This window comes from Dama dama, chromosome 7 (genome assembly GCF_033118175.1).
Source record: "Dama dama isolate Ldn47 chromosome 7, ASM3311817v1, whole genome shotgun sequence".
NCBI classification, from domain to species: Eukaryota; Metazoa; Chordata; class Mammalia; order Artiodactyla; family Cervidae; genus Dama; species Dama dama.
The window spans coordinates 30897303-30957929 of NC_083687.1; the positions used below are offsets into that span (position 1 = coordinate 30897303).

The 60627-nt window shown below is 48.1% G+C and overlaps 3 protein-coding genes and 1 pseudogene across 6 annotated transcripts; 2 read left to right on the plus strand and 2 right to left on the minus strand.

Moving 5' to 3' along the window:
• The first annotated feature begins 3176 nt into the window (after positions 1–3176).
• On the plus strand, positions 3177–32451 carry GABBR1 (gamma-aminobutyric acid type B receptor subunit 1). 3 transcript variants are annotated; one of them, XM_061147294.1, is made up of 23 exons: positions 3177–3275; positions 3860–3944; positions 4625–4828; positions 5564–5749; positions 7112–7132; positions 8660–8820; positions 12193–12327; positions 12706–12876; positions 13934–14035; positions 14461–14526; positions 14968–15159; positions 21353–21595; positions 22214–22277; positions 23724–23801; positions 25168–25318; positions 25783–25915; positions 27220–27336; positions 27440–27547; positions 27959–28052; positions 28755–28882; positions 29893–30021; positions 30207–30350; positions 31049–32451. In XM_061147294.1, exons 2-23 carry the CDS (start codon positions 3860–3862, stop codon positions 31220–31222), a joined length of 2886 nt encoding a protein of 961 aa, XP_061003277.1. In that variant the 5' UTR covers positions 3177–3275; the 3' UTR covers positions 31223–32451. The 3 variants fall into 3 exon arrangements, with proteins under 3 accessions (XP_061003277.1, XP_061003276.1, XP_061003278.1); XM_061147293.1 differs by lacking the exon at positions 3177–3275 and adding an exon at positions 3293–3443; XM_061147295.1 differs by lacking the exons at positions 3177–3275; positions 5564–5749 and adding an exon at positions 3293–3443.
• Positions 32452–40359: 7908 nt separating this feature from the next.
• Positions 40360–42549, plus strand: LOC133059265 (putative olfactory receptor 2I1; annotated as a pseudogene).
• A 906-nt stretch (positions 42550–43455) lies between these two features.
• Positions 43456–50414, minus strand: LOC133059100 (protein C19orf12 homolog). 2 transcript variants are annotated; one of them, XM_061146136.1, is made up of 2 exons: positions 50334–50414; positions 43456–44692 (listed from the first exon to the last, which is right to left on the minus strand). In XM_061146136.1, the coding sequence occupies exon 2, from the start codon at positions 44433–44435 to the stop codon at positions 44070–44072; it is 366 nt and encodes a 121-aa protein (XP_061002119.1). In that variant the 5' UTR covers positions 44436–44692; positions 50334–50414; the 3' UTR covers positions 43456–44069. The 2 variants fall into 2 exon arrangements, with proteins under 2 accessions (XP_061002119.1, XP_061002118.1); XM_061146135.1 differs by lacking the exon at positions 50334–50414 and adding an exon at positions 48618–48759.
• Positions 50415–52923: 2509 nt separating this feature from the next.
• LOC133059748 (ubiquitin D-like) lies at positions 52924–55279 on the minus strand. Its single transcript, XM_061147296.1, has 2 exons — positions 55125–55279; positions 52924–53866 (listed from the first exon to the last, which is right to left on the minus strand). Exons 1-2 carry the CDS (start codon positions 55143–55145, stop codon positions 53396–53398), a joined length of 492 nt encoding a protein of 163 aa, XP_061003279.1. The 5' UTR covers positions 55146–55279; the 3' UTR covers positions 52924–53395.
• Between the last annotated feature and the right edge of the window lie 5348 nt (positions 55280–60627).

A 60627-nucleotide genomic window follows, 5' to 3' on the forward strand; every position in this document is an offset into this window, starting at 1 on the left:
AATTGGTCATGGAAATTCTCAGTTAATCTGAGTGGGAACTCCACTGTCTCTATAAAAAAATAGTCCAAAACTGAGAAAAGAGGTGGTGTTACCAAAGGCATAAAGAATACAGGAGCGATGGAAGGATAGAATCAGGTCCAAGGACTTTTCTGGAGGAGAGGAGTTCTGAGCTGGATGTGGAAGAAGGAAGGATTGACTGTGGGGAGAAGGGGTTAGGATACTCAGCTGTGACTGGGGAAGGACCTCAGTAAATCCCTGAGGAATAGGGGCCAGGAAGCTGGGAAGCCATATTAGAGAGTACAAAGGTGTGAAAGGAAGAGTTGCAGCTACTGGTGGAAAAAGGTGAGTGGTTTGTATAATAAATATAATTGGAGCCTCTCTCCACATCCTCAGATGCTTCTGCCCATTGAATAACAGATATTGGCTAGACTGCTTCAATGTGCTTTTGAAGGTTAAAAAAAAAAAATTAAAAACAAGTATGATAAAGGTAATATTTGTAAAACATTTGAAAAAAAATTGAACCAATATGACCAAAAAAATGTATCTAATAATTTATGGTCCCAGAGGTAATCATAGCTAATATGTTGATGTATTTTCTTCCAGCTTTTAAACACATGTATACCACAATTGTACACATTTTGTATTCTGCTTCCCCCCCAAATTTGCTTATTTTCCCATGTAAATGTCATTAAACACTCTTTTAAACACATTTTTATAACTATTCCTTTGAATGAACAACATTTATTTATTGAATCAATAATTTATTGAATCAACATTCTGTGATTTGGACATTAAGTTAAAGTTATTTCCTTTCTGGGCTAGCATCAGCAGTGTGGTGATAAATATCACTAAGATAATTTTCAAGTCCATAGAATCTTAGACTCCTCTTTTCTGGGGGGTGGGGGATTCCGTCCTTCCACCCTCCTCAGTTCAGTGTAGCAAAGGACTCAGGACTTCAGGGAAACAGAGACAAGTTTCCAGAATGAGATATTAGGGAATTCCCTGGTGCTCTCATTGTCTAGTTCCTGGGTTTGATCCCTGGTCAGGGAATTATGATCCCACAAGCTGTGCATTTGTCAAAAAAGAAAAGAAAGACTAGATGAGGACCTTGTGGGATCCTGGGAGAGTTCCTACTGAGACACTCCCCTACAGGAAGGCCCTGCTGGGAGCAGGGGAGGTGTCCTATGGGCTCTCAACCTTGCCAGGACCAAGAAAGAGCATGGAGACCAAACAGCTGACCTAGTCCATAGACAGGGCAGAGTTAGGAAACTTCTTTCAAAGCAGTCTAGGAAAATTCTCATATGATTTTTTTTTTTTTTTTTTTTTTTGCTGCTGCCAATAACTCGACACCCACATTTTTGATTCTGCCTTGCTGAAAAAACAGCACATCTTTAGAGGAGGGGTCGCTATCATTTTGAGAGGTTAGAAATCCTGCCCCTCTCTTTTCTTCTCTTCTGCCCTTTTCGTAGCTCAGGGGATCTCAACCACTCCCTAAAGGACAGTTTGAAAAGTTGTGGGCTTTCTTTTTGTAAGCGATGGAGGGGGCTACCGAGGGCCCTAATGGGTACAGCAGGGGAATAAGACATCCTTCAAAGCATAGCCTGCACAGTGAAAAGCTGTCCTTCCTCCAGATTCTCAAGTATCCCCTAGGACCTTCATTTAGGTGATAACGTGTGTTTAATTATCTGAGCCTAGAATTTAATACAGTTAAAAAAGTGGCTTTAATATACAATGAACTTTCTAGGAATGCAATTACAGTTCTGTGTGAATTCAGGGAAGATTGACTTTGCTACCAAGAGTTGTTCAACATTTTGTTAAGTTACTTCATTGATGGCAACACGCTGGAGGTAGTTGAGTCACCGACTCAGCACCTGTATCAACCGGCGTTTGTAGCAGTTCCAGCCCTGTGATTCTATGGATAAGTGCTAGCATCTGCCTACTTCGTCATGACTTCAACACTCACACGTTAAAATACTGTTTATGTTCTTTTACTACAAATTACTTTTTTTCCCCTTTCTTATGCTACAGTCAGGGAAGCATTTTTTTTTTTTTTTTTTTAAGTTCTGTGTGTAGGTAGGTTATTTCCTTTATGAGTTTCAATTCAGCACAGTAAAGGACTCATGACAAGATGTTTGAAGGGTTGAAGGTTGAGAATTTCAGTTTAATCAGTCTGATAGTATTTAGCTTTTCCCCACCCCTTCCCAGGGCAAGCCAGAAAGAGATCCCTCCCCTCCCCCCCCCCCCCCCCCCCCCCGCCCCACAAAAGAGCCTTCTGTCTCCTCGGGCAGCCCAAACTTATCCCCATGAATCATACACACACATGTGCGTGCACACATGCACATTTCTTCCTCCACTAGACAATAGCTTGGAGCCTCTGGAACTGTCAAAAGGCGTGCACTTGCCCCGCTGTCTCTAGAGCGCCCAGTTCTTCCTTAGTCAAGAAATATTGATTGCTAGGCCCTGCTGGAGCGGAGATAATGCTGGCTTCTGCCCACTTGGAGGTTCTTTATTCTCTGGTCTTTTTTCTGTCTTTTTTCCCCCCTCCTACTTTAATTTCTCTCCTTGACGCTACCCTCCCGTCTTTTGCTTCCAGTCCTCCCTCCGCGTTCCCTCCCCAGGCAGGCGAGTAGCCTCGCTGCTGGACCCACGGAGCCGCTCTGGGTTCCACCTCCGTCTTCTCCATCCAACAACTCCTGTCGCGCTGAGGTGGCTCCCGGCCTTCACCCCCTCCCCTCCCCGCCCCTCCGCTGTCTGACCCTGGCTTCTCCTTTCTCTCCCACCCGTCTCGTCCTCCTCCTGGTCCTCGGCTTCTGCCTCTCCCGTCTCACCCTGACCAGGGCTGCTTCTCTTTGTGCAGCCGTCTTTCTCCACCTGCATCCCAGGCTCTCTGTCTCAGCGCCAGCTCCTCGGCCCCCTCGCCCCCTCCCCAGCTCCCAGTGGTCTGGTCCGCGGGTCCCCGCGCGCGTGTGTGCGGGTGCACAGGCGCCCCTCTCCCTTACCTCCGAGCCCCGCTCCCCCGCCGCCCGCCCCCCGGCGCGGTGGGCGGTCCAGGGCGGGGCCGGGATCCGGGGCGGCTCCCGGGGTTTGGGTTGTGGGAGGTGCCCTCTCCCCGGTCTCCCCCTCTTCCCCCCGCCCTGTCTCCTCCCGCACCCTCCTTCTTCCCTCCGCCCGGGAGCTTTCCCGGTCCCCGGCGCCGCCTCCTTCCCTCCCGGCTCCCCGCTCCCGCGGCCGCCGCCGCCCCAGGGAAGGAGAGACGGGGGTGGGGTTTGGGGGAGGTGAGACCTGAGGGAGAGACCCTGGCCGGGCTGGAGAGCGGATTCGCGGGGAGGAGGGTCGGGAGGAGGGAAAGGTGGAGCAAGGGAGGAGGGGGGGAGCCGGGAGGAGCGGCCGGGCCTGGGGCCTTGAGGCCCGGGAGAGCCGGGGAGCCGGGCCGGCGCGCCGAGGTAAGAGCCAGGGCCCGGGGGAGGCCGGGCTTGGAGAGGGGCGCGCGGGGAAGGAACGAGCCGGGGACCGGGGGGCCGGAGGAGAGGAGGAGCGGCGGGGAAGGGAACCGGGAGCCGCGAGGCGGCCGATCCGGGGAGCGCGGGGCAGCCGGGCTCGGGCGAGCCACCGGGGCCCGGGGAGAGGAGGTGGTGAGAGGTGGAGTCCCGGGAGGGTGGGGGGGCCGAGGGAGGCAGGAGGAGGGTGGGGACAGGCTCTCTCTCCTCCTCTCCCCCCACCCCGCGCCGGGCTCCGCCCCCGCCTCCTCCGCGGGGCGCTCTCCCGGTCCCGGGGCTGAGCCGGGTCGGAGCCCGCGAGGCGACCGGAGGGAGGCCAGGCCGCCTCCCGGGTCCGATCCTCACGGCCGCCTCTCACTCAGATGCTGCTGTTGCTGCTGCTGGCGCCGCTCTTTCTCCGCCCCCCGGGCGCGGGCGGGGCGCAGACCCCCAACGCCACCTCTGAAGGTGCACCCTTCTCCGGCGACCTCGGGCACCCCGCCACCCCACTTCCCCTTTCCTTGCATCCCCTCTACTCTCCCCTACACGGCATCGGGGCCTGGCAACCCCGTCTGCTCAGCCCCACTTTACTACTCCTGACCTCCTTTCCCTCACCCTTCATTATTAGCCAGCACCCCTTTTCTCTGCCCCTTATTACTACACTAGGCCACCTTTTGTGACCCGCATTGTTTCCTAAACCCCCACCCCTCTTTCCTGGGCCCACATTGCTACCTCAGTTCCGCTTTTTCCTTGGTCCCACATTGCTGCCCAGGTGGCCTTGGAAGACACCCTTCTCCTTCTCCTCTCATCTTCATTCAACCAGATTCTCCTTTAGCCTTTACTTACCAAACTCATTTGCATACCATACCCTTTCATGATTTCTTACTTTTCTCCATTACCCCAACCAGCATCCTTCCCTTTCCACTTGTGGGCTCCCCGAATAGCCTTAACCCTGGCCCATTCCGCCGTGCCCTTTAGCCCAAGGCTCCCTACTCCTCCCCTCTCCCACCCTCCAGCACCTCATCCCAGCCCCTGTCCTCCACCTGCCCCCTAGACCCCGCCCTACGTTCCCCTGCCTCCGGCTGCTGACTCTGCCTTTTCCCCCCACCATCCTTCTCTTTCCCCCTCCCTATGGACTCACCCCTCAGGTTGCCAGATCATACACCCGCCCTGGGAAGGGGGCATCAGGTATAGGGGCCTGACTCGGGACCAGGTGAAGGCTATCAACTTCCTGCCCGTGGACTATGAGATTGAGTATGTGTGCCGGGGGGAGCGCGAGGTGGTGGGGCCCAAGGTGCGCAAGTGCCTGGCCAACGGCTCCTGGACAGATATGGACACGCCCAGCCGCTGTGGTGAGTAACCTCTCAAAGCCCCTCCCCCTTTCCAGCCAATTCTTCCTGCCTCAAACTTGGCATCACTGCTGGCAAGTCAGCACTTTAAATCCAGTGTAACTAAATTCACAAGTACATTTATGGAATGACTCCTATGTAAGAGGTACTTTGCTGTGTGCAATTGCAGGCAGTAAAGTTAGCAGCCTGCAGGTTTCATTTCATCCTTCATTAGGCTACTGACCATTTGAGGAAATAACTTGGGTATTCATCTTGTGAGTTAGTCTATTGAGGATTACCAGTGGCAGTTTATGCAAAAACATTCTAAAGTGATTTCATCCCATTTTGGAATACCTGTCTCCAGTGGAGAGACCAGTACACACACTCCCCCCCGCCCCAATTAAAACCCAGTTTAACAGGAGTATAAGCCAACTATAATAAGGCAAATCTGATTGTGCATCTAAAGTTACATACATCTACACATCTCAAAGCCAGACAATCGCCCACTTTGAAGAGATCCCATTTTATGTGCTTATAGCTCCATCTTGGGTTCCTATGATGGAAATGCTGTTTCTTTTCTGAATGTAGATGCTTACAGGGTTAAGGGAGGACTGGAAACTAGAGAAGCTATCTTTTTAATACCTGATTTCCTGCAGAGTAAGATGCTGTGGACTCAAACTCAAAGCTGAGCCCCCTCCCTCTCTAAGGGGAAGGAGCCTTCTCCAACTTGCCTCTCTCTTTATTTTCCTGTCTCCACAGTCCGAATCTGCTCCAAGTCTTATTTGACCCTGGAAAATGGGAAGGTTTTCCTGACGGGTGGGGACCTCCCAGCTCTGGATGGAGCCCGGGTGGATTTCCGATGTGACCCCGACTTTCATCTGGTGGGCAGCTCCCGGAGCATCTGTAGTCAGGGCCAGTGGAGCACCCCCAAGCCCCACTGCCAGGGTGAGGGGAACAGCTGCCTGCATGCAGCAGATGAGGACGCTTGTCAGAGGATGGGAGCGGGGTGGGAATGGATGGTGGGGAAAACAGGGTGCTTTGGGGAGGCAGAAGTGAACGCTCCACTCTTTCCTCCATCCACTTGCCTCAGACTTCCTCCTGAAGTTCCCCATTTCCACTTTCTGCTGAGGGCTTCCTTCCTTTACCTTTCTCTTGTTAATATCTTCCCCATGCTTTCAACCCTTGGGTCTCACATTTTCTCCTTTCCTTTATGAATCTCACCCTCCATCACCCTTCTTAAGATTCAAATACTACAGTTTCCCCCAGCCTCAGTCCCTTTCTCTAAACTTAACATTTCCTATGCATGATCCTCTTCTAGACTTGATCTCTCTCCATTCATTATATGCCTGAATTATTGTAAAGACTCAGCAATAAACCATATGTCGTATTTAGAAAAATTAATAAGATTGAAAAGAATATCCAGGGTGGAAAATTATCAGGGTAAAAATGAAAAGACTTCAAAGTGGGGGCAGAATTGTCAGAACATTAAGGACAATCCAGGGATGGGGAAGGAAGAGGACAGTCTTTTTCTATACTTCCCAGACAACCCCCATCATTCCCCAAGGGAATCTGTCTTGTGTCCATCACCTGTTTCTCCATCTGGCTCTGCAAACTTCCCACTTTCCTGGGCTCCCAGATTCTCCCTCTGCAATCTTCTCTCCTGGGATGCAGGCATACCTCAGGCTTCCTCTACCTTTGTAGACCCTCTGCCTATTGAGATGCTTGGCCCTGGCTTTCCTCACTTAAATTATTCTGTTTGTGGTTTACCACTCCATTCTGGGAAGTGGGAGTCCCATCCAGGGATGAATTAACTATGATGCTAACGAAATTTAAGCTCCAGGGTTCCTTACTTGTGCAGGCCTCTTCTTGTGCCCGAAAAGAAAAACGTAGAGGGTTTAATAATGTGTTCACGTGGTCACAGGGTTTTGTAAAAATTGCCAAAGATATTTTAACAGCAGTAGCTTCAAGTCAATCGCATTTGTAATTTTTTTTTCTCTTAAAGAGAGACCCCCACATTTTATAATATTTAGGCTCCACAAAACCAGGATCTGCCCTTGTCTTAGCTGTTGGCACTCCTGTCTCAAAAATTCTGTTGTCCTTTGAAAAATGAAAGAAGAAAACCACAAATCCTGACCCACAGCCCCACTTGCTCTTATTCCCAGGCACCCTCCCCTCAGAAACGCAGGCTTCTGCTCCCCTCCCGGTCTTCTTCGGCATGGACAGGTGTGGGAGGGGGCTGGGGATCAGGCCTGGGAAGCTGGGCGCCACTGGTAACTCTTCTCTGATCCCCGTCTTTCCTGCTGCCAGTGAATCGAACGCCACACTCAGGTGAGATCAGAAACCCTCATCGCGTGCACTGCAATCCTCTTACCCCTCACTCTTCACCCTCCACCTTCAGGGATTCTGCCCCTTAGGTTGTGGGTTCTCATCCTCCCCATTCCTCCCCCACCTTCCCCCACTCACCCCAGTCCCCAGTAGGCGGCCGGCCCCTTCTTTCCCTACCTGTTTCCAGCCTCCAGTCCCGGTTTTCTGCGAGGCTGCGGTCCCTCCCATCTCCCTGCCTGGCTGCACCCCCCTCGGCTCCGCCTCCTCCAGACTCCGCTTCTGCCAAATGGCAGAGCCCCAGCAGGGGGCGGCAGAGTGCTGGGAGACCCGGAGCGTCCAGCTCGCCTACCCCGGTGGGGTTCCTTCCGACCTTCTCTGGAACCCTTCCCTGCCTGCCCCCTTCCTAGGATGTCACCTGCTGACTCCATCAGCCCCGTCCACCCATCTCACCCACCGCCGGGCCTCACTCTCCCTTACCTTCAGCGCCTCCCCACATCCTTCCCTTCCCTACGCCCGTTCCCTTTTCTTTCATCTCAGTTCCTTCTCCCACCACCCTTTCTCTGTCCAGACTCTGTCCAACCAGCTCCGAGTTCCCTTCCTCTGTCCCCATCATCCGCACCCCCCCACCTCCACGCCCTTTACCCCAGCCTTCCCTCTTCCCCGCCCAGCTCTCCCTTTCTCTCCACAACCGTTCCCATCGCCCTCTTCCCCCACCCCTCAGCCCTTCACCCCGTCTATTCACACCCCCATGAAGACGCTCAGGCGCCAGCCCCTTTTCTCTCGAGTCCCTCTCTGGTCCTCGCCTCTCCATCCCTCGCCCCTCAGAGCTTCAGCCTCCCGCGGTTCCCTCCGCCCACCCCGCCCTCCTGGCACACCCCTTCCCCTCTTTCCTCCTCCCCGAACGTTCCCTTAGGTTGGGACCCTCGCCTTCCCCGTCCGTCCCTTTCACCCTGGGGGTCGCGGCCGCCCTCCCCTCCTCTCCCCTCAGACGGTGGTTCCCTCAGCCGCTCTCGCCTCCGTCCCCGCCCCCTCCCTCCCCAGCCCGGCCCCCCCACCCCCTCCCCGCCGCCGCGCGCCGCCCGTGACGTCAGAGCCCCCTCCCAGCCCTGCCTCTCCCTCCTCCTCCTCCCCTCGGTCGGTCAGTCAGTCCGCGAGGAGAGTCCGCGGTGGCGGCGGCGGTGGCGGGAGCCAGAGCCGTGAGGGCCGTAGGAAGCCAACCTTCCCTGCTTTCCCGAGACCCTATCTCCCTCCTCCGCACAAAACCAGGGATGGAGGCGCCTCCCCGACAGCCCCTCAGCAGCCCTCCCCAGGAAAAGTGTCCCCCCTGAGCTCGTCCTCCTCCCCAAGCAGCTCCCGCCCCCTCCCCCCGCCCGCCCCCTGCCATGGGTCCGGGGGCCCCCTCTCCCGGGGTGGGGTGGCCACTGCTGCTCCTGGTGGTGCTGGGGGTGGCGGGGGTGACTCCGGTGCGGGCCTCCCACTCCCCTCATCTCCCGCGGCCTCACCCGCGGGTCCCCCCGCACCCCTCCTCAGAACGGCGCGCTGTGTACATCGGGGCGCTGTTTCCCATGAGCGGGGGCTGGCCGGGGGGCCAGGCCTGCCAGCCCGCGGTGGAGATGGCGCTGGAGGACGTGAATAGCCGCAGGGACATCCTGCCGGACTATGAGCTCAAGCTCATCCACCACGACAGCAAGGTAGCCCCGGAGAGGGGAGTGGGTAGGTGGGGTGGTGGGGGCTGGGGGGGCAGGGGGCCTGCTGCACGTGCCTTAGTCTGAGTAGCTTCTGCGATTGCCAGGCAGACCCCTCCCATGTGTGACTAGCTGAAGATAGGCGGGGGATGTGGGAGCTTGGGGAGAGTGACAGAGGCTGGAGGTTCAAGATGAGGGTCTAGGGGTTCGAGGTGGTTAATCACGCTGCAAGGCAGACCCTTCTGTTCTCCGAGACCCCTGGAAGTGCCTAGGTCGGGGGTAGCTGGAGAAACTGGTGATGGCTTTAGGGAACAAGCCGATCTGGCTCCTCCGGGGAGTAAACTAACCCTGGGGTGGGTTGGGGGATGGAGGGAACGGAGCTGGATCAGGGGTTTACATTTACCATGGTAACAAGGTAAATCTTGGCAGCAGGTTGGAGCGGAAGGAATAGGGACCCAATCAGGAAAATTTTGAGGGACTTGAGTGCTCTAGTTTATTTTTCACAACAAACAGCACGGAAGCTTGGGTCCCCACCTGACTCTTTCTCATCCCTTCATCTGCAACCCTGTTGTGGATTCCTGGATTGTGGAATTGTTTTGTGGTCTGTTGTAGTCGGGAAGGCTAATGGTCAAGAGATGGGCAGAGGTGCTAGGAAAATGAATGGGATTAGAGGTCCACACAGGAGCCCCCACAAGAGCATGGGGATGGCAAGAAGTCAGAATGCAGGGAAGAGAAAGAACAGGAAAGAATGGCAGTGGGGGAGGAGGGCCAGCAAGAGGAGTGGTGACAGCCTGAGACCCTGGGGTGTCTTGGGGAACTTGGCTCTTGAGTTTGCCTTCCCTGAGCATTGCGGCCTTTTAAGATGTGAGAAGGGAAATGGAATGTAGGGTTAGGGAGAGGGGAAATTGGGAGAGGGGGAAAGGTCCAGGGGTAGTAGGGGATAGTGCTGTAAGATTCCTTTCCCACCCCAACCTCCACATGAATGACTAGGAGTATGGGGGAGGATGTAGCCCAGGCAGCAAGGCAATTTGGGATCTCAAATCTATCATCTCTCCCAGAAGGCCCCAGAGACTTAAGGGTTTGGGGGAGAGTGAAAGAGCATAGGGGTGGGTGAGCACCTGGTGATCTTACACCTGGGGTGGACTGGGCATTTATAGTCATTCTTTGGAACAGCAGTGTACACCTAGAAATACCTGTGTGAGGGAGGAGGGAGCAGGGGTGGAGTTGAAGATGGGATGCTTGAGGAGGAGAGGGTACAAGGACTCTTCTGGAACTTTGAATCTCTTCTGACACTTTAACAGTGATTCTCAAACTTCAGTGTACCTAAGCCTCACCAGAGAAGTTTGTTATGAATCCAGATTCTAACTCCTCAGTCAGGGATGAGTTCCAAGGGTCTGCATTTTCACCAATAAAAATCTTATTTGGCTAACCCCAGGATGTCTATAGGAAGGGTAGCAGGACACAGGAAAAGAACTAGTTAGTGTAGGAGAGGCAAGAGGAGAAAGAGGATCGGATTCCATGGAGGAGTCAGTTTAGAAGAGTGGTAATTGGCTATGGGAATGGGAATCTGGGGAGAGGGACAGAGAGGGATGGGTGCAGGCTTTGGGATAAGGGATCGTGGGGAGCTAGGGGAGCCCTGGGTGTGAGCTCCAACTCATCCACCATGACAGGTGATTCCCTGGAGGTGTTGGGGAGCAGATGGGGACCTGAGAGAAGGGAGATGGAGGAGAAAATAGCAGAGGCGGCGAGGGGGAGATGAAAAGGCAGACAAACTGGAATGTGTGGTTTCCTGCCCGCAAATCCGGATCCTTGCTCCTTGGGAGAGAGAGGAGAGGAGAGAGGGGAAGACAGATCTGGTCTGTTGGGGAGAGGGTGAGAATCATGTGGCCAAGGGAGTGTGCAGTGATGGATAGAGTGTGGAAGGGGGAAGGAGTGCAAGAGAAGGTAGGGAAGGAAATAGGAAACAGAAGGAAAGACATTAGGGTCCTGTACATTGCCCTGTTTGTCTGTATCTTATGTGTTCTTATATGTCCTCATGGTTCCTAATAACCTCCCCTCAGACAAGAAAGGGAGGACCACTGAGAACCCTTGGGAGAAGCTGGGGGCAGGATCTGGAGTGATAGATGCAGGAAGCTGGGATGTGAGGATGGTAAAGATACACAAAGATGCCCAAGTGGCAGGGATGCAGAACCTTCAAAACATGCAGTTGAGCATGCACTGAGCACTGCCCTTAGCAGGGGTAGGCCTGGGTGGGCAGCAGGGAGTTGGTTCTATGGGCCAGCCTCCCCTGACTCCCCCTTCTCCAACTTCCCACAGTGTCCCAAATGTCAGGCCTCAGTGGGAAGTGAGCAGGCCCTAGGGGGCCTTCTTTATTTCCTTCTACTTGCCCTGCCCTCCATCACCCTCCCCAGTCCACTGTACTGCCTGTCTGTCCCCTCTGCCCTGGCTCCCCACTGGCTTCCATTTCTTCCCCCCTTCCTTTGGGGCTCCAGCAGCTTCTGAAATGTCATATTTCAGCAGGAGGGGAACAGGCAGTGGGAGCCCCACGGCTGGCTGTTCCTCCCCCCACTTCCCCTCTGCCCCTGCCCCTTGAGCTCTCTGCATTGTTTACTTTCCCAGCTTTGTCCCTCTCTTGTAGGCACCCCTAAAAGCATCTGGTTTCTCAAGCATCCCATTCTATTTATTCTCCCCAGCTCTTCCCTCATCCTTGTTTCTCCCCACCCCCTTCCGTCCCTGAATGTCTTTTTTCCCAACGCACCCGCCAAATGTCAGAGCCCAGCAGGAGGGTATGAATCCGCTGAGCCAGGACCCCCTGGGGGTCTGTCCCTGTTCTCTCCTGTTTGTGTGTCTCTAGCCCTGAAAAGAGAAGAGGGAGGGAAAAAAAAAATAGCAGGTGGGAGAGGGAGTTTGCAGAGGTGAGGGAGGACTTTTCATAATATGGCTTTCAAGAGGCTGTCTGGGGACTTAGGGAAAAATTTATTCATATTCCTGCAGTCTATTTTACTCACAGGTGTTTGGAGCATAGAAACCTAAGGAAAAGAGGAGGGAGGGGTCATTGAGGGAAGGTGGGCTAGGGAGTGTCTGAGGATGCGCTGAGAAGAGGGAAGGCAGTGTTTGCATGCACACTGGCAGAGGGCATGCAGGAGAGGGTGTGGGTAAGGTGCCAGGTGGGAGGCAGAGAAGGATGTTTCACGAATGAGGGGAAAGGAGACTCAGGAAAGAGAAGAAACGGGGATAATGAGAAAAGAGATTCAGCAGGGGGATGGGTAACTAGGCAAGTGACTAGGTTGTTGGGGAAAAGAAGAGAGTAGGAGTTGCAGGGAGGGGAGGAGCCCTGGGGAGCCTCCCATCATCCCCTCCATCCTCACCCTCATGCAGTGTGACCCGGGCCAAGCCACCAAATACCTGTATGAGCTGCTCTACAATGACCCCATCAAGATCATCCTTATGCCTGGCTGCAGCTCCGTCTCCACGCTCGTGGCTGAGGCTGCTAGGATGTGGAACCTCATTGTGGTATGCGGGGCCCTGAGGGCCAGAGGTGGGGCTGTCCCCTCTGGGGCCGTTTAAGAAAGAGGGGGGTGTATTGAGGACCACAGTGGCCATGCTTCCAAGATCAGAGTCCTTTGGAGACTTGAGCTAGTTGGCCTGCTAGCAGCAGTGGTCTGACAGGGCTGCAGCTGACCTGCTTACCATCAGAAGGAATGGAAGGCAGATGAGTGAAAGGGTACCCTGAGGGAGGGGGCTTTTGAGAATCACTTTTCCTTGGGCAGAAGTAGGGAGGCTTGGCGAGAGTGAGCGAGAGAAGCCCAGAGGCAGGGAAGGGTGGAAGGAGCTCTCTTAGTGAGGCTGCCAGGAACACACTGGGACAGAAGGCTGTCCCTCCTCTTGTAGCTTTCCTACGGCTCCAGCTCACCAGCCCTGTCGAACCGACAACGCTTTCCTACATTCTTCCGAACTCACCCGTCAGCCACACTCCACAATCCCACCCGGGTGAAACTCTTCGAGAAGTGGGGCTGGAAGAAGATCGCCACCATCCAGCAGACCACCGAGGTCTTCACCTCGGTGAGGATGGATGGGGTGATGGGGGCCTGGGCTCAAATCCCAGCCCAGAGGGATGCGACATGGGATTCCTTTTGCCAAGGGGCGAAGACCTTGGTTCTTTATCAAGAGAGGACACATTCTGAGTGGGTTAAGTGCATGTTCTTCCTGTAACCAGAGGAGTGAACCAGCTGAGTTTTCAGGACCCTTTCCAACTTTTTGATTTTAGGATCTTTAATTTTCCCCTGCTTTGATGCTCTATCCCCCAGACAGATAGACTCCAAGCAACCCAGTTCTATTAAAGTAGGTTCATTTTAAAATTGAAGTAAGATAAGGGAGAGAATATGAAACTAGAACCTGGGGAGGTAGTAGATTCCAGAGGCACTCCAGGGGAGGTGGTGGGCGTGTGTGATGGGAAGAGAGGGAATAGAGAGAGAGCTGGGGGGAGGGAGAGAAGAGAGAGGCAGACAGACACATGCATGCACATGGTTGGTAATTGACGCGGAGGTGCAGACGTGCAAGGAGAGGAGGAGGGGGAAAGGGGAGACTTGAGGGGGGTAGAAAGGAAATACCTGGCTCTTTACCCCGAAGAAGACAGTCTGCTCCCTCTCTTTAATTCTATTCTTTGGGTCCTCTATTCACTTTTGTGTTTGGTGACTCTTTAATCCTCCCCCAACCTTCTCAGTGACTCAGGACATTCTCTGATCCTTTTGTCTGTCTGCCCACTTGCCTCTTGAGGTTGACATCATCCTGCCTAGACCAGACCCTGCCTTGTCTTTTCCTGGTTCTTCTGTTTTCCTTTCCCCATTTTTTGCTGTCAGGCAGGAGTCGGGTGATGGGGGTGACTTAACTGGATGCAGAGCCTCAGGAGGGATTCACTAAGCACCTTCCCGTAGGAAGCCATGTCCTAAGACACCAGAAGCTCTCCTTCAAACTCTCCCCACTGGGGAAAGAGCTGTTGGAGGGAGGTTCAGAATCACTCTTCCTTTGTTCTGAGTATGTGGTCCCCAGGTGACACCTCCAGGCTTTACTCCATTGTGCACCCTGTGCTTTCTCTATTTGATCCTCATCCCCTCCCAAGACTCTGGACGACCTGGAGGAACGGGTGAAGGAGGCTGGAATCGAGATTACCTTCCGTCAGAGTTTCTTCTCGGATCCAGCTGTGCCCGTCAAAAACCTTAAGGTGGGATGGTGGGGGCTGGTGGGCTCAGTCTGCAAGGGTCTGGGTGAGGGGGAACAGTGGTGGGTGGGAAAAGAGGCAGGCAGGGACAGGTTGGATATTTTTTTTTGGTGTTGAAATATAATTGACACACAATGCTGTATAAATTTAAGAAGTGCAGTGTGTTGATTTGGTACATTAATCTATTGCAGTTTGATTACCATCGTAGCGTTAGCTAACACCTGCCTCAAGTCACATAATTTTGATTCTTCGAGGCAGAAGCATCTCCCGGGGAAGGTTAGCTTCATCCTGTAGTTGACATTTATCCACTACTCATCGAACAGAACCCTACACTGAGCGCCTTGGGACAGGAAGTCAAATCCGTGAAAGTGCTTGCCTTGGCCCCTTCCTGCATCCCTCAGGAGCTCTGTTCTCTCTCCATTCCATAGCGCCAGGATGCCCGGATCATCGTGGGACTTTTCTACGAGACTGAAGCCCGGAAAGTTTTTTGTGAGGTGGAGTTGGAATCTGAGAAAGGAGGGGCGCTGGGTGGGCTCTTTGCCTTGGGTGTCTCCTGGGCTCTCCTCTCTGCCTCTCTGAGCAAATGATTAGAGGATAGGATTAATATGAAATTCCTGTCTGTAGGCTCTGACTCCACGTCTTGGCCTCTCACACACATGACACTCTCCAGGTCTCATTTTCCTATCACTTTGTGTTTCCAGAGGAGACGGAAGAATCTCATCTTTCCTGTCTGGCTGGAAAAGGCCACTCAGAAATAGAGGCTGGGAGACACCTAGAAGGAGAAGTAGTCGAACCTTCCCTATTACCCCCAGACTTGTAGATTACTCTTTTCAATGCTCTGCTTTTCTCTGAATCTGAAGAGGCTGAATAGTGTTATGTGAGATAAGACAAATAAATGAAACGAAGACCCAGCCCCACTCCTCCTCTGCACTCAGGTGTACAAGGAGCGGCTCTTTGGGAAGAAGTACGTCTGGTTCCTCATCGGGTGGTATGCTGACAATTGGTTCAAGATCTATGACCCGTCCATCAACTGCACAGTGGATGAGATGACCGAGGCGGTGGAGGGCCACATCACCACTGAGATAGTCATGCTGAACCCAGCCAACACTCGCAGCATTTCCAACATGGTGAGTGTGTGAGGACTTAGAAGCTGGCCCTTGGGCAGGAGGAAGGGCCTGAGGGGGTCTCTTAGGTGAGGGGAGCAGGTATGGGGCTTGGAGGTTTAGGAGGGCAAGGGGCCTCTGCTCACCCTCAATTTGTGCATCATGTTTCCTATGGATTCCACCTCTGCTGTGACTTCCTTGGGCAGGAAAGAGGGAGTTAAGAGAGTGGTACGTTCAGTGGGCCCCTGATGAGTTGCAGGGCTGTTACCATGGAAACAAGGAGCAGTTGGCAAGAAGTCAAATGAGGGAGAGGTGTTAATGACAATATAGATGCTGCATCTGCAAGCACACCTTTATAGGAGCGCTGTTTCTGGGCAAAAATTCGTTTTATTTTCTTGGTGACTTTAGAGCACTTTAGAGTTGCTTCGTATTCACTCTTGATTGGTACTCAATTAGCTTGGCTCCTGATGCTTTTTTAAAAATGATTCTCTGGGAGTTCCCTGGTGGTCCAGTGACTGAGACTCCATGCTTCCAATGCAGGGGTGCCCAGGTTCAATTACTGGTCCGGGAACTAGACCCCATATGCTGCAACTAAAAGATCCCATGTGTTGCATCTAAGACCTGGTGCAGTCAAAGAAATAAATAAATTTAAAAAATAAAATAAAATAAAATAAAAATGATTCTCTTTTAGAATTTTAAATGCAGAAGGGATTTTTGAAATCAGTTAGCCCCAATAGCTGATTAGTGACGGACCTTGGACTAACAGACATACTGGTTGATGTGGAAATCAGTCTAGAGGTGAGGGGCACAAGTGGGTAGGGTGTGGTGTGGCGGGGAGCCTCCTTTCTGGTTCAGGACTGCACTAACGAGTATGAGAATCTTGGCTGAGCTTGATAGGGAAACCTGTGTGTCTGCTTATTATACAGATACAGCCCCAGATCTGGAATACCTGCCTTGGAGAGCATGCTAGGAGTGCATGAATGACTGTAAAAGCACATGAATATCTTATTTATTTTGGCCACGCTGCAAGGCATGTAGGATCTTAATTCCTGGATGAAGGATTGAACCCCATGCCCGTTGCATCAGAAGTGTGGAGTCTTAACCCCTGGACTGCCATGGCAGTCCCAAGAATATCTTATTTTTAAATTGCTGTAGTAATAATCACTTTTACATAGTAAACCAGGAGCTTAGACAAATGATTTCAGTGATGCTCATAGTGATATTCTGATGTAGATTTTTCATTTCTATCTTATAGACCAAGAAATTGAGACTCAGAGAGGTTAACTGATTTATCACGGGTCACCAGCTGCTGAGTGGTAGAGCTGGAATTAAATTCTAGTTGAATCTAACTCCAAACCATCTGCTCTGTCACCTCCCATGGAAAACCTTGAAGTCTCACTAAAAAGCTTGCCCTTATATCAGCTAACACTGTTTAGCAGATGACAGTTCTTGAATGAGAGAGAGATAAGATTCAGGAAGTTTATTCTGACAGTGGATTGTGATGGAAGGGTCAGTTGCCATGTGTACTTTAATTATGGATACTGTCCTGTGACATTTTCGAGGGATCTTGGTTGAAAAATTATGATAGAAAAATTCTGCCAGGTCGTTTCCATGTAGAGCACCTGAGAGGTGAGTTGTCCTGAGACCTTGGGGGAAGTAGAGGAGGTGGTAGCTGAAGCCAGAAAAGCTGGTTGGTGCCCTAAGCCCAGGACCTGCCAATAGTGCCTTCTACCCCTTCTGCCCTGATAGGAAGCAGGGATTTGGATGGGGGTATATAGGCCCCTGGGCTTTTGAGTTGGAGGATCTTTTTCTGACTCTTGGTCTCTAGAGAAAGATGGTGCCTGCCTTTGAGGACTAGAGGTATTGCTAGGCCTGCTTGGTAGCCTAAAATGACAGATGAAGAGGCCAAGATTTTTCAGAGTGTAAAAGCCATCTTAATAATTAACTAGACACGAGGTTACAGATGGATCAGATAGGACCAAGAGAAGTGGATCAGAAGCAAGGATGGAGCCTATGACCCAGAACCGAGGAGATTTAGAAGTGAAGCGGAGTTGCCTTCACTCTGTAAGGAATGCCTTGCATTTAGATCAACAGTTCTCAAACTTTAGCTTCTATCAGAACCATGACTGGGCTCTTCCCTTGTAAGTTCTGATTCAGTGGTCTGGAGTGAGACTGGAACTTAATACATTTCAACAAGTTCCCTGGGATGTTGATGCTACTGGTCTGGGGACCACACTTTGAGGCCTGGTAGTGTGGTGGTTTTCAATCAGAGGTTGCAATATTTAGGGGAAGTTTTGGTTGTCACAACTGGTATCTAATGAGTTGGCTAGGAATACTTCTTTTTTTAAATATTTGTTTGGCTGTGTTGGGTCTTAGTTGTGGCATTCGAACTCTTAGTTGTGGCATGTGGGGTCTAGTTCCCTGACCAGGGATTGATCTCCAGCCCCCTGTATTGGGAATGTGGAGTCTTAGCCGCTGGACCACCAGGGAAGTCCCCAGGAATACTTCTAAATAACTTACAATGCAAAGGATCATCCCCACAACAAAGGATTATCCTGCTCAAAATGTCAATAGTGCAGAGACTGAGAAATTCTGGTTTAGAGAAAGAGTTTTTAGGAGCCATATATGGGAGAGTGGATTAGAGTGGTTTTGGAGAAAAATAGCTCCAGGCTGGAGCTGTACTAGAGCTCAGGTATGAGGCAGTATACTTGGGGATAAGATATGGGGACTTCTCTGGCATTCCAGCAGTTAAGACTCCATGCTTCCAGTGCAGGGCGGGAGGGTTCGATCCCTGGTCAGGAAAATAAGATCCAACATGCCGCCAGGAGCGGCCAAAAAATAAAAATTAAATAAATAATTTTAAAAAGAGTCTGGAAAATTAAAAAAAAGATTGTCAGTAAATTCTGGTTGGTATAGATAGAGGACCTGGGTACAATAGAAAATAAAAATCTACCTCTGGATATACATTTTAGATCACCATTGGACATCTATTCTCACATATAGAGACTGCCAACAGGGCTGTTAAAAATTTAGGATCATACATTGGTACTTGGGTAATTCATTAATAATTCACTAATTTCTATGGGTTGTGGAATTTTTGTTGTTGTTGTTTTCCTTAAGCCGCCTTATAACATTTCCATTTGAAAATGTATAGCCATCTTTGCTGACCCAAAGGGGAGAGACTTCTTGGTAATTTTAGTCATGCCTGGGACAGTGGTGCTCCCTGTATCCAAGTGTGTTAGTGGTGGTGACCTGAAGCCAGGGGGAGTATGAGGATCCGGGCTGGGGAGAGTGACATGCAGAGCAGATGATTCCCTTCCTGTCTGAGTGATTTTTGGATGCAGGGTTTACTTTGAACTGAAGGCTGGCTGGGCTTGGAGGCTGACAGGTTGCTCAGGCTAGTTGGTATCTGCTGAGCAGGTGCTATGGGAGAGAGACATTCCAGTTTACAGGGTGGATGGAAGCAAATGGACTTTGAATGGATTGGAATCCCAGTGCTAGCAGCATACCTTCAAGCAGGTCAAACGGTTGTCTCAGGTTCCTTGTCACTTTCTAAAATGAGCATATATAGTATTTACCTCATTGGGTTATCTGAGAATTAAATAAGTTGATATATATGAGGACAATAATAAGAACAATGTAGATGTCAGCTATAATTAACATTATTCTGTATAAGAAGTGATATTAATGAAACATTTCAGCACAAAAGTATTAAGAGGACTTGGTGATTTGAAAGAGTCTAAGGTGATCCTAAGGTTTCAGTCCTATATACTGGGGAGTGTTAGAAAAATAGAGCTTATTCTTAGATATTTTTGAGATTACTGATTATATAGTTACAAATACCTTAAAGAGAGAAATTTAGGGCTTGAAATATTGAGCTGGAATTACAGATTTGAATATTGGTAACAATGATGAGGTTGAAAGAGAAAATGTAACTTTATACTTAGCATTTTATAATGTTGTAATTTCATCCTTATAATAACTTTTCAAGGTAGTTAATATCACTCCCATTTTAAAGCTGAATAACTCCATGTGCTGTGCTTCATTGCTCAGTTGTGTCCAACTCTTTTCGACCCCATGGACTGTAGCCCGCCAGGCTCCTCTGTCCATGGGGATTCTCCAGGCAAGAATACTAGAGTGAGTTGCCATGCCCTCCTCGAGGGGATCTTCCCATCCCAGGGATCGAACCCAGGTCTCCTGCATTTGCAGGCAAATTCTTTACCGACTGAGCGAGCCACCAGGGAAGCCCGAATAACTCCATAGTGAAAACTAGTAACTTGTTTGAGATTAAATAGCAGCTTGGTGGATTATTTGGAATTAGAAGGCATCTTTCCATTTATCCATCCAATGGACATTTTTCTTAAAGATGGTTTTTTGAAAAATAATTTTATTTATTTATTTATTTAGGCTGTGCTGGGTCTTCATTGCTGCGTGGGCTTTCTCTAGTTGTAGTGAGCAGGGGCTACTCTCTAGCTGTAATTTGTGGGCTTCTCATTGTGGTGGCTTCCCTTGTTGTGGAGCACGGGTTGTAAGGCATGCAGGCTTCAGTAGATGCAGCTCCCAGGCTCTAGAGCACAGGCTCAATAGTTGTGGCACACAGGTTTAGTTGCTCCTCAGCATGTGGATTCTTCCTGGATCAGGGATTGAATCCATGTCTCCAGCATTGGCAGGTGGATTCTTTACCACTGAGCCACAAGGGAGGTCCCAAAGATGGTTTTTTTGGAAGCAGTTTTTGAGTTCACAGGAAAATTGAGAGGAAGACACAAAGGTTTCCTATATGCTTCCTGCCCCACTCATTTGTAGCTTCCCCCGTTATTGGCATTCCCCACCAGAGTGTTTATAGCTGATGAACCTACGCTGCTACATCATTAACACTCAGTGTCCATTGTTTACAGAGGGCTCACTCCTGGTGTTGTACATTGAGTGAGTGTTGATAAATGGATAACCACATTTCATTCCCTTCATCTATAGACACTTGTTTGTCCAGAATGGGCGGGGCACAGTGCTGGATGCTGAGGATTAAGAGGAGAAGAGACTCTGGTCCTGTCCTCAGGAGGAGCAGAGCGCAGGCCTGCTTGTCTTCAATCCTGGGCTGTTTCCAGCTCACCACATTGCACATCCTTTGCATTTCCCATTCCCCTGTGCCTCCAGAAAGCTGAATAGAAGGGAAAGTAGGCAGGGCATCAGGAACAGAGATTCATATTTATTCTTCATTCATCTATTCATCCCTTTGTTAGAGTATGTGTGTATGTTGGCCTCCTGCATTGCAGGCAGATTCTTTGCCACCTGAGCCACCAGGGAAGCCCATGTATGTATGTTAACACATTCCAAGTCTAGACAGAGCTGTGTGGTGCCCCTGTGTATTAGCTGTGCCTTGCCAAGAGGTGGACACTGAGCCTTTCCTGGTATGGTTTCTGGGAGGTAAGGAAGGGCAGACATGATTTTCCCCATTATGTGGAAGACAGTTCCAAAAAAGGAAGCAATTTACTTGCAGTCGTTTAGGTAAACAGTGTTACTGCCGGGTATAGAAATTCAGCTCTCTTGATCCATTTCATGACAGAGTTAAAAGAGCTCTTATTCTTTTTAGCTTTCTTGGAAAAAGAAGATGGAAGGTTGGGAGGGGTGTGGGTAGGGATTGAATAATCGACTTCAAACGTGTGAAGGGTGTTTCTGCAGCCCCGTCTTCTGAAAACCGTCCAAGAGACAGTGAACGGAAAGCACACGAGGATGGCAGGAAGTTAGCACGCTAAAGAAAAATCTTTCTGGTTGACAGAGCGAGAAAGGCTGTGGTGTCACCTTCTCTGGGCTCTTTCAGACTTGGAGCTGTTAGTTCCTGCGTCAGCTCTGTTGGAAGAGTCTGAAGGCTGAGAGAAAAACCAGTGCTGCAGCTCCTCACTGGCGGGGCCACATCTTTGCTTTGCTCTCTCTCTCTGCTTTCATTTCATTCTCTCTCATTATGCAGAGCATCTATTTATTAAACTTCTCTGCTTGCAGTTCTGAGCTTGCAGCTGTGCACACTAAGGCCATTGGACCCAGCTAACCCCTGCTCTAGTCTAGTAGCTTCTGATCTTAGATGCGCATGTATAGTTAGGGATGTTGAGTGTACACAGGCTCAATCTGACGACTTGAACACAAACCACCCATTCAAGTCAAAGTGTCAGAGCCAGACTCAAGCCCACCCCACTCCAATCCTTTCATCCTGTTCTTCCCTTCCTAGACATCCCAGGAGTTTGTGGAGAAACTGACCAAACGACTAAAACGACACCCTGAGGAGACGGGAGGCTTCCAGGAGGCACCCCTAGCCTATGATGCCATCTGGGCCTTGGCACTGGCCCTCAACAAGACGTCCGGAGGGGGCGGCCGTTCGGGTGTGCGCCTGGAAGACTTCAACTACAACAACCAGACCATAACTGACCAAATCTACCGGGCAATGAACTCCTCATCCTTTGAGGGTGTTTCCGTGAGTTACAGCAGCCCCTTTGCTGGCCTCTGTCCTCCCATCCGGAGAGACCTCTCTGAGGCTTCTTCTCCTGGAAACATGCCTTCTCAGTTACCTCTCTGCAATAATCAGTTTTAGACCAGGGAAGTAGAAGCCCCCAAGCCAGAAAACCCCACAGAAGTCTAGAAGAGCGATGATATATTCCATTTCTTCCAACCTCTCCCCTCACTTCTCTCAGTCCCGATATTTATGAGTCAGATGAAAATTACAGGATTTTAAAAGAGGAAGCAGCCTGAAAGATCCTCTCCTTATTCCTCTTAAAGTGGGGAAATAAGAATCCAGAGGGACTTGGTGACTTGCTTAGGTCACACAGCCAGAGGCCAGGTCCCCTGGTATTCCATCTGGGGATTTTTCCCATTCAAATCTCCTGGGTGAAGCTTCTTTTCCAAAGAATAATGTTTCTAAAATCTAGGGTATGGGCATCTGGGGTATGTCCTATATGCAGGCAAATGCCATAAATAGAATTCATTCAGAAGCTCAATTACTTCAAAAACATAAGGATTCAGAGAGGCCCTGATGTTCTCGTTTCGCTCTTGCTTTTATCCCCTTTGCCTTCCTCCACATGTTTCTCCCCCTCAGGGCCATGTGGTGTTTGATGCCAGCGGCTCTCGGATGGCATGGACGCTCATCGAGCAGCTGCAGGGTGAGCATAGGGATGTGGGGGGATGGGGAGGTCGGTGGACGGGCCAGGCTGGGGCTGGGCTGGAATACCGTCTGGGAGGAGAACCCTAGGAGACAGGGAGACAGGAAGGCATTGCCTTGGTGCCTCCCTACCTCATGCCTGCTCTTCCGTGTTCCTCAAGCTTTTAAATAATGATACTGATAATAAAAAGCTTAGCCATGGGTGAGTTTCTTTGCGTTTCAGTGGTTGTGCATGCAAATTGAAAACAACCATTCTTTTCCCCTAGTGGCCCCCATTTTGATTTGAGAAATTTCCCTCTGGTGACTTGAGGGGTTCATGACTTGTCAGCGGCATATTCATGGACTCAAGGAAAGCTGAATCTAGGAAACAAGCTATTTTTAAAGGGAACCTATTGCATTTCCTTGATATGTAAACAATTAGGTCTAATTTTTCTGCAGTATGTCTAGTTTGGCTTTTCTAGATGGTATATGCTTATAACTTCACACTGAGTTATTTGCAAAACTTGTGAATTAGTTTTTCAACTCCACTCTACTCAGACTCTTAGAGCAGGGCCAAAAGAACCATTTCTTGGCCTCCTGTGAAAAGTTTCTTTCTTTTCCTTCTCCCGACCTCCTACATCCTCTCAGATCTTTGTAACCAGGACAAGGACGAATAGACTTCAGCCACAGTCCAAGGGCTATGAGTTGGCTTTAGAAGAAAAAGTTATGGTAACTGGGGCAGCTCTAGAAATCTTAGGAGTGGCTGAATTTGTGGCTTTTTAAGAGGCAGATGCATCTTGTTTAAGAAATTAGAAGCCAAGTCAATGGAAGAGAAATTTCTAAAATTAAAATGAAAGCCTCTGGGAAAATAGATCTTGTGATTCTATCAGGAGAGGGAGAATAGCGGAAACATGTTTAAAGATTTTTAAGCCAGAATCACAGTGAGAGACATTTTCCTGAGGTGTGAGCCCGTGGAATGGGTGGCAGACATCCTGTGCAGCATTCTTCACTGAAGGGCTTAAAGCATATAAGATATTCTTATTTGTTTGTGTGGGCTTCCCTAGTGGCTCAGCAGTAAAGAATGTGTCTGCCAATGCAGGAGACATGAGTTTGATCCCTGAACTGGGAAGATTCCCTGGAGAAGGATATGGCAACCCACTCTAGTATTATTCTGGGAAATCCCATGGACAGAGGAGCCTGCAGGCTACAAGTCCATGGAGTCACAAAAGAGACATGACTGAGTGACTAAACAACAATTTCTTTGTGTTGCCTTGGAATCTATCCTATAGTGCTTTTCAATCAGATTGCTGTTTCAAGTGGCCCCCAGATCCTTCCAAGTATCCTTTGGGGGCTCAGGTGACGGGAGAATCAGATATGACCATAGAGATCTACTTTAGGGAAGTGGGAGGTTGAGAATGCTTGGGATCAACTCTTCACCTACCTGTGGTTACTCCTATCATCTGTCCAGGTGGCAGCTACAAGAAGATTGGTTATTATGACAGCACCAAGGATGACCTTTCCTGGTCCAAAACCGATAAGTGGATTGGTAAGTGGATCCTGTCTATAATTTCCTTTAACCCCTCTGAACCATTGACGAATACTGTGTTTGAATGAGGGTGGGGTGGTTGGTACCATGGGGTTGAAATGTCCTAAGGAGATGAACCAGGGGCTGGGTTTCTGAGAAAGGGAATAAAACCTCCAAGATGTGGGTAGGAGAGACTGGTGTATTTAGAGAGGGTATAGGTGGTGGGTAGCAATGCATTCTTAAAAATAGTACATTCCTGGGATGACTGGGGATTAGGTCCAGGGGGCAGGAAATGAAAATTCCATTTGGGTTTCCCAGATGTTCTGGTGACCTGATATATCTGAATCAGCTACTTCAAGCCTCAAGTTGCCTCTTAGCTTTCTTAGGAAGACAGTTGCTTAAACTGTAGGAGAGGATGTAAAACCTCATTTAATTGTCTTCTGTTAAAATGTACTTTTTAAGGAAAGAAAGGAAGCAATTATGTTCCTTGTGTGTTTGGTGGGCTAAATAATAGGAAATGGGAAAGATACTCAAGGTGGGCAAAATGGGGACTTTATTGATCAAAAAAAGGCTTGGTGTCTTCAGGAGGGGGAAGGGCACAGCCATGGAAGACAGCTGCCATCTGCCCTGCCCAGCTGAAATCTAGTAGTTCTCAGCACTGCTGGAGTTCTGAATTTTTTTTTTTTTTTATAATTTGAATTTAGGACAGTGTTCTGTATTGCTATAAATGCTGCATGGCCTAAATTATGCTTTTTTTTTTTTTTAAAGCTCAGCAAATTGAAATTAGTCTTTTTTCCCCCCACTTTCTGTGAATTCTGTGACAACTTTGAGCTTCCCTTTAATAATAACTGAGAAACACCTTTGGGAATATCACCTGGCCAGGGTTAAAATCACAGATCAGTTTTTTTTTTTTTTTTTTTTTTAAAAGAAAATTCCTCCTGAGGTTAGGAGGCCAGACTCTATTTTGAGGCACTTTAGCTTCATGATTCTATGATTGCCTTTTGCAGCTTCTAATTTGAGTTGTAAGAGACCTCATAAAATTTATTTCTCAGTATCCCCTTCTTTTCCTTCCATTCTTCTTTCCTGAAAGAAAGATTGAAAAAAACACAAAGAACAAAAGGTAACAACAAAAAGACTACAACTTTGGTGATACAGCTCGGCCTCTAGTTCCATTTTCTTGTCTCATATCTGATTGCTTCCTGAGAGCCCCAGAATCAAAGAGCACTTGGGCTGCAGCAAGCCCTGATTCAGGGCAGTTAGGGCCTCTTGTCCTCAGAGTTAAGACCTGGGTGCCCATCAGCAGCTTGGTCCTTCTCCCCTTTCTCCTGTCCCACCTTCATGCCTTTGTCCTTCCTCCTTTCTCTTCCCCCTCCCTTGTGCCACGTAGGAGGGTCCCCTCCAGCTGACCAGACCTTGGTCATCAAGACGTTCCGCTTCCTGTCACAGAAACTCTTTATCTCCGTCTCCGTTCTCTCCAGCCTGGGCATTGTTCTAGCTGTTGTCTGTCTGTCCTTTAACATCTATAACTCCCATGTCCGGTAAGTTTCTCTTCTGACATTTCCCTGTCCTCTCTGCTTCTCCAAGATAATGGTCATTTGCTTGAAGGGAGTGAGAAGGAAACTATGTAGCTCCTGAGGCCGTGCATCTCTGAGGTTTCCACTCCAGATTATTGTTTGCCCAGGGAACAAAAAGGGGGAAGCCAGGTATAACTCCCATCCCTGCTCCAAAGCAGCTAATGGAAAAATAAAAAAGCTTTTGGGATCAGGTAACATAATTTAGGGCTCTAAAGAGTGTGGTAGGGTCCTGTGCCCAGGAAGCCGTCTGTGGCCCCCCATGACCGAACTGGCTTTGTCTCTGATGCCATCTCCAAGGCCGCCTGCCTTTGTCTCCCGGCCCTGAGGTTGGGGTCAGGCCGTTGTGGGGTGTTTGGGGAGCTGAGCCTCCCTGGAGAGGAGGGTAATTCTGCTCTTCAATCTCTCCCACCCTTCCGCCTCTGCCCTAGTTATATCCAGAACTCACAGCCCAACCTGAATAATCTGACTGCTGTGGGCTGCTCACTAGCGTTAGCCGCCGTCTTCCCCCTCGGGCTGGATGGTTACCACATCGGGAGAAGTCAGTTCCCCTTCGTCTGCCAGGTGAGGAGGGGGCGGCAGGTCTCCTGCAGAGCATGGCTCTCCGGCCCGCCCCCTCAGGAGCGCCTTCTGTGATGCGCCGTCCCCTGCCTGTCCTCCTTGTCTTTCCTCCTTGTCCCTAGTTGTTCTCCTGACATCGCCCCCTGATCTCTGTCTGGCTCTGTCCCTTCCTTCTATGCCTCCAGACTTTTTCATTCTGTAGCTGGCTTGTCAGTTCCAAGGTTGCCATGGCATGCCTTGCAGAGAAGGGTGGGGAGGTACTGAAGGCGCAGGAAGGGGGTCTGCACAGAGAACCCTCGGACAATGGTGGCCTGTCTGTGGCGCGGGGGCTGAGAACAAGAACTGGGGACTTCCCGTGGGAGCCTTAGTTGTGGTTGGGGAGGACGGAGGCAGGGATCTGAACCAACAGCAGGGAGAGTTGGGGGGAAGGGACCGCTCTCACACAGGGAGGAGGCCCTGTGGGACTCTTGGCACATGGAAGGTTCTGGGGCTGCAGAGTAAGCCTGGCTTCAGCGGCAGTATTTGTTTGGTTCTCTCTTATGCTGGTGGGAAATACTGCCCCTTGCTTTCTTGCCCATTCTCACTCTTCTCTGCTCTGTACCTATCCTGATCACACACCTGGGCACATGGCATTTGCACACACATACACCTACAATTCTTCAGAAAGACCCAATACAGTGAGAAAGCAGATAGTCAGCAGTGACGCACAAGAGGTATCAGAGCAGGGATCTGCTGAGGGAATGAAGAGAAAGCAGCTGACTGTCCAAGTGGCTGCATGGACCTCACCAAAGGCGCATGTGAATTGTGAAGGATGCAGGGGATTTTGTTGGCTGGAGAAATAAAAGAGGGTTACTCCATGAAAGGAGGGAGTGTCCTGTGGGTAGCAGAGGCACCAAAGAGAGTATATCAAGGGCAAGGATAAGCAAGCAAGCAGCTGAGCAGGGCTGGAGCATGGGGCAGGTGAGGGTCTGGGGCAGGTAAAAGTGTGGGGGGAGAAGAGGCTGGAAAGGTGGGTGGGTCCATGTTGTAAATGGTCTCATGCCACATCTGGAGGTGTTCAGGCTGCAGTCTGCAGGCCTTGGGGAACAGTCAGAAGTGACTGGCTATTAAAACCCATTTTTTAGCAAGATTATCCAGGTGGCAAAGTGCAAAGAGATTCTCTGCTGCCCAATCGCCCTCTCCACCCAGCCCCTACTGGCTGCATCCTGCCAGTCTGGTCATCTGTTCCCTCCTACAGCCCTGCCCCATGCTGGCACTATCCACCTGCTACCCCGCCCTATTCTCTCCTGCCCTCTCTCCTTTCCTAGGCCCGCCTCTGGCTCCTGGGTTTGGGCTTTAGCCTGGGCTACGGCTCCATGTTCACCAAGATCTGGTGGGTCCATACAGTTTTCACAAAGAAGGAGGAAAAGAAAGAGTGGAGGAAGGTGAGCTGCTCTGAATCCCTCGGCCCCTAGCACCTAGGCTCTCAGGGCTTGGGAGGCCCTGTCCCCCACCCCATATTGGGCTGTACTCTGTGTGTTGACTCAGACCCTGGAGCCCTGGAAACTGTATGCCACGGTGGGCCTGCTGGTGGGCATGGACGTCCTCACCCTCGCCATCTGGCAGATCGTGGACCCCCTGCACCGGACCATTGAGGTACCCTTTAAGGAGGTGCTTGGGTCAGGAGGCCTTGCAGGACACACTGGTGGAAGGGCCTCGGGAGCTGCCCATGGGAGGTTCCATGGGTTCCATATTCCAGCCCTGGGTATCTCAGCGGCTCTCCCTGCTTCCTGGAGCGAACCCTAGCAGACACTCTCAATTCCTGTGACAAAAGGAAGTGGTGGGGATCTGGGAGGATGGGCAGACTTTCAGACATCGTGGAAAGTGGGGGAACAAGCACTTATAAGGTGTTTAGGCAAATGTTCCCAGACCTGGAGTTGGATCTGGCATGAGAATTGAGGATCTCTTCAGAAAGAGGGGGCAGAACTGGGAGTTGGGACTGAGCAGAGGTGGGGAGGGGAGGGGAGGACAGCAACCATCTTGCCTGTGGCTCTGTCTCTCCCTTAGACTTTTGCCAAGGAGGAGCCGAAGGAAGATATTGATGTGTCTATTCTGCCCCAGCTGGAGCACTGTAGCTCCAAGAAGATGAACACATGGCTTGGTGTGCAGGGTGTGGGGGAGGGGTGGGGGAGATGCCCATAAAGGGGGCTAGTGGGGAGGGAGTGTGTGTGGAATGGGCAGTAGCTTGGAGGGAGGAGGGTCTTTGGAAAAAGAGGCGGAGAGCTCATGTCAACTCAGTTCGAACCTCCTCCTGTTTGCCTCTGCGTTAGTCTTTTCTGAGCATGGGGAGAGTTGATCTTTTGCCTGAGGTGCTTAGTGTCCAGCTCAGGGAGGAGGCAGAGCTTGTGTTCATCAGAGGGACCAGTGATGTGGCCTCACCCTCACTCCATCTCTTGTCTGGTCCACTCCCTGGAGTGAGACTGGGGCTGCGAGGGGTTAGACCCCTTTGGCCCTTTTAACATCACTCTGACCTCTGACCACAAATGGCAAACCTACCCTCAGCATGGAAAGCCATCTTCCCACTCAAGAGGGTGAGGAGGTGAGACACTGTGTGTGGCTCAAGCCCTTGACAAGGTCCTTGACAGCTGCTCGTGACCATCATCGTCCTGTGTGATGGGGCTCTTAGTCCCAGGAGGAAGCAGTGAGGTCAGGGCGAGTGGGGTGGACCTGGGGGCAGTGGACAGGGAGGGGGCTACTAGGTCAGAGGGGCTGGGTTGGAGAGGAGGCCCCCATGTCACTGCCATCAGAAGGAGCACAGAGAAGGGGATAGTGAGTGGAAGATAACCCTTCCCTGCCATCCTAGGCATCTTCTATGGTTACAAGGGGCTGCTACTGCTGCTGGGTATCTTTCTTGCTTATGAGACCAAGAGTGTGTCCACCGAGAAGATCAATGACCACCGGGCTGTGGGCATGGCCATCTACAATGTGGCGGTGAGCTCCCTGGACACCTGGCATCGATCGTGGGGACTGGGCACAGCAACCCAGATGGGGGTGGTCTGAGAAGAATGAGGTGCCTGATGTGGGGTCAGCTGGGTAGAAGTCTTAAAACATTTTCTAATGCCTTGGGTTTGAAAAGCACTTTATAATGTATAAAGTGAACATCAATCTTCATACAACCACCCAGTGAAGAGGTGATTAGCATCCCCACTAGATAGATGCGGAAGCAGAAACAGGTGAAATCCTGTTTCCTCATCTGTGGTTCCCAAGCTGGGAATCTGAATGAGATTTCCTGCAAGGATGCTCAGGACTGGCTCTTAAGGACTCTGATGTGTGTACAGAGATGCTGGGAGCTCCTGTCTGGAGGGAGGGGCTGCCCTAGAGCTGGAGCTGGTTTGGGACAGTTTATCTGGGATTCTTACCAACCAAGAGTTGAGGATGATCCTGACTTTGTTATTGTTGTTGTTCAGTAGCTAAGTCGTGTCCGACTCTTTGCGACCTCAAGGACTGCAGCACTCCAGGCTTCCCTGTCCTCCACTATCTCCTGGAGTCTGCTCAAAATCATGTCCACTGAGTCAGTGATGCCATCCAACCATCTCATCCTTGGCTGCCCCCTTCTCCTCTTGCCCTCAATCTTTCCCAGCATCAGGGTTTTTCCCAGTGAGTTGGCTCTTCCCATCAGGTGGCCAAAGTATTGGAGCTTCAGCTTCAGCATCAGTTCTTCCAGTGAATATTCAGGGTTGATTTCCTATAGGTTTGACTGGTTTGATCTCCTTGCTGTCCAAAGGACTCTCAAGAGTCTTCTTCAGTACTCCACAATTCGAAAGCATCATTTCTTCAGTGCTCAGCCTTCTTTCTGGTCCAAATCTCACATCCCGACTTTGGGTCCTTTTTGAATGGAAAGTTCCCCAGGAACCTGTCCCCATAGACTTTTCTGGGGGAAGTAGACCCTGGCTCTTGTCTGAGCCAGCAGGTATGTGACCCCACACATGCTCTGCCCCCAGGTTCTGTGCCTCATCACTGCCCCGGTCACCATGATCCTGTCCAGCCAGCAGGATGCCGCCTTCGCCTTCGCCTCCCTCGCCATAGTTTTCTCCTCCTATATCACCCTGGTCGTGCTCTTTGTGCCCAAGGTATGGCTCTGGGTGTCCTCCCAGCCTCTCCAGCCCCTGTCCCCTCCGTGTCCCTACTTCCCTTCCTCCCACTTCTTCCGTTTTGGGCCCAGCTCCCTCTTGTTTTCCTTCCTTCCGTGCAACCCACCATGACCTAATCACTGACAGTCCCTGCTGGCCCATCCACACCCCTAACTCCCTCCCAGATGCGCAGGCTGATCACCCGAGGGGAGTGGCAGTCGGAGGCACAGGACACCATGAAGACAGGGTCCTCGACCAACAACAACGAGGAGGAGAAGTCCAGGCTGTTGGAGAAGGAGAACCGCGAGCTGGAGAAGATCATCGCCGAGGTGGGTGGTGAAGGCAGAGGTGGCGGCAGGTCGGGGAGGCCCACGTCTCGGGTGGGGTCAGGATTCCAGAGGTAGAGCCTGAGACCGGGGTTCCTGTGCACGTGATTTACCAAGGGAGGTCTCAAGAGACAGGCTGCCAGGGAGAGTGGAGGAGGCCCGGGAAGGGTGGAGTCAGTCTCAGGTAAAAACCTGGTAAAGTGCTGGTCTCAGCGGGTGGAGGGGCTCTGGAGCCGGAACTGCATTGTAGGCTCCGCCTCCTGGAGGCGAGGGCGTGGCCCTGGGCTGGGCGTGGCCGATTGTGGGGGTTGAGTATACCCTCTAGTGAGAGGGGTCTGGGCAGGTCTACAGGGTGTTTGTCTACAGGCCCCCAGCGGGAGTTAGGGGCCAGCGCAGTGTCAGGCTGGGGGTATTCAAACTAGGTTGGCCTTAATCTGTGGAGTGTGCTACCGGAAGCGGAAGCTGTGTGCTCGGTCCGTTCTCCCCTCCCCCACCCCCTTTGCTTCCCTGATCCCGACTGCTGCCCCACTGTGTTCGCTGTGTGCTCTCGGCTCTCCCTGTTCCTGCCTGACGGCTCCTGTTCCTTTCTTCTGCCCGTTTCCCCCTCCCTCTCCCCCACATTTTTCTCTGCCTCTCCTTCCCTCCTCCCACCCTTTCCTGATTTCCTCTCTCCCACTCGCCTGATTGTTTTCTTCCTCCAGAAAGAGGAGCGCGTCTCTGAACTGCGCCATCAGCTCCAGTCTCGGCAGCAGCTCCGATCCCGGCGTCACCCTCCGACACCCCCAGACCCCTCGGGGGGCCTGCCCAGGGGGCCCCCTGAGCCCCCTGACCGGCTTAGCTGTGATGGAAGTCGAGTCCACTTGCTTTACAAGTGAGGGAGGTGTGAGGGGGGACAGGCAAATAGGGGGAGGGAGAGGGGGAAGGGAGGGGGGCTCGGGACGAAGCAGGGGATCCCTACCCTAGGTGGGAAGAACACCGTTCCATCCCATCTCTTGTAAATACCTGCCCCTCTTGAGTCCCAGAGTCCCAGGTCCCAGCGTCGACTGAGTCTCCAGTGCTCTGGGAGCCGGGCCCTGTTCTCTCATTCATTCGTATCATTGTCTATCTCTACTTCATAATCGAGTTTGTACCCGGCTTGAAGCTTCTCACTCACTGGCTCCTTGGTGCCTCACGAGACACGCCCCCTCTTCTTTTCCTCTGGTTGCCACGACAACCCGGCAGCCCCCTCGCTTTTGTGCTCTGCTCCCACCAGCAGGGGCCTCCCCAGAGGGCTCTCTGTGGCAACAGGGCCTGGCCATTTCTCTCACCATCCTCATCTCCTTCCAACCCCTTGGCCCTCCACACAGCCACACGTTTTGTCCCTCTTGAATTTAGCTTTTGCAAGGCACTCTTTTTGTCAAGGCTCACATGCTCCTTCCCTCTTCCCAACACACATCTATCCTCACTGTTCTCACTTTCTTGTTTGCACATGTGGTTTCACATGTGCTCTCTCCACCCTTCCTGTGGCCACACGTGCCCTGCTGTATTCCCTTCCCTCACGACTGCCTGTGCCCCTGTCATGGTCATGGATATGCCCTTGGGAGAGCTGTGTGGGTGGGCGTGTGCCATTTGTACATGTCCAGGTTTATCTGTGCACTTGCCCTGTGTGCCCTCGTGTACCCTCTTCTTTTTGCACCTTAAAATTGTGTTCTTCCAGCAGAGCCATATGCACCCACCCTGCACATTGTCACACACTTTCCCCCGATTCCCATCTGGTGGGGCCGTCCACATCTGGGTCTACATCACACTCGGTTTCTGCTCGCACTCACCCTGCTCTCCTTTGCGCTCTGGAGCACCCTCGGTCCACACTCAAAGTCCTCCTCTACAAAGTGCTCCCTTCGGTTTTGTATTTTTCTGAGGGAAGGAAGGGAGAAGAAATGGGGACAGGTTTGGGGAGCTGCTTGCAGTGGGTAGTTGGTGAGAATCCTGACCAAAGGAAGGCACCCCTGACTGTGGAGGCAGAAGATGGTCCTGTGTGGTGGGAGATGGTGTCCTTTTTGCACTGTGGTGTCTTGGGGGAAGGATCTCCCCAAATCTCAATAAACCAGTGAATGGAGTGACTCAGCACCTCGTCCCTTACTGTGAACCAAGTGGGCTTCAGCCCAAGGAGGGAGGCTCTGGGGGCCCCCCCGCATTGATGAAAAGGCACTTCAGTGGAGGGATGGACAGAGATATTGTATTGATCCATTGAGGGCTTAGCAGGGCAAAGCAGGACACAGTTAGGGCTGAGATTAGTGAGAGGTGACATAACTGGTTAAAAGTGTAGGCTGGAGTCAAAACTACCAGAGCTTCAGATTCTAACACGTACATAAAACATTCCTAATCTCTATTTTCCACGTCCTCACTTGTGAAGGTAATAGTCATCATCCTCACCACCATCTTCACATCTATCTCTCCACAGAGTGGATGCCAGGACGAGTGCTCACGGTGGTTCTTGGCTCACGGAGCATGTTGGGTAAACAAGCCACTGTCACTGTTTAATGAGGTCTCTGACAGTGATGGGCATGTATTGGGAGCCTGGAGCATGTGGCTCAACAGATGTGAGGACAATTCCTCCTAGGAATTAGGATAATAAAAAAATACGACCGTTCGGAGGTAGCGGATTAGATGGTCCCGGGGTGTTTCCAGCCTGAAAAGTCAGAGAACTCTGAGCATCTTGACAGGAGCTTGCAAGAAAGTCCTCAATGGCCAATGAAAACAAAACAAAACAAAACATTGCTCGACAATTTTGTAATTTTTTGTGTCCCCTTGGAGAAGTGGTGTTTTTTTTCCCCCCGAAGCTCAGTTTCTCTCCTTCCCCATAGCACTGATTTTTTAAAAGTGATTTTCATATTTTTTTTCTGAAAGAGCTGCAAGGATTGGTTGGGCCCTGTCATTTCACCACCCTGTTTAATAGCCAATTTCTGAAGTTTCCCAAGAGCAGGGGAGGTTAAATTTTGGACCAGTACTTGAAAACCATTCCACTGTGAGTATCTGCTTTGGATCACTAGGATTTGAATCGAGTTGCCCTTCATCCCACAGTGGAATATGCTCAAGGCAAAGAGAAGAGGCCTGTGGAGGAGGTCAGCTGGTAGTGTAGAAAATGGACAGTTGGCTTCAGAAGCAGCAGTGGGAGCTACCTCCCAGCCCTGGGCAGAACAGGAAAGACCAGAGTTACCACCTGGAACTTTCCTTGTACTTGTTTAGTCACTAAGTCGTGTACGACTCTGCAGCCCTGTGAACTATACCCTGCTGGGATCCTCTGTCCATGGGATTTCCCAGGCAAAAATACTGGAGTGGGTTGCCATTTCCTTCTCTGGGGGAATCTTCCCGACCAGGGATTGAACCTGCATTTCCTGCTTGGCAGGTGGGTTCTTTACTACTGAGCCACCTGGGAAACCCTCTTTGCACTTAGCAGGGCTGCAGATTACAGAGGGTTAGTTCTGCTGTGCCACGGTTAAGCCAGACATTCTTGGCTGGTAGGAGCACAGACAGGGACCAGGTCGAATGGTAGGGCTAGCAGAGACGCCTGGTTCGAGAGGGAAGTGTTGCCAGGTGGTGTGTGACCACTACTTAGCAGTTCTGGGAAGAGCTCCCTTGGCCTCTCCAGCCCTGCTGGGTCGGGGTGGGCTTCACCCTTGGGCTTTCAGATCTGACTGTAGAACATCTTGAACTCTAGACTGCTTGCCAGACTTCAGTGGCCCCTGTTCTGCCTTGACTTGGTCTCTTGCCTCCCTGCCCTGATCACTTAACAGGAAGCATTTTGTGAAGACTTTGCTGCTATGTTAGTTTTACTATTTTTTTTCAGTCAGTCAGGTTTTGATGGGGAAGTTATGGTGGTAGGTGCTTGTCTAGGCCTTGGGGTAGAGCAGTGGACAGGGCTTCCCTTGTAGCTCAGTCAATAAAGAATCCACCTGCAATGCAGGAGACCCAGGTTCGATTCCTGGGTTGGGAAGATCCTGTGGAGAAAGAAATGGCAACCCACTCCAGTATTCCTGCTGAGAAATCCCATGGACAGAGGAGCTTGGCAGGCTACAGTCCATGGGTTTGCAGGAGTCAGACACGATTTAGTGACTAAACCACACCAGAGCAGTAGGCTAGATGGGCTTTTGTGGGATGTACATTCTCAAAGTGGAAAGTTAAAGTAAGTAGGCTGGTAAATGAAACAAGGTAGCTTGAGAGAACAGCCCGGAGGGTGGGCATCTCACAGTTGTCAGCTCTGCTGCTCAGGGCTGTGCCGAGGGAAGGTGTCATGTGCTCATGTCTGTTTTCTGGCAAGGAGACTGCAACGCCGAGAGGAATACTCTGGTCCAGGGTCACACAGTTGATGAGCATCCAGGTTGAGTGAATTAGTGTCTGTTGCTGCATAACCTGTTACCCCAAAACAGTGGCTTAAGAAAATAACCATTTATATGTCTCATGGTTTTGTGGGTCAGGAACTCAGGACAGTGGAGAGATTTGAAGGTTGGGGGTTGGATCCTCAGAAGGGTTTAGAGATGGGACTGTGGGCTGGAACCCCTACACCTTGCCTTTCCATGCAGTCTGGGATTCCTTATAACATGGTGCCTGGATTCCAAAGGCAAGGGTCTGAGCCAGCTGTGTTGAAGCCCAACTTTTTTCTGACACAGCCTTGGAAGTCACATAGCATCACTTCTGCTGAATCCCCAGTGGTTGGGGCAGTCACAAGGCCATGCCCAGATTGAAGGAGAGGAAGAACGGACCCCACTTCATGGTGGGCTGAGCATCAGTCCCACTGTGAAAAGAACACGTGGGATGGGATAAATATGTTGCTGCAACCTTCTTTGGAAAGAAAGATCCACCGCATCTGGTCTGTCTATTCCAAAGCAAGTGTTCATGGCACCTCACACAGTACTTTCTACCCACCCGGGCCCATCACCCAGGCATTGCTTGCTGTTTGCTGTCTTTCAGTCTCTTTCTGGGTCTTTGGTTGCTTCTGGATGCTTCAGGGCCAGCAGTAGTCCCACACCTAACCCTTCCTGCCAACTGTAGTTCCTCCCACGGTCCATTGTAATTTTAGGCCACTCTGGAGAGTTTATTCTCTCTGGTTTTTGAAGCAAGAAATTCTCTTATTTTGTACTTCAGGTTCCATTAACCAAAGGGGAATTGGAGAGTGGGCTTCAAATCAGACAGTCCTCTCCCCTCCCCCACCAGCAGGGTTGATTTTCAGAATACTTAATCAATGAAGCATCCACTTACACAGCCTGTGGAGCAAGGAAGGGAATCCCCAGCGATGAAAGGGCTGCCACCGTGAACTGCACAGAGGCCTCCGCGAGAGGGCGCTGTGCTGGGACCAAGTGGCAGTAAAGCTAAGCAGGACAGGAGTGTTCTGGGGGTGGAGGGGAAGAGAAATAATCTTTTTCTTCTAGAACCCATCTAGGTTCTTTATTTAGCTGGGGCCCTGGAAATGAGACCAACAAAAGACAGATCAGCAAGAGAAAAACAGAAGTTTATTACCATGTGCATCGTGCATGCACTTGGGAACAGTCAGTGATGAGAAACCCAGAGAGACCATTAGAACTGGGGCTTATATACCGTTTTAGGCTAAACAAAGGAAAAGGGGTTTTGAGTTTCTGGGTGGTGGAGGCAAGTTTTGGGAAAGCGATCAGGAAAAGTGTGTGCTAAGTCAGTCGCTTCCGTTGTGTCTGACTCTTTGTGACCACATGGACTGTAGTCTGCCAGGCTCCTCTGTCCATGGGATTCTCCAGGCAAGATTGCTGGAGTGGGTTGCCTTTTCCTCCTCCAGGGGATCTTCTCGACCCAGGGATCGAACCTGCATCTCTTAATCTACTGCATTGGCAGGCAGGTTCTTTACCGCTAGCGCCACATGGGAAGGAAAAGTGTAGTTAATAAGTATTGTTACTAAGGTTTGTTATGCAGATTTAAGCCAGTTCCTTCTCTTTAGAGTGTTGTTAAAACTCCTTTTTCCAGGTACATGATGGGGAGACACATTAATAAATGCAAGTTTCTTTTATAAAAAGAAAACCTGTGCTCTGCTATAGAGCTTTTCCCACAGCTGTGGGTTAATGGCCTTTAGCTTAAAATAATCCATATACCAAAGAGACATGTTTTGGAGTAGCATATCTTGGAACCTTTCAGGCATGAGTGATGAATTCTGGTCAGGGCATTTGGGAAGGCAGGCTTCAGCAGATGCTGGAGGACACAACAGAAGCTGGGCTTATGCTTCCGGACCTATTCGTGGTGCAGTGAGCCCTTCAGAAGTGAACTAGAGGTTATACCCTGAGGTTCCTGAATAAGGTCCTTTAAGTGCTTCCAGGGCTTTCCAGGCAGCGCTAGTGGTAAAGACTCTGCCTGGCAATGAAGGAGACTCAAGAGACTCCATCCCTGGGTTGGGAAGATTCCCTTGGGGAAGGGCATGGCAACATACTCCAATATTCTTTCCTGGAGAATCCTATGGACAGAGGAGCCTGGGGGACTACAGTCCATAGGGTCACAAAGAGTCTGACACGACTGAAGTGACTGAACGCTAGTGCTTCCAACTCGAATGTCCTACTGGATAGGGAAGTGCCCACATTCACAGGGGGTAAATCTTATAGTCTTTAATTGTCTGTAAGGGTATCCCTTTTTCCACTTGTATCCAGTTCAATAGCTTCTACATGTTTCTATAATAACTTATATTTTCCTTTTTAATCGTTTGGCTCCCTGGTGTAACTCCTTTCCTCACATCTTTCCATCTTAATACACAACATACATTAGCTCATTTCCACACAGTGAATCGGCAAATATTTCATGTTAATGTTGTTCCCTCTGCTGTGTTTCAAGCCTCTCGGAAGAATTCTCTGATACCCACACCACCCACACGTTCATACACTTTATTCTTTCATTCTCTATGCCTTTGGCCTCATACTTGCCCCCAACTCAGTTGTGTGCATGCTAAGTCACTTCAGTCTTGTTCAGTTCTTTGCGACCCTGTGGACTGTAGCCTACCAGGCTCCTCTGTCCATGGGATTCTCCAGGTGACAGGTGAGAATACTAGAGTGGGTTGCCATGCCCTTCTGCAGGGGACCATCCCGACCCAGGGATTGAACCCGTGTCTCCTGCATTGGCAGGCAGGTTCTTTAGCACTGGTGCCACCTGGGGAGCCCCAACTCAGTTGTGTAGTGGTTATTTATGTTGGAATTGTGTCTCTGACCATCTCAACCTGCTTCAAACACTTTGAGGGTTGTGACTAAGTGAATTTGTGCTGGATTTTCTCCTGGAGTATCCAGTAGATAACTGTCCACACAGACTGAATGCATTTGGAATGTTAGTCCTAAAGCCTCTGTTAAACCATTTATTCAACAAATTAGGTTTCATGAAAACAGATTATTTACACTGCTTCATGTAACTCTCTGTTGTATTTCCCTTAGAATCTCTAGAAAGGATTTTCCTGTATGAAAACATTAGGGTTTGGGGGCATAGGTAGCTGATAAACAGACAAAAAAGAGCAGGGATTTCCAGGTCCCACTGAGAGAAAGAGGATGGAAGTGATCATGAGGAAAAGGTATTACATAAGTGATTTGAAAAGTAGAACTAGGGTTAGCATCACTTGTGGGGTTGAGATTCAGTTCAGTTCAGTCGCTCAGTCATGTCCGATTCTTTGTGATCCCATGAACCCCATGCGATTGCAGCATGCCAGGCCTCCCTGTCCATCACCAACTCCCGGAGTTTACACAAACTCATGTCCATCCAGTCGGTGATGCCATCCAACCATCTCATCCTCTGTTGTCCCCTTCTCCTCCTGCCTGCAATCCTTCCCTGCATCAGGGTCTTTTCCAATGAGTCAACTTTTCGCATGAGGTGGCAAAGTATTGAAGTTTCACTTCAACATCAGTCCTTCCAATGAACACCCAGGACTGATCTCCTTTAGGATGGACTGGTTGGATCTTCTTGTAGTCCAGGGGACTCTCAAGAGTCTTCTCCAACACCACAGTTCAAAAGCTTCAATTCTTCGGCGCTCAGCCTTCTTCACAGTCCAACTCTCACATCCATACATGACTACTGGAAAAACCATAGCCTTGACCAGACGGACCTTTGTTGGCAAAGTAATGTCTCTGCTTTTTAATATGCTGTCTAGGTTGGTCATAACTTTCCTTCCAAGGAGTAAGCATCTTTTAATTTCATGGCTGCAATCACCATCTGCAGTGATTTTGGAGCCCCCCAAAATAAAGTCAGCCACTGTTTCCACTGTTTCCCCATCTATTTCCCATGAAGTGATGGGACCAGATGCCATGATCTTAGTTTTCTGAATGTTGAGCGTTAAGCCAACTTTTTCATGCTCCTCTTTCACTTTCATCGAGAGGCTTTTTAGTTCGTCTTCACTTTCTGCCATAAGGTTGGTGTTGTCTGCATATCTGAGATTATTGCTATTTCTCCCGGCAATCTTGATTCCAGCTTGTGCTTCTTCCAGCTCAGCATTTCTCATGATGAGATTAGGATTATTAAATTTAAAATAGGGATCTACATTGACATTAGGATACAATCTAATTAGGAGGCCAAGGAGACAAGAACATTAGTCCATGAAGGCTGAAATGAAGATTAGGATTAAAATAAGAGTTAATGCTGCTGTGTTGTGCTGATGCCAGTGTAAATGTTGAATCAAAGCTGTTTTGTGTTGGGACTAGAATAAAACTAGGCTTTTCCTTGCTCTTATTTGGTATTGTCTTTGGTATTGTCTTTGAATTTGGTATTGTCTTTGCCATGGAAAAGTGGGAGACAGCAACTGTGAGATTAGGATCCCAGAACCCTTTACACATTCTTTGGAAGCATTCACTCATTCACTCATTCATTTATAGCACTAATTAGGGGCCAACTGTCTGCAACATTATGGTCTGTACTGGGAGTCTGAAATCTAGTGGAGAACTGAGGAATACATCCCATGAGCTATCCCAAAACTTCCTCCAGGCAGGCTATTGTTTCTTGTTCCCACGGAACAAGAAGTTCCTTGGAGTTCCTGTAGGATGCTCTTAGTTCAGGGAAGCAAACCTCCTTCAGCTGGGGGATCAAATTATTTCTAGACGGGGATGATTTCCTCAATGTTCACTGAGAGCTTGAGACTTCTCACCTGTGCTGGGGAGACACTATTTGTATCCAACCGCAGTGTTGAGACCATGAGGACTTGAATCAGTCCTCTTGGGTCCAAATATCTGACATAGTTCAACTGCTATGTAAACTCTGCTTTTGGGAGAGGATAATGATATCTATTTCATAGTGTTGTACTAGAGATTAAATGTGTGGTCTACTTTAATGTACCCCTGGTATATCATAATCACTATATAAAAACCTAATAATAACAATATGATAATTATCATCTTTCTGAGCAAGAGTACAGGATTGATAACCACGGTGGACCACCGCGAGGTCTTAGGTCAGGAGTCAGGGATGCCGGATGCAATACCACATTATGCCATTAGATGGCACCAAACCCACATTGTCCAAACATTGACTCCTGCCTCCTTGTTCATCACATTAATAATTGGTTCTGCCTAATGAAGATAACTCGGAGAAAGCAATGGCAACCCACTCCCGTACTCTTGCCTGGAGAATCCCATGGGTGGAGGAGCCTGGTGGGCTGTAGTCCATGGGGTCGCTAAGAGCCGGACACAACTGAGCGACTTCACTTTCACTTTTCACTTTGATGCATTGGAGAAGGAAAGGGCAACCCACTCCAGTATTCTTGCCTGGAGAATCTCAGGGACGGGGGAGCCTGGTGGGTTGCCATCTATGGGGTCGCACAGAGTCGGACACGACTGAAGTGACTTAGCAGTAGCAGCAATGAAGATAAACGGGAGGACTATATAAATACATTGCTGTGTTGGGGGAAGAAGGTTCTTTCCTGAACAATAAAAATAGAAGATTATAACTTATAATTTAAGAACAGTGAATATGACTTTTCAAGTGCTATCCTTATAATGATACCTGTCAGGGACCATGCAGTAGAAAGATTTCTATGTGACTTTGACCTATCACATCAACCATGATGGTTTGTGTATCATTAGGAAATTTGATTCAGCATCATATCAAGGGTTAAAAGGCTTCTGCATCCACTTTTACCTTGTTTGAAAAATATTTATTGGGACTTCCCTGGTGGTCCAGTGGTTAAGGCCCCATGCTTCCTGTGCAGTGGTTGCAGGTTCAATCCCTAGTCAGAGAACTAAGATCCCACGTGCTTTGTGGTGTGGTCAAAAAAATTAAATGAGAAGTATTTATTAAATTACAGCCAGGAACCTCAGAGGTCATCTAGCTCGAAGACTTCCTTTTACACATGAAAATATTCAGGTAGAGGGAAATGAAGTGACTTCCTCATATCAAGTCACTGGTCAAAGGCAGTTTTGCTAGGTGCAACCTGGGTCTCCTGACTAAGGGTCTTTGCTGGACCCAGATGACTCTGGATTTAAAGGCTGCTGCAGATGTGCTCTGCGAAGAGTTGGACACATGTGCTGATCTGTATGGCTCATGATCGTCACACTAGATGGTAAGCAGGAGTGGCATGGACATTGGACACAGCCTGGAAGAGAGATTCACCACAGATTAAAATTCAGTAGTTGGCAGTATATTGGGTTGTATTAATAGAGGTAGAGCACCTGAAACAAAGAAGGTGATAGTTGTGATCTACCCAGTGTTGGTTATACCAGCCTGGGACATTGCAGCTGTTTTCAGGCAGAACACACTTTCTAAGAAGGGGGTTGGGAGGCTCAAAGAGAAATCTGTCTTCAAATATCTGAAGGGCTATCATGTGAGAGGAAGATTAGATTTCTACTTTGGCCCCGAGGAGTACAACCAGAAGCAGGGAAGTGGCAAAAGAGCACTAGTCTGGAAATCAAACAGGCTTGAGTACACAGGGCCACTCACTAGTTATGACCTTGGGATGATTTACCTTATTGATGCCAAGTTTGTTCATTTATAGGAGGGAGATTCTACCTTCCTCATAGAATTTTCTGGTAAATACATCAACTAGGGTATACTAATATTTGGCTGCCTTCCTAAACAAGGGTTCAGATCTGTAAATGAGCTCCAGGGGACACCTAAGCATGTGTGTGCTGCCGTCCGTTCTCCCTCCGCGCTCCGCATGGTCTGGGTTTTCCTTTGCTTGTAAGGGACACATCACCCTGTGTGTGTTGTCTGCCCAGCCTTCCTCGAGTTTCCTGCTTTAGGGCAACCACAGCCCAGAGAAGCACTTCCTCCTGCTGGGCTTCTCCGACTGGCCCTCCCTGCAGCCTGTCCTCTTGGCCCTCCTCCTCTGCTGCCTCCTGATTGTAACTGGCAGCTCGGCGCTGGTCCTGCGGGCAGTGTGTGCCCGTGTACTACTTCCTCTGCCATCTGACCCTGGTGGGCTTCACCACGGGCATGGTGCCAACCCTGCTGGCCAACATGCACCGCCAGGCACTGAGGAGCGTGGTGGCTGCCTGGCACGGCCGTGTGCATCGCTGGCGCTGGGCTCGGCTGAGTGTGTCCTCCTGGCGGTGATGGTGCAGGACCGCGCGGCCGCTGGTGCAGTCTGCCATCATCCTGGCCAACCTGGTGCCGTGGCCCATGCTGTATGGGGCATGAGGACCAGAGGCAGCCGCAGGAAAGTAGTGGGCACCTGTAGGTCTCACCTGACAGCCGTCTGCCTGTTCCATTGATCCGCCATCTACCTCTACCTGCAGCCCAGGCACAGCTGCAACCAGCGTTGGGTAAATTCATTTCTCTTTTCTACACTGTAGTCACACCCACCCTCAACCCACTCCTCACCACCCTCAGGAATAAGGAAGTGAAGCGGGCAGCGAAGAGGTACCTGAGGGGGGGGGGTGTGGGGAGAGGGCAAGATGCACAGAGTCAGGTGGGGAGGGAAGGAGGGGAGTGTTACCCTGGGGCCCAAGGATGGGAATGCCCACTGGAAAGTCAGTCAGTTTAGCCTTCAGGCTGTTCATTTCTCTATGAGAATCTGTAAGATTTGTCCTTAAGCAGCCAGTGGTTAATGGGAGAGATCCCTTCCTCCCATCAGGAAGGGTTCATGTGCTTCTAGGGAAGTGTCTATATCTGTACACATGTAGGTTTAGTGTTGGTGGAAATGGTCCTCAGGCTCTCTCTAAGCCAATAAAGAGAGAATACATGATTTGAGGAAGAATTTCCCCATCCTCAGGGGATGCTATAAGCAACACCCGCCCCCACCCCCACCCCAGAGATTCCATGTGCTAAAATGATGTACGACTTGATCACGGCTGTTAGAAGAGACCATGGAAGACCCCGTGGCCTGCTATCAGAGTATCCCCAAATGACAAGAGGATCATGGATTTTTCCCTGCAGTAGACCCCATCCAGAAGCATAAGCCCTGGTCTCTCATCTCAGGGAATCAGTCCAACCACGTGTCCCCCTGCCCACTTGAATAGCGCCCACCCCAGAACATCTGAGTCATGGTTTTGATGAGCAACACCTATGACTGTGCTTTGTGCTGAGTGGTGTTACGTTCAGAAACTCTTCTGCAGGAAGTGGTTCTTGAGACAATTGTAAAGAAGGGAAGACACTAGTAGGGGAGAGGGTGGACATATATCAGGTCAAGAGAAAAGTTTATATATGATCAGGAGGGAGACTTGAAGTGGTGACAGAGGAGGAAAGGAAGGGAATGAGACGGAGGAAGCAGAGAGGGAAAAGCTCCACCTAGCCAGACTGGGCAGAGTGTTGGGGTCAAACAAGAAATCAATCTCCACCCCCCTCACTCAACCCAGAGCAGACCTGCTAGAACCCAAGGCAGGCAGGAAAGAGACTGCTCCTCAATACCCCACCTTTCTGAAAGTGTTCCCACCTCCAGCATACCTGTTCCCAAAGAGCTCCCACCGGAGGCATAAAATCTCTAGATCTCCAAGGTGAATATCTTGCCATGATCACCATCATCTCCAGAAATAAGAACCATTTAAGTGGGTGTGAGAATAACAGGGGGCTTAGTACCAAGTTTCATTCATACCAAATAGCTTTTAAAAAGTCAAGAGGACATAGTGTAATTGAATTTCTGAATTATTTAAGAATAAGCCTGCAATCATGTCAAAGTAATTAACTCACTTTGTAATAAACTATTTCACTCTTCTCTGTAAATAGAAAGTGTGTTTGGCTCAATGTTTATTCACTGATATGACAGATGAAGAACTGGGCTAAACATAGATGCAAATACAAATATAAGTAAAACATGAGACCCCCACCTAAAACTTCCTATATTGTTGGATGGAAAAGAAATAGACATTTTGAGATAAATCAGAGGGAACCAAGAAAGGATTAAATTGCAAGCTTCCTTGAATGTTATCTCTAAGTTGCCTTAAATTTTCATTTACTAGTTTATAGTATACTATGTCTATATTATATGAATTCTGCCATTTAGTCAATTATGTTAGAATCAAAGAATCTGAGCTAGAAATATTCTGCAGGTTTCCTCCCTACTCTGTCCACTCTTTGAGTTGTATTTATCTTTCTGATTAATTTTGAGAATTTTTCAAAGGATGTGATTAGTGAGTAAGAATAAAAATGGTAAACGGTGTTTCACTCCTGGTATCACTGCACTCCCAGGATGGTCATCCATCAGTGCAGTGCTACGTCAGGAAGAGTAAATGATCTTTGCTGTACCCCACAAAAAAACACGACATTGCAAATCAGTTATACATCAACCATAACAAGTTTGAAATCATCCAAATGGACCCTGCTTCCCAGGGCAGAGGCCTACTTGTCCTGCTTCACTTCTAATCCCAGCTCCTTGCTAAAATAGTTTTTCAGCATATCCACCAGCTGCTCCTTCAGGGTCTTACTGCCCATGACCAGCATGGTCAGCTGCTCGACATTTGTCCAAGGCAGCTGCCTAAGGATGGCAATGGCATTGATAAACAGCCTCTCCTGTTTGTCAGCCGGTAGCTCCATTATTGTCTGAGGAACTGGCTTAAACTTTCCACTCGTCATCCATGCACCTAACAGACCCCCGACGGCTCCCCCAATGGCTATTCCTGGTGGACCGCCCACCAAACCACCCACAAAGACCATAGTCCTGGCGACTATGGTGCCCAACCAGGAGTACTTGAAGGCCGCCTTCATCTTCCTCTTCTCAGAGATGGAGCACAACAGCCTTATGATGTCCTCCACTGAGACGTCAATGCCAGGCACATAGGCCCCATTCTCTCGGGATCCTCTGGGGGTCCTCTGGGGTTTTACGGTCTTCGAACTCCTCTGAAGGACTTTGTTTTTCACAGGAAACTGGTCTTCAGACCGGATGTGGTCAGTGATGTTCTTCACTCTGTTCTCCGAGTGGGCAGCGAAGCTCTTTAATTTCCCTTGCTCAGACTGGACATTCACTGGGACAATGAAGGACAGAAGACAATTACCTACAGTTCCTGCTACCATTTGCACCCTTTATTCCCCCTTCTTATTGCTCCCACGATTCAATGCCTGCCTGATCCTCCTCACCCATTACAACAAGCTATATCCCTTCCTTCTTTGCAATTTTCCAGGTTATAAGGCAAGAAAAACTGTCCTATTCCTTTGTGATCATACCTTGTACCCATCCCCAGATATTTCAATGATTTCCCACCTCATTTGCCTATTTTCTATCCATACAAAGTTTGTCAGATGTCAAGATCCACTACAACTTGGAACTGACATATATACACCATTGATCCTATGTATAAAATAGATGCCTAACGAGAACTTACTGTATAGTACAGGGAACTCTACTCAGTGCTTTGGTGGTGAACTAAATGGGAAGAAAATCCCAAAAAACAGGGGCTATATGTGCACATATATTTGATTGACTTTGCTGCACAGCAGAAGGTAACACGACATTGTAAAGACACTATGTGTGTTGTGTGTGTTTATGTGTGCGTGTGTGTGTGTCTATAGGCATGTACACATGTACTTAGTTGTGTCTGACTCTTTGCAACCCTATGGACTGTAGTCTGCCAGGCTCTTCTGTCCATGTGATTTTCCAGACAAGAATATTGGACTGTGTTTTCATTTCCTTCTCCAGGGGATCTTCCCAACCCAGGGATGGATCCTGGCTTTCTTGTGTCTCCTGCTATGGCAGGCAGTTTCTTTACCACTGAAACACCTGGGAAGCCACTACACTCCAATAAAATATTTTTAAAAATTAAATGCAATTACAAAGTATCCAAAGATGTACACCACATTTCTAAAGAGAGTTTCTCAGATTTGAGAACCTAATGAAATGCTCACAGGGCTTCCTTCTTGAATATGTTACAAGGAAATCCTGCTTAGAAGATGCATCCTCTGTCTTGTTAGTCTCTTTTTTAATGTCCCAATGGTTTATAGTAATAACTCATGTATTATAGTGACACTATGTTCAATATAGGTGGAATCAATATAGGGAGGAGAAACATCAACAACCTCAGATATGCAGATGATACCACTATAATGGCAGAAAGCAAAGAGGAACTAAAGAGCCTCTTGATGAGGGTGAAGGAAGAAAATGAAAGCGCTGGCTTAAAACTCATATTAAAAAAAAACTAAGACCATGGCATCTGTCCCCATTACTTCATGGCAAATAGAAGGGAAAAAGGTGAAAGTAGTGACAGATTTCCTCTTCTTGGGCTCTAAAATCACTGTGGATGGTGACACAGCAATGAAATCAGAAGACCTCTGCTTCTTGGCAGGAAAGCCATGACAACCTAGTGTGTTGAAAAGCAGAGACATTACTAGCCGACAAAGGTCCATATAGTCAAGACTATGGTCTTCCCAGTGGTTACATTCAGTTGTGGGACCTGGACTGTAAAGAAGGCAGAGCACCAAAGAATTGATGCCTTCAAACTCTGGTGCTGGAGAAGACTCCTGAGAAGACCCTGGACAGCAAAGAGATCAAACCAGTCAATCTTAAAGGAAAATCAGCTCTGAATACTTGTTGGAATACTAATCCTGAAGCTGAAATTCAGCTGTTCACATCAGATGACTGAAATACTGGACTCATTGGAAAAGTCCCTGATGCTGGGAAAGATTGAGGGCAGAAGGAGAAGAGGGCATTGAGGATGAGATGGTTGGACGGCATCACTGATGCAATGGACATGATCTTGGGCAAACTCCAGGAGATGGTGAGGGACAGAGAGACCTGGTGTGCTGCAGTCTATGAGGTTGCAGAGTCAGACACGACTTGGCAACTGAACAACAACAATAATGTTCAATATTTGGGCTTCCCAGGTGGCACTAATGGTAAAGAATCTTTCTGCTGTAATACTAGAAACTATAAAACTCTTAGAGGAAAACATAAGCAAAACACTCAATGACATAAAGCAAGATCCTCTATGACCCACCTCCTAGAGTAATGGAAATAAAAGCAAAAGTAAACAAACGCAGCCTGATTAAGCTTAAAAGCTTTTGCACAGCAAAGGAAACTATAAGCAAGGTGAAAAGATAACCCTCAGAATGGGAAAAAATAATAGCAAATGAAGCAACTGACAAAGGATTAATTTCCAAAATATATAAGCAGCTCATACAACTCAATACCAGGAAAATAAACAACCCAATCAAAAAGTGGGAAAAAGATCTAAATAAACATTTCTCCAAAGAAGACATACAGATAGCTAACAAACATGAAAAGATGCTCAACATCACTCATTATTTGAAAAAATGCAAATCAAAACCACAAGGAGATATCACCTCACACCAGTCAGAATGGCCATCATCAAAAAGTCTACAAACAATAAATGCTGGAGAGGGTGGGGACAAAAGGGAACGCTCTTGCACTGTTGGTGGGAATGTAAATTGATACAGCCACAACGGAAGGTGGTATGGAGATTCCTTTAAAAACTAGGAATAAAACCACCATATGACCCACAATCCCACTCCTAGGCATATACCCTGAGGAAAACAGGGTTGAAAAAGACACATGTATCCCATTGTTCATTTTAGCACTATTTACAATAGCTAGAACATGGAAGCAATCTAGATGCCTAGCGACAGGTGAATGGATAAAGAAGTTGTGGTACATATACACAATGGAATATTACTCAGCCATAAAAAGGAATGCATTTGAGTTAGTTCTGATGAGGTGGATGAACCTAGAACCTATTATACAGAGTGAAGTGAGTCAGAAAGAGAAAGATAAATATCATATTCTAACACACATATATGGAATCTAGAAAAATGGTTCTGAAGAATTTATTTACAGGGCAGCAATGCCCTGTACAGACACAGAGAATAGACTTATGGAAGTGGGGAAAGGGGAGGAGAGGGTGAGATGTATGGAAAGAGTAACATGGAAACTTACATTATCATATGTAAAATAGATAGCCAATGGGAATTTGCTGTACGGCTCAGGAAACTCAAACAGGGGCTCTATATCAACCTAGAGGGGTGGGATGGGGAGGGAGATGGGAGGGAGTTTCGAAAGGGAGGGGATATATGTACACCTATGGCTGACTCATATTGAGGTTTGACAGAAAACAACAAAAGCCTGTAAAGCTATTATCCTTCAATTAAAAAAAAAAAGAGAGAGAGAATCCTTCTGCCAATGCAGGAGACTTAAGAGGCATGACTTTGATCAGGAAGATCCCCTGAAAGAGGGCATGTAAACACACTCCAGTATTCTTTCCTGGCAAGTCCCATAGACAGGGGAGCCTAGTCAGCTATAGTCCATGGGGTTGCAAGGAGTCAGATACGACTGAAGTGACTTAGCATGCTTACTTTCAATATCACTTGCTCATCTGTATTTCCTGTGTTTTTAAATTTACCTGTTGCAGAAAATGATCTCTTCCTTTAATCCAGTCAGGGTTCCACTTACAGAAAGTAGGAGGCATGTCTAAGTCTTAGTTCAAAATTCTGAATGTGGGAATTCTAATACCTACCTTGTCACTGGACTGCCTCAGAGGACCTCTTCCAGGCTTCATTCAAAAATATCTTCCTAATCTAGATGCCACATTTCTTTCCTGAAGTCTCACTCTCCTGTGCTAAGCATTGCCCTGATGCCAAGTTCCTTTTGAGTGTTTATATTCTTACGAGGTTAACAGCTCAGGTCATAAAGAATATAGGATAATAGAGTTATGTGAACCTCTCTCTGGGGACTAAAAGGAGGTTTAAGAGCCCTGGATCCCTAAACAAGATAAGGGAAATGGGAATCAAAACAGTGTTTCCATAGTTTGAAGTTTTGCCAGCCCTGCTGAGCACAAAGGCTACTCCCACTTCATACCACATACCCTACCAGTGGCCATGGCAAGGTCTCAATACCAGAGAACTCAGGAGCCCAACAACCAGGTTCTCTTCATAGAAACTTACTTCACATTGCGTAGGTATCCATGCCTGTCTCCTCCACTTCCAGATGTCTTCCTGGCCACACCATCTCCCCAGCACTGTCCCTCATGCACCCCTGAGAGCTCCATCAAATCTCTGAGGTCCTCTCTCTTTGCCCTTCGCAGTATCAAATCCCAACTTACACCACAGGTGGCAGCCATCTCTGCGCTCAAGAGAGTAGAAACGGGAGAGAGAGCAAGGGAACTGGCCTCCTGTTTATAGAAGCAGCTAAGTTGGAAATGCCCTGCTTGTCTGCTGTGTATGTCAGGATTTTCTGGATCCTTTCTTCTTACAATTGCTTTCACTTTCTCTACAGCGGAATCCGTAAGCAGAAATGTCATCTAATCAAGCATGTCTCTGCGCAGCTAATCCATTGCCCTCCTTGTTCCTAATGTGAGATGACTCTTTTCTGTTGGAAATTGTGTGCTTAACCACCCACCACTCCAAATCCTGACTTTTATGTAGCCCTGGACCCTCAGTGGCTGGAAGAATTTGAACACTCTGTGGTCCTCTCCAATGCTTTTAAGAACCCTACCAACCCACGATCCCTCCTCCTCCTGCCAGTAGTTAGGGGTCTTTCTGAGAGCAAGGGTGCCCTGGAGATGATAGTGAGAGTTGCTGCGGGTGATGTGACTAGGAGCAGCCTGTTCACACCAGCCTGACAGAATGTGTGAAGGAGGAGGAGACATGAGGAGCAGGAGGAGCAGACATAAGACACGTAACCCTGCACTGAGATGAGACATGATTCTAGTCCAGGGACATCACCTGCTGAATTAACTCGGGCAAATCTGTTCATGTCCCGAGATGTCGGTTTTCTGGTCTATAAATGACATGATTGGAGAGAACTCCTAAAGGTCTTCAGGCTCAAGAAACTTTTTAAATAAACTGTCCCTTACAAAGAACTTTGGATTCCTAACTCTTGAGCTTCCTGGCACTCTTCCTCTCCTGTCTGAGAACCTGCAAACCAAATCCACTACCTGAGAACTACCCAGAACCACCAGTCAAACACTGACTCCCACCTTCCAGATGTCAAAACAATCACACATCCACTCTCACACCATAGTTCCTCTACTTCCTGGCCTTTCCTCCTGGAGACTCACTAGTGTCATCTCACACGTTCCTAAGGCGCTTCTTACTCGTGCCTCTTTGGATTTGAATCGGGACGACAGGGGAGTACATAAGCTGTGTGTTCTGGAAGTTTTTCCTTACCCTGATCAGATTAATCTCTGCCCTCTTCCAAAGACTGAGGACATTTCTACACACCCCTCTCCCCTTTTCTGAGAGTGATTACTAAAAGTTCCTCCTAAAGTTCAACGTAAAAAGTCTGCAGAAATGCCAGGTATTCATCTTCGTTTGCTGTGTTTCAGTGACCCTTTCGTGTACCTTCACTCCCTGACAGGTTTCAAATGATCCCATTTTACTTCCAGCTCTTTCTTCCTGGAGAATATGATTTTACAGAAGTGTCCGTGTAATGAAAGTAATGGGAGCTGAGAACTCATTCCAGTACTTTAAAAACCTTAACATAAATCATGTTCTCCTTTTTAAAATTCTCACTAGAGAGAGAATCAAGTTGAAAAACCTAATACTTATTTAAGCGTATTTCGTGTGTGTGTGTGGGGAAAGACATATATTCTGAAACACACAGAATAAGTATGAAGGTGGAAGAATGCCTGATGGAATTGAGTGAAAACCTTGACCTACCTTTTCTCCCTTCAGATAGTTTTCCAGCTTCCTATTGTCCCTGAGTTTAGAAGACAAGATTGTGACCTTGGGCTGAAGCACAGCAGCAAAGGGCTTCCCCCCACCCTCCCCAAGTCCACTGTCCAATAGGATCGGGGGATTCTGAAACCTCACCAGTGTCCAGGCAGAAAAGCTCAGATCAGGTTGAGGTTGATCTGGAAAGAGGAAGTCCTGCAGCAGGACAGGGATTGGGGATTGGCCCGGAGAGATTTAAAGTTTGTCTGTCTGAACTAGTGTGTTTCTATGTAATCACAGAATTAGGTGATTTGACTTTTTATAACTCTGCATCTCTAGAACCACGGGTCTATAAGCCTGAATGTCATCTCTTGCATTTATTCATCTCCAGTATGACTATAAAATCATCAAATCACTGGACCAAGGCGGTTCTGTTAGGTGAAACTCAGGTCTCCTGACTAATGTTTTTTCCTCCACACAGGTGTCTCTGCATTTAAATGCTGTTATACTTGTGCCCATCTGTGTTGCTCATGATCGTCACACTAGATGGTAAGCAGGAGTGGCATGGACTTTGGACATACCCTGGAAGACAGACTCACCACAGATAAAAATTCAGTAGTCCGCACTATATTGAATGTATTATTAGGGTTATAGTAGAGCACCTGAAATGAAGGTGTCAGTTCTGATCTACCCCGTGTTGGTTATACTAACCTGGAGCATTTCATCTATTTTTAGGCACTTTTTTATATGCTTCCAAAGAAGGGGGTTAGGAGGCTCAAAATAGAAATCAGTCTTCAAATATCTGAAGGGCTATCACGTGAGAGGAAGTTTAGATTTCTACTTTCTACTTTGGCCCCTAGGAATACACCAGAAACAGGGAAGCAGCAAAAGAGTACTGGTTCGGAAATCAAACAGGTGCTGAGTACATGTCCAAAGGACCACTCAGTGGCTATGACCTTTGGACGCTTTATCTTATAGAGCCCAAGTGTGTTTATCTCTAGGAGGGAGATTCTATTTTCCTCATAGAATTTTCTGGTAAATACCTCAACTAGGGTATCCTTATGCATGGCTGTCTTCCTAAACTAAGGGTTCAGATCTGTAAATGAGCTCCAGTGGACACCTAAGCGTGTGTGTGCTGCCATCCAGTTCCCCTCCGCACTTGCCATCCCTTTGCTTGTAAGGGATACATCACCCTGTGTGTGTCGTCCTTCCAAACCTTCTGTGAGTTCCCCCTTCAGGGCCAGGGGCAGTCGCAGAAAAGCGGTGGGCACCTGTGGGTCCCACATGAGAGCTGTCTGACTGTTCGGTGGATCCCTCCTCTGCAGCTACCTGCAACCCACGCACAGCTACAACCAGTGGCAGGCAAGTTCATTTCTCTTTTCTGCACTGTCACTCACCTGCCCTCAACAAACTGCTCTCCACCCTCAGGAATAAGGAAGCGAGGGGGCAGCGAGGAGGTTCCTGAGGGATTTGGGAGAGGGCAAGAGCACAGTGAGTCAGTCAGGGAGGGAAGGATGGGCATGTTACCCAGGGCCCAAGGATGGGAATGTCTGGTGTAAAGACTTTAGCCTTCAGGCTGTTCATTTCTCCATGAGAATCTGCAAGATTTGTCCCTAAGGAGCCCACGGTTAATGGGGAGTTCCCTTCCTCCCATCAGGAAAGATTCACGTGCTGTAGGGAAAACCCCCATGTCCTTTATCTGTGCAAGTTCAGTGAGGGAGCATTGGCCTTTGGGCTTTCTCCTGATATGATGAAAAAAACTGTGATTTTGGGAGGGACTTTCCCATCTTCAGGGGCACTATATCTCCCAGTTAATAGCTCATTTGCTGGTAAGAGATGTACGAATATTCCAGTCTAGTGGAAGAGACCATGGAAGACCCCATGGTGTCTGCCATCAGACATATCCCTAAGTGACAATCAAATCATAGACTCAGCTGTGTAGGAGATTCCATCCAAAAAAAAGAAAGGCTCTAGTCTCTCATCGCAGGGCATCAGTACAAGCAAATGCCCTCCTAACAAGTTAATAGCGCCCACCCCAGAGAACTTGACTCATAATTGTAATGAGCAACACCTATGCTGAGTGGGGTTACGTTCATAAATGCTTCTACCAGAGGTGGTTCTTGAGACAGTTATAAAGAAAAGGAGACTAGTGGGAAAGAGGATGGACACGTTTCAGGCTGTGAGAAAACATACAGGTGATCACGAGGGAGAAATGAGATGGAGGAAGAAAGGAAGGGAGGGAGATGGAGGACACAGAGAGGGACAAGCTCCACTAGCCAGACCATGGGCAGAGTGTTGGGGTCAATCCAGAAATCAACCCCCACCCCCACATCCAAACCAGAGAAGTCCTGACAGAGCCTCAGACAGGCAGGCCAGAGACTGCTCTAACACTCACTCACTTTTCTGAAAGTTTGTTCCCACCTAAAGCTCCCCAAGGAGCCCCTGCTAGAGGCATAAAATCTCGAGATCCCCAAGGTGAATATCTTGCTATGACCACCATCATCCCGAGAAATAAGAGTGGTTTAATTGGGTGTGGGAACCAGAGAGTAAGAAGGGGCATGGTGCCAAGTTTCACTTCATAACAAACAGCTTTAAATAAGGAGAGGGGAAGTAGTTTAATGTTTCTAAATTTTTTTAACATATGTCACAGTAAAGAAATCACTTCATAATAAATCATTTCACTATTGTCTACAGGCAGAGAGTCAGTGTGACTCAATGATTATTGAGTCATATGAGAGAGAAACACTAAGCTAAATATAGATGCAACACAGTAATTAGAAGAACATGGATCACAACCTAAAATGGTCTATCATGTTGATTGGGAAAAGAAATAGGAGTTTTTCTATGAATCAGACAGAACCAAGACAGGATGAAACTGCAACTGTCATTGAATATCATCTCTAATAGGCCTTCAAATCCTAATATATTCGAACATATCAAATACACACAATTTTGTCAATATTCAATCTTGCTAGAATGAAAGAATCAATTGGTTAGAAATATTCTAGTCTTTCACCCCAATCCACCCGAAATCTTTTGCTTCTCCTATCACTCCATCTGCAGGATGGTCACCCGCCAATGCAGGGGTATGTCAGGAAGAGTATATGGCCCTTTTTGATGCCATAATCTCCCATGATCTTCCCATCTTCCAGTTTCTTTCCATTGCAGTTCACAATCTGCTTCTTAGGGGGTATAGCGGTCTTCATCTTGATCATCTCCTTCACCTGGGTCACTGAGCTGGACCTTCGCACCTGGAGCTCGTGCCTCTGCCCCTCATCACCCGGCTCCACCAAAACCAAGGGCAGCTCCTCATCACTGGGCTTCACCACCTTCAGGGTGAGGTGGATGGTCGTCTCCTTGTCGATGCCATACGATGACAGAGTTCTCTGGGACTTCAGGGTCTTCGAGCCCAGCTGGAGGACCTGTTCCTGAACGGGAACCTTGGTCCTAGACCAGACATGTTCATTGATCTTATTCACTCTGTCTCCCGGATGGGCAGTGAAGGTCATTGGTCTCCATTGCTCAGAGTGGACAGTCACCTGGACAAAAAAAGGCCAAGAGACAGTTGCCTAGATTGCCTGCCCTCTTCTACACCCATTGTGCCCACTCCTTCATTGCTACCCCATTCACTGCCAGTCTGGTGCTCCAGATCCTTTACAACAACCTGTGTCCTTCCCTTGTTTCAAACTTGTCTTTTGAAATTACTAGGTTATAATGCAAGAAAACCAGTCTTATTCTTTTGTAACCATACCTCTTATCCATCCCTAAAATGTTATCAATGGTTTCCCACCTCATTTACCTGTCTCCTATCCAGATAAACTTTGTCAGATGTCAAAAACAAAACATCTGAAAATGTACACTAGGATTTATAAACACCTCTCAAAGAGAATTTCGAAGACTTGACAGTCTCATGGAATACTCATAGGGCTGTCCTCCATGACTGTGACTACTTTAGATAAAAACCCTGTTTAGGAAACATCTTCTCTGTACTGTTAGTACTTTTTTTGGTAATAATAATTCATTTCTTATAGTGTCCCTATTTTCAGTATCACTTGGCCACATGTATTTCCTATGTTTTCCTATCCACCCATTATAGAATATGATCTCTTCCTTTAAGCAAATTGGGGCTCCACTCACAGAAAGTAGGGACTACTTCTGAGTCTTACTTCAGTATCTCAACACAGGGAATCTCATTCCTGTGCTGTAGCTGGAAAGTCTCAGAGGACTTCTTTCAGGCTTCATTCAAAAATATCTCCCCAGTCCAGATGCCACAGAGATTTCTTCACTGAACTGTCACTCTTCTGTGCTAAGCATGGCCCTCATTCCAGGTTCTCTTTGTAGAGAATATAGTCTTACACAAGGTAATGTAACAGGACATTAACAACTTAAAATAAGTGAATCCTGTCAACCTCTCTTTTGGGAAAAGAAGAAAGCTTAAGTTTAACTGCCCTGGAGGCCTAAACAGGGTAAAAGAGAAAGGGATCAAGACAATATTTTCATACTTTCAAGCTTGCCAGCCCTGTTGAGCATAAAGCCCACTCCTGCTTCCTATCACATACTCCTAAGTGTGACCAGTGCAAGGTCTTGACGTAAGAGAACTCAGGAACCCAAGAACTCTTTATAGGAACTTTCTTCACATTCAGTAGGTATCGATGCCCATCTCCTCCCCTTCCAGATGTCTTCCCAGCAACCCCCCCTTCCTCTCCCAGCGCACTGTCCCTCATCTATTCCTCAGTCTTTCCCATGTCTCAGAGGTCTTCTCCCTTTCCCCACCCCTGGTATCAAATCTCAACTCACATCGATGGCAGTGGCCGCCATGTCTGCGATCAGAGGAGCAGAATCAGGAGATAGAGCAAAAAGGACCTCGCCTCCAGTTTATATAAGCAGCTGAACCGGAAATACCCTGCCTGCCTGCTCTGTTTATTAAGCTTCCCTGTACCATTTGCTCTTGCATGGTATGCTGAATTTACTTTCACTTTTGCTACTGGGGAGTCAATAAACAAAAATACCTCCTAACCAAGCACTTCTCAGGTCAGCCAATCCATTTGCCCTCCTTGTTCCAAACATGGGATGGTCTTTGTTGAGAATTTTTCTCTGATTAACCACCCACCACTTCCAATCCTGACTTGTGATTTCCAGCCTGCAGCTCTGACCCTCATTAGCTTGAAAACCTTTAACACTGGTGGTCCTCCCCTTAGCTTTTAAGAGCTCCCCCCGCCCCACCCTAACTGCCACCATTAGTCAGAGAACTTCCTGAGAACAGAGGTGCCCAGGAGAGGACAGTGAGAGTTGCCATGTGTGATGTGACCAGGAGCAGCCTGTTAACCCTAGCTTAGCAGAATGTGAGAAGCTGGTCCAGAGAAAACATGGGATAAATAACTCTGGACTGAGAAGAGCCATGAATTCCGGTCCTAGGGCTGACACTCAGTTAACCTGGGCAAATCTGTTCACCTCCCTGGGTGTTGGTTTTCTGGTCTATAAAATGATATGATGGGAGAGAATTCCTAAGTGTATTCCAGGCTCAGAAAATTTTGTTTATAAATATTATTTACAAAGAACTTTAGATTCCTGGGTCTTGAGCTTTCTAGCACTTCCTACGGTATCTGCAAACCAAACCCATTACTTGAGAGCAACCCAAATCCAACAGTCAAAAGCTGACTACCACCTTCCACATGGAAAACAATCACACATCTCTTTCGCACCACAGTGCCTCCATTTCCTCACCTTTACTCCTGGGTATTCACTAGGAGCTATTTGCTCCCCGGCTCTTCAGATTTGGATTAGGACAAAAAGGGAATACATAACTGTGTGTGCTCAGGGAATTTTCTTGATATCTCCTCCGAACATTCCAAATTAATCGCTGTCTTTTCCCAAAGTCTCAGGTCTGTGCGCGCTAAGTCACTTCAGTCCTGTCTGACTCATTGTGACCCCATGGACTGCAGGCTCCTCTGTCCATGGGATTCTCCAGGCAAGAATACTGGAGTGGTTTGCTGTGCCCTCCTCCAAGGGATCTTCCTGACCAGGCATCAAACTCACATCTCTTGTGTCTCTTGCATTGGCAGGCAGGTTCTTTACCACTACGGCCTCCTGGGAACCCCCCAAACCCACTTTAAGAAAAACATTTATTGAAAAGTGCTTTAAATGCTTTCAGAATACAAGGTCTGTAAAAATGCCAAGTTGTTATCTTTGTTTACTGTGTTTTCACTGATCATTTACCATACCTTGAGAACTATCAAATGATCCCGTTTAGTCCAGGGATTTCTATCCTGGAGAACTTGGCTTTACACAAGTGCCTACACAGAGTAATGGGATCCAAGAGCTCATTCCAATGTATCAATAACCTTAACATAAATTATGTTCTCCTATTTGAAGCTCTTATCAGTTAATAAAATTAGAAAAACTAATTGCCGTTTAAGTTATTTTGTGGGATAGACATACTTTTTTAAACTCATAGGGTGTGTTTGAAGGGGAAAGAATGCCTGATGGAATAGCTTGGAGACCTTGATCTTCTATTCTCCCTTCAGATATCTCACCACATTCTCTATTTAGAAAACATCATTATGACATCTAACTCCTCCACTGTCCAATAGGATATGGGGACTCTGAAACATCACCAGTGGCCAGGCAGAAAATGCCTGACCAGGTTGAGGGTGACAGAGAAAGTGAGACCCCTGCAGTAGGACAAGGATAGGGGGATGGGTCTGGAGAGAGAAAGGGAAAACTGCACGAAGCAGACTTGAAGGAAGTGTTCTCAGTTTTCAAATTTTATTTGTACCTTAGGTCTTCATGTCATTTCTGGAAAGAGAACAGGGAGAGTAGATGGTTAAAACTTCTTATAATTAAATCTCTCTCTTCTCATAAACTTTCTCTCACCCCGAGGCATACAGGATCTTAGTTCTCTGGACCAGGGATTGAACCCATGCCCCTCTGCAGTGGGAGAGTGGAGTCTTAGCCATTGGACCTCCAGGGAAGTCTAGCCTACACCATCTTGGTGCCAACCTCTGCATTCTCTGGGGAAGCAGGGAACCTTAGTCAGAATCTCCTGGTGGGAGAGCCCAGGAATGACATTTCCCAGGGATGATATTTGTCTGTGGATACCCCTCAGATCTGTGCCCTCAGCTGGCCCTGAGCTGCAGATCTGTAGGTCTAGCTGCTTTCGTGCATGGTTCCCTGGACTCCCTGCATGTTTTGAACATGCCAAGGTCTCTCTGTCACTGGGTCACTGAGCATGACTTTCCATCCACTGTATTCCCAACACTGTGGATTTACAATAATATGCAAGGTAAGCAGCATCTCCTCCAGGAAAACCTCCCTGACTTTCTTCCATCCTGTTCAGGGTTACATACCCATCTTCTGTTCTTTTATACTTCCTCTGCAAACCTCTCAGAGGCCATTTCTCCAGCCATAAGTTCATCTGCTTACTTGTGCTTTACCCTCACTCAACAGTAGGAGTCTAGGAGGTCATAATTGTGTCTCTTTTTTGGCTGTGCCATGTAGCTTATGGCATCATAGTTCCCTGACCAGGGGTTGAACCTGTGCCTCCTGCATTGGAAGTGGGGCATTTTAATGTCTGGACCACCAGGGAAGTCCTTCATAATTGTGTCTTAATTGTCTTGTATGTTTAGCACTCCTCAGGCATGCTGTCTGGCACACTAAATAATAAATATTCAGTAAATGCATGAATGAATTATTAAATGGATAAATAAGTGAATAAAAAGTGAGAAATAACATTTAGTGAGTATCATTATATTTCAGAAACTGCACAGGTATTATTAAATGGTACCTCATTAAAATTTTAGCATTCTAGTAAGGTAAGTATTAGTAATTTTGTTGATAAGTAAGAGTCCTATTAGTAGTAGCTGGTAAGCAAGGGTTCAAATACAAACCTCTATTTCTACACTCCTTGTCTTCTCCTTTTCCTCTTTCAGTGGAAAGAAAAGTGAGGCTTGTGTACACATGTGTGCTTTTTTATTACAGCAAAGATACAGGTTGAAGGAAGGAATAGAGAGATAAAGGAAAGCCGAGGATGTAAGGAGCCTTAGGATGAATGAGAGCAAGAAGGGTTTGGCGGAGAGGGGTCTATTTGTAGGGAGAAGCATCCCCGGTTGGTGGGCCCTACCTGGAACAACATATGGGCCTCCACTGGGCAGAAGGGACCAGAGTCCGTGAGTGCAGGACTCAGACTCTGGAGGAAGGCTGCACCCTGGTGCAAAGGTAGAGGAGAACTGCTTTTTCAGGACTATGAGTGGAAAAAGACAACACTGCAAGGCAATTCCACAGAGCAGTAAAGACACTGCCCGCTGCAGCTGGGGATTTCCTGCTTAGACAGGATCTGGATTCTGGGAAACAGTGACCTTTCAAGGAAGGAGAATAACAAATCCGGACTTGGAGCTCTCTTTTCCCTCTTCCCTTCTTATGTGAAATTCCCTCCCAGCCCAAGTCCAGGGAGAGGGCTATCCTAAATGCCCCAATGTCCTTTTGCTGACCACAGGTTTTTCTTGGGAACTGACTCCTCTTTGCTCTTTACCGCAGCGTCCATCTGACTTTTTTTCCATCTGTCACAATTAAACTTTTTCAGAGGCAAATAAAAATCTCTTTTCTTTTGCTCCTCTAATAAATCCGGAAAACCAGCCAAGGTCAAAGATCATGCTGTGGAGATTTTGGCAGGTTTTAAAACAAGTGTCTCAGATATCCAGAGCCTCCCAGCTTGGTCCTAGCTGGCTGGGTGATCTAGAGCTCGTCACTGTCCCCACTGGGATGCCCTGGAGCAGATGCTTCTTTCCCATCGCTTTCATAAATGCCCATGAAAGAGGTTGTAAAACTGGGATCAGGAATATTGCTTCAGAAATGCCAAGCAAACTCAATCAAAATGCACCTGTGAATTCTTATATAATGGTTAGGGGGAAAGTCCATCCACTCTCATGAAGGACCATTTGGAAAATATCTGTCTGCCAAACTCCAAAATGGACATGCCAAACTAAAACAACCCAAATATTTTTCAGTAATAGGGAAATAGATAACTGAACTATAGAACAGCATCAGCAATAAACATGGTTGAATTATACCTGCAAGCAACGATACGGATGGACACGCCACATACCAATTGAGTGAAAGAAAACAAGGCCTAGGAGACTACAGAAAGTATGATACTCTTCATAACTCTTCAAACCAAGCAAAACTACACAGAGAGACAGAGAAAGAGATAAGTTACTTTGAAATTCAGAGTATATTTGTTTTTTAAATAAATGAAGCCCAATCTAAATGCTGATAGGAGTTACTTAAAGATTTTCAACAGGGAATAAGGCATTTAAGAACCCTCTGATAGCCTATCCTGTTATATTTAGAGTCTAAAGTTTAACTTTGGGAACTTAATGTTTGGTGACACAATGTATTGAATATAACTAATGTATGTTTTGTTAGTCGCTTGGTTGTGTTCAACTGTTTGTGACTCCATGGACTGTAGCCTGCCAGACTCCTCTGTTCATGAGATTCTCCAGGCATGAATACTGGAGTGGGCTGCCATTTCCTTCTCCATAATGTGTGTTACCTTATTAATTAATTCAGAGATTAACATAAATTAATTAAGAGATTAATTTTATTAAAGGTACAATAATGTCATAACCTGGGCTTCCCTGGTGGCTCAGCTGGTAAAGAAATCTGCCAGCAATGTAGGAGACCTGGGTTTGATCCCTGGGTTGGGAAGATCCCCTGGAGAAGGGAAAGGCTACCCTCTCCAGTATTTGCCTGGAGAATTCCATTGAGCGTATAGTCCATGAGATTGCAAAGAGCTGGACACTATTCAGTGACTTTCATTCACTCACTCACTCAGTATTATGACCTAAAACATAAATGGTTCTAAAGGGAAATAAATATAAGCAAAATTGAATAATCAGTGTTTGGACCATATATGTGTGCATTTAAGCTGTCATAAAAATTTGAAAACCGTGAGTGTTGATTATGACAAAATTATGTGTTAGAGTTTGCATATATTACATATATTCATTTGTGGTACCAAAGTTGGTGACAAAAATATAATTTTTAAAAAAACTCATATACATATCCTAAATCCAACAATTCCACTTCAGGAATTTATTCTATTAATATACTCATATGTATTAAATAAAGTATATGTCAATGCAAGTATATAGTCATGTGGTATTATTTGTAGTTAAAAATAGAAACAACATTTATCAATAAGGAACTAAAAAAAAAAAGAATGGGAAAAAATGACCTCAGATGATTCAAAAAATGATGAGTTGTAAGGGGATTTTGGTGCATCAAATGAAGATTAAACAACGTC

Bases quoted from the DNA above. Each gene is read 5' to 3' on its own strand.
- GABBR1 (XM_061147294.1), top strand. From the start codon at position 3,860: ATGCTGCTGTTGCTGCTGCTGGCGCCGCTCTTTCTCCGCCCCCCGGGC. The intron at 21,596-22,213 runs GTGAGTTACAGC...TCTCCCCCTCAG, and splicing joins CATCCTTTGAGGGTGTTTCC to GGCCATGTGGTGTTTGATGC. The intron at 27,337-27,439 runs GTGAGCTGCTCT...GTGTTGACTCAG, and splicing joins AAAAGAAAGAGTGGAGGAAG to ACCCTGGAGCCCTGGAAACT.
- LOC133059748 (XM_061147296.1), bottom strand. From the start codon at position 55,145: ATGGCGGCCACTGCCATCGAT. The intron at 53,867-55,124 runs GTGAGTTGAGAT...TTTTTTGTCCAG, and splicing joins TGGCGGCCACTGCCATCGAT to GTGACTGTCCACTCTGAGCA.